At 50.2% G+C, this 69,827-nt stretch overlaps 2 protein-coding genes and 4 long non-coding RNA genes across 9 annotated transcripts; 4 read left to right on the forward strand and 2 right to left on the reverse strand.

The window, feature by feature from the left end:
• Positions 1-5,104: 5,104 nt before the first annotated feature.
• On the reverse strand, positions 5,105-42,394 carry LOC121137256. The gene is made up of 2 exons (XR_005874504.1): positions 41,156-42,394; positions 5,105-6,908 (listed from the first exon to the last, which is right to left on the reverse strand). It is a non-coding gene; the product is annotated as an uncharacterized LOC121137256 (long non-coding RNA).
• Positions 20,048-28,421, forward strand: LOC121137255. Its single transcript, XR_005874503.1, has 2 exons — positions 20,048-20,752; positions 24,944-28,421. It is a non-coding gene; the product is annotated as an uncharacterized LOC121137255 (long non-coding RNA).
• On the forward strand, positions 28,762-33,471 carry LOC121137254. 2 transcript variants are annotated; one of them, XR_005874502.1, is made up of 3 exons: positions 28,762-29,332; positions 32,523-32,596; positions 33,430-33,471. It is a non-coding gene; the product is annotated as an uncharacterized LOC121137254 (long non-coding RNA). The 2 variants fall into 2 exon arrangements; XR_005874501.1 differs by lacking the exon at positions 33,430-33,471 and adding an exon at positions 33,004-33,363 and having other exon boundaries at positions 28,766-29,332.
• Positions 33,526-44,916, forward strand: LOC101844387 (proline and arginine rich end leucine rich repeat protein). Of its 3 annotated transcripts, none has more exons than XM_040739339.1 (3): positions 33,526-33,685; positions 39,790-40,777; positions 42,389-44,916. In XM_040739339.1, exons 2-3 carry the CDS (start codon positions 39,820-39,822, stop codon positions 42,562-42,564), a joined length of 1,134 nt encoding a protein of 377 aa, XP_040595273.1. In that variant the 5' UTR covers positions 33,526-33,685; positions 39,790-39,819; the 3' UTR covers positions 42,565-44,916. The 3 variants fall into 3 exon arrangements, with proteins under 3 accessions (XP_040595273.1, XP_005073425.1, XP_012971343.1); XM_005073368.4 differs by having other exon boundaries at positions 39,804-40,777; XM_013115889.3 differs by having other exon boundaries at positions 33,526-33,675; positions 39,804-40,777.
• A 3,127-nt stretch (positions 44,917-48,043) lies between these two features.
• Optc (opticin) lies at positions 48,044-58,689 on the forward strand. The gene is given in 8 exon segments (XM_021229130.2): positions 48,044-48,153; positions 49,509-49,788; positions 50,921-51,056; positions 52,512-52,578; positions 52,580-52,668; positions 53,376-53,578; positions 57,943-58,038; positions 58,402-58,689. Coding segments are annotated over 8 exon segments (1,155 nt in total). The 3' UTR covers positions 58,576-58,689.
• A 6,820-nt stretch (positions 58,690-65,509) lies between these two features.
• LOC121137270 lies at positions 65,510-69,208 on the reverse strand. Its single transcript, XR_005874525.1, has 3 exons — positions 69,111-69,208; positions 66,142-66,249; positions 65,510-65,786 (listed from the first exon to the last, which is right to left on the reverse strand). It is a non-coding gene; the product is annotated as an uncharacterized LOC121137270 (long non-coding RNA).
• Between the last annotated feature and the right edge of the window lie 619 nt (positions 69,209-69,827).

Raw genomic sequence — 69,827 nt, forward strand, 5'->3', positions numbered from 1 at the left:
GGCAGACATCAGGGCTGTTCCATTGCCTCCCCCTGGGCGGCTGGCACAGTGCTGGGCATTTGTAGGTGCTCAGTGAATGTTTAGACATGTGTGGTTTCCCAGGGGCATTGAGTTAAACATGAAGTTCCCCAGTTTTCCTAGTCCCAGCACAGCCGTCCACCAAGGAGACATGCAGAAATAGAATAGAGACATTTAGAATGGAAAGGACAGGAAACGCCTGGGCTGGCCGCCAGTCCCAGATGCCTCTGGACAAGCAGGGGCCCACGGTCCTCTGTGTTCTGGAATGTGAAAGGCACTTGCCAGGGCATCTTGAAGCAGCTCCTCCCCAAGCCTTTGCTCTTCACCCTGGATAGAGCCACGCTGGCAGCTCCTGCCCGAACCTTCCCTGCAGTGCACGGGTGCCCCTTGGTGGACAAAAAGTCAGCCCTGATCACACTGTTTCTGAGGACGTGTGAGCCCTTAGAGGAGAAGTTTCTGAAGTCTTTGTCCCCACAGCATGCCAGTTTCTCTGTGTCATGACAGTGATCTTGGGCATGGTTTAAGTCTGCACCAGAGCCCTTTCTCCAGCTGTGACTGAAGCCAAGGGCCTGGGTTCTTGGCTGACCGCATAGCATGCTTGCTGTCAGGGTAGGCTGACCTCTACCAGGAAAACACTGTGTCATCCTCTTCCAAACCAAGAGTTGCGTACAATGGAACTTAAGGAGAGGAGCAACGCTTGGATCAGGTGAGGTCTGGGCATGTGTGTAATCCTTCCCCCTCTGCTGGTGATTGGCCGAGATGTCTACCATACCTGAATCTCTCTGGCTGTGGGTGGTCTTGGAAAGTGAAGGACAGAATGAGGACATGGGAACAGAGAAGCTTTTCAGCCTGAAGCATGGGGACAAGGAAGAAGGTTGGGGAGGCAGGGCCCTGGAATGCTGGAGAACTTGGGAGAATCTACTTGTTTTTGCTTTTATTTCCCAGAAGAATATATGCAGAGACCAGAGAGATGTACATTAGCATTCTCTCTCTCTCTCTCTCTCTCTCTCTCTCTCTCTCTCTCTCTCTCTCTCTCTCTCTCTCTCTCTCTCTCTCTCTCTCTCTGTCCCCGTGGCTGATCCTGAGCTCTTAGCTGGCTCCTGGGGAACACTGGCAAGCTCCCTCACCCGCAGGTTGAGCTGGAGGTAGAGATAAATATGCAGAGGGCATAGGCGACCACAGCAGCAGGAACAGAGGCTGGAAAAGCTCAGGAGGCCTCGGGCCAGAGATACTGGGATGGAGTAGGAGGCAGTTGGAGGGACAGCAGCACGAAGAGCTATCTAATCCTGGGATGGGGAGGGTATTGGCATTCCTAGGATGCTGTGAGAGGAGGGCCATGCAGGCTTTTCTACCTTGTTTCCTGAAGCCTTCATTGTATCAGGGACCTCACCTTTGGTTTGGTTTGTTAGAATTTCTTTACAATAATAATAACAACAACCATTATTATTATTTTATTATTATTATTAGTGTGTGTGTGTGTGTGTGTGTGTGTGTGTGTGTGTGTGTGTGTGTGTGTGTGTGTGTAAATGCCCAAGGAAGACAGAGGAGGGGAATGGATCCCCTGGAACTGAGATGCCTGATATGGGTGCTGGCAACCAAACTCAGCAAGGGCCTGTAACCACAGAGCCATCTTTGCAGCCCAACCCTGGCCCCTTCAGTAGCAAACTGGGTCAATGTAAAGTAGTTTAAGCATCCTGACTGAAGTACTGTGGGTAAAGTGGGGGCGGGGATTTGAATACAGGTCTGTCCTTCAGATTCCATACGGTCCCTTAACCCTCAATCAGCCGCTCACCCAAGAATAAAGAGGCTGAAGCAGTGGAGACACCAGGACTTGGGGTCCAGGTTTCCAGAAGCCTTGGATAGAAATGTGCCTACACTGCCTCTGGGGAAAATTAGATTTCAGTTAGAATAATGCCGCGTCTTAATTAGGCAGCCGATTAGTTTTGAGGGGAAGCTAGGGAATCAACAACACCCTTCCCCTTGTCTCTCTTCTTGTAGCATACCCTCCTTCCCTCTGGCATGATTCAGGGAGCAATTACACCCTGTGAGGAATGGTGTGAAGTCTAAAAAATAAACATGTTTAGGAGCCAGCAGCCCCTGTGCTTGGAGCTCACGATTCCTTGAGACGTTCCAGGGAATAGACACCACTTTTCACATTCCTCTTGTCCCATACAGTTTTCCCTTCCTGGCTTTACTTCTACACCCCAGGTCCTGTTAGGCTTGGCTATTCCCCTGCATCTTCCTGAAGCCCCAGCTCCCCTAACTTGGAAACAGAAGGTCAAGATCCTGCCCAATCCTCCCTTCCCAGAGCCACCCTAGGGGCTGTACCAGAGAGGGCAGTGAGCCTTGAACAAAAAGGCCTTGACATGTCTGAGCCTATGGGCTCTACATGTGGACACAGCTAGGCCTGGGGTAGCCCAAATTCTCTAGGTCATAACCGAACTGACTTTGAGTCCTGGAGCAAAGGAACAGTTCCTTGGCTCCCAGTCTTTCTCTCCCATAGCCACTGGCCCAACAAGCTGACCTTGGAGCCAGCCACCACACCCCATCCCTCCCGTGCACCCGCACCAAAGCAATGCTGAGGCTTAGGGCCAGCACCCAAGTCTAGTTCCAATGTGGCTGACTGGCTGCATCTGCTTTCCCAGCAATTTCTCTATGTAGCATATCTGATCATGTCCCCTTCCCTCCCCAATCCCACTCCACTCCAACTGTACACCTCTTCTCCTTCTTCTCCCCCCTTTCTCCCTGATTCTGTAACCCCACATTTTGCCGTAACATCCTCCCTGGAGAGAGGGGAAGGAAAGATATTGACAGGGGAACCTAGACAGGAGAGTGGATGGGCACACTCGGGGCAACGGTGTCCCCTCACTAAGGCTGCCACTCCAGTGAGCCCTTCCCTTGGAACTATTTCAGGGCAGACAGATCATACCTTCCAGATCATTCTGGTTATCTCTTCTTCCAAACACTTTGCTCCAGTGCCAAGCTAAGTGGGCACTATTTGTCAATGACCATAATTTTGAGTTGGGAAATAAGGCTACATATCTCTTCCTCTTAGCACACCTAGTATATTCTGACTGCAATGACTATGTGCCATACAGCCCCCATAGGCAGGAACACACATGATCACACACACACACACACACACACACACACACACACACACACACAAACAAGCAAATGATTCCATTAGTGTCCATTCAGTCCTCTAGACACTATGGGTTTCTGTAGGTCCCAAGCCATATCTGCTCCCATCTTGTCCTAGGCCTCATGAGTAGGTCTGTGTTAGGTAGCTAAGGCAGCATAACAAATCATGGCACTTGCTGTGATAGAAAACGGCAGTTATCATTTATATTGGTTATTTCTATTGTGTGGCTAGGAAGTTCTGCCTCTGGTCTTGAGGTTGTAGTGAAAAATGTCTCTGGGTGTAGGAGGTAGCTCAGTGGTAGAGCATCTGCCTATACTGAGGTGGAGGTAGAGAGAAGGGAAGTCACCAGGACCGCAGTGTCTGAGGGCGTAAGTGGGGCTGGAGATGTAACCTCCAGGGTGGCCTGCTCAAGTGGGAACTGTTTGTGGGTGTGGGAGAAAGCCTCAGGCCCTCTTCAAAGGGTAAGGCCTTTCTTACAATGTGGTGGCTAGGTGCCGAAGCATGCAGACAGAGAAAGTCGGTGACGCTGGTTGTTTTTATGATCTGAAATCTAGATGTCAGCCTGTATCCCTTCTGCTGAGCCCCAGTGAGTAGAGCAACCCCAGCCTCACCAACTAAAAGGGAAGGGCATTAAATCACAGCCCTCCACGGGAGGAGAATCTGTCACAGCTAAGAAGAGCAAATCAAATGGGATAGAAATCAAAGGGAGGCCACAATGTCCCTGACCCCTTTGAGCCTGGAACACACACTCGGTGGTGAACTTGCTGTCACCGTAACAGTCGTCACGGGTCCTGGGCATCAGAAGGAAACAAAGCAAGGTTCCAATTCTTCGTCTCTTTGCCCAGAAGCCCTAGTGCAGCTTTTGCCTTGACTCCTGTTCTGTGATGTCCCTTAGCCAAAGGGACTTTCTCGGCAATGAGCCGGGCAGAGGCTTTCAGAATTCTTGCTGTTTCTTCTTGGGCTTTTGGCACCTCTGCTGTTGCGCTCGCTCCCTCCTTCTGTGGAGGAGGCCATGGTTCCCACAGGCTTCCTGTGTTGAGAGTTATTTATTTCCGTTGTTGAATGTTGAGAGAACGGCAGCTTCTTCGTTCAGTGATGCTTTGGAGGAGGGGGTCTTTGGAGAGAGGTCAGGGTTGGATAGGCTCATTAAGTCAGAGCCCCATGTTTGAGTCCTAGCGTCTTTGCAAGCAGGGGCACACAGATACAGACATGAGCACTCTTCTTTCTTGTTACATCAAACTCAGTGTCACCTCACAACTCTGCTAACAAGATGGCCATTGCCAGATGGAGTCTCTCTACCTTGGACCAGAAATGTGAACTGGAATAAACTTCTCTTTCTTATAAAAATAGCCTGCATTGTGTATTTCATTATAGTAACAAAAAGCAGGCAGGCGCAGGATATGTAGTCAATTAAAGATGGCCACCAGGCTGTGCTCCTCCTTTGGAGGTCTGGGTTGGTCTCCTTAGGTTACTGATCAAAGGAATACAGCAGGTGTGAACTTCTGGAACTTTCAAGGACATTTTAAACTTCCTCTCAGGTCTCTTCACGCACCCAGTGAGAGCACTGGATCTCTGTGTCATGCTAGAGTAAGCATTCCAGGCAGCAATCTCTGTGCCCGACCCTCCAGCCACCCCTGCCAGGTGCTCGCCTTGTGAGGGAAGTCTCCTGCACACCCCTGATCCACCAGCCTGCCACTGCCAAACACTAAAATGACTCAGGCAAAACCATACACAGTAGAGCCATCTAGCCAAGCCCTGCCCTGATTCTTAACCCACAAAATCCAGAAATACAATAAAAGTCACTTCTTTCTCTCTTCCCTCCCCTTTCCTGCCCCCCACCTCCTGCCCGTGCCCTTAGTCTTCCTAGATAGATATTGTTTTATGTATTGGTATAAAATCTAGGAGGTGCAAATGAGATAAAACTGAAACTGGACATTTGTCTTTCTGAAACTTAATTTGCTTAATTATTATCATTATCTCCAGTTGTATCCATTTTCCTGTGAATGGCCCCCACTCGGCTCTGTGTGGTAAGCCACTGAACTCTGAGGTAATGCACAGCTCACTGGCATGACATGACATATCAGTACCCCTCTTGCCTCCCTGCAAGGTAACAAGCAGCCTCTGGTAAATAGTGGAGGACTCTGAAAGCAAGCAGATAGATTATTGCCATCTGGGGCAGACAGCTGGGACAAGGGAGAGCAGGTGAAACCCTGCCTCGTGATGGAGTTAATGAAGTTACTGTGGAGGGACAAAGCTGAGGTCAGAGAGGGTTGCCGGGGACTGATGTGCGTCCCTCTACACGAGTTTATCTGATCCCAACTCCCAAGGTGACTGTATTTGGAGACACAGCATTTAGGAGGTAATGGAGGTTAAATGAGGTTATCTGGGTGGGGCCCTAACACTGTGCGGTTGGTCGGTGGTCTTATTAGGGGAGGAAAAGTGAACTTCTCCAAGTACACCGCTGCCCATGAGCCCTAGCTAGAATATGGCCTTTGGACAAGCCAGGAAGCAAGTTCTCACCAGAACCCAACTAAGCAGACACTTGTCTCCAGCTCTCAGTCTCCAGGTCTCTGGGAAGAAAATGCTGGTCTGTCATTTTGTTACATTGGTGCAGCGTGACTGGGACTGGTGAGGGTCACCGTCCCTCTAAGCAGGCCCGGGGTAGGGAGCAGCCCGTTTTCCTCTGGTCAGCTGCTGTTTTTTGTTTTGTTCATTGGTGGGCATTATTCCTACCCCTGCCGAGCATCTTCTAGGAGATCTGTAACCAAACTGGTGAGTGCCACACATAGGAAGGGACCATGGGGGGCTTCAGCCCCATTCACAGCCCCCCCCCCAATGTGCAGCTGTTTATCCTCAGACGGTCCACACTTCTGCCACCCTGAGTAATTTAGCCCTCCTTGTCCACTTCAGGCCCCTCCAGGGTGTCTAGGAGCAAACCTTTGAACAAGTGCCCGCAGGCTGGAGAGATCGCCCGGCTTCCTCCTGGCCAGCAGCACTGTCGTGAGCCACTCCTTCCACTGGCTTCTGGAGACAGGGTAGTCATGGCAGCTGCTTTGGAGTTGTCATCCAGGCCTCTGCCCCACCCCACTGTTTCCCCGGGAGCTGGTGGGGGCAGCATGGAGTGCGGCAGTTTGGACAGGATGGAAATACGGTTTGGCTGAAGGACTAAGGAGTATAGGTTGGAGTAGGCTGGGACAGAGTGGCTATTGCGCACCCTCCTTTATATGGAGGGAGTTGATATAACCCCGACTTCCCAATCTTTCACACCAACCCTACTTTTCCGCTGTCTTTGTGCAGCCATGGCCTCCAAAACCAGAATTTTCCACATGTAAGAACAGTATCATTTGAACAGTGGAATGGTCAGCCTTTCCCCAGAGATAACATCAACACCTCCACAACAGGTCCCACCTCTCCCCTTCCTGCCATCTGTATGCTGATCTAGCCCTTTTCCCAGCTTTGTAAGAGCCGCCATCTCTCTGCCTTCTCTCTAGAGAGCCGGAGGTGTGTGAGTTCACACTGGAGCTTGGGGGTCAGGCTCTAGCCTGTGTTTTCAGAGCAATGTAACCTGGGTAAGCAGGTATTGGTTCTTGTTTGGAACATGCCCCTCTCTGCCAGGCTGCTGGGGAATTGTATAAGGCAGGCCACATCAAGGGTCTGGCATGCTGGAAGTGCTGGCCGGTGCTATGAAGACTGTCACTGCTTGGTCAGTTCTTGTCATTACAATCAGCTCTTCTGCTTCCTTTACCTAGAAGATGAGAAACCAGAGAGGGAGACTGCATGAATTGCTTCTGTTTTGACCCCCACTCCCAAGATCAAAAGCAGTAAGCCAGTTGGTTCAAAAGAACACTTCCATTTGATAAGAAGCCCAGAGCTACACATGGGCTGTCACCTTCTGTACGCTGTCCATTGGTTGGCTCCAGTGAGGGACTTTCAAGACACTGTTCCCTGCATCCCAGAGTCAGAGAAACTTCTTCAAGGCAAGTTTAAAAATAAAGCCTGTGGAGGCCCTGAGGCATCCTCAGGAGACCCAGGAGAGCAAACATATGCCTGTGTGCAGGCACATGTCCCTGGGTGTGCTTGAGAGTGGAAGGAGCTGGGCAGTGGTGGCGCACAGTACTTGAGAGGCAGAGGCTGGTGGATCTCTGTGAGTTCAAGGCCAGCCTGATCTACTGAATGAGTTCCAGGACAGCCAAGGTTACACAGAGAAATTCTCTCTTGAAAAACCAACAAATAAAAACCAAACCAAAACAACTACAGCAAAAAAGAAAGTGGAAGTCCCTGGAGAAGACCAAGCTGAGAGAAGCATTATTGAAAGCACCACCATGTGCTCCCAGGAGGCCCAGCTCACCCTACACCTGAGCCCGTTTTCCCTGGGGAAGAGAGCGTGTTGTGTGGCGCCCTCTGCCTCGGCCAGAGTAGTTTACACAGCAATGTCTCCAGTGGCAGGAACTCCATGGCTCCACCACACAGCTGTCGACAGGGCAGGGAGAGGTGTCCAGGACTTGCCAGAGCATCCTTCAGGATGAGGTGTCTGTTCCCATCATCAAGGCATCAGGACACTGGATATACAAAGGTCAAGGGAGCCAGTCTCTCTGCTTCTGATCTCTTCCTTCCTGGCTCCCCTTAGCAGCAGCCACCGAAACACACCACCTCCCTGAGCCTTACACCAACAGAGGAATGGACGGAATTGCACAACACTTTCCATCACCAGCCCCGCTCTGGTAATTTCTCTTTCCTTGCTTATTCTTTCAGTTTTTCCACATTTTCCCGAGATGAATGAATGACTAGATTCAGGGGAATTTTTTTAAATATTGGGAAATGACTGCTAGCATTACAGACCCTCTTTTTCCTAGCTTTTTTTTAAGGTGTGGAGTAGGAACAACTTTCTCTTCTTTTCAAAGCCACCTAAAGACTAAGGTTTACAGCATAGTGACCACATGTCTTCTATTCCCCAAATGTCTAGTTATTTTAAAAAACAACAACAAAAAACTTAAACACACACAGAGAGCTTTTATATATATATATATCCTTTTAAAATGTATGTATCTTGGTTGCCAAACATGCCAAGAAATGTAACCCTTTCGTTTTCTTTAAGAAATAAGATTTCTATTTTGATTCTCCAGTTCTTTGGGCTGGCGGCATCTTAGTGAATTCAGGAACCAATCCCACTTCTCCTGGTCCCATCTACTGCAGGGTATGCTAGCCTGGACACCAGGAGGGAGGGACACCTGTTTGCTGAAGCAGACTCTGGGCCCTCCATCTCTGTACTCTGCCTGGGGCACTGGGCTTTCTCAGTTGTTGGGAGCTACCCTGTGGTCCCTTCAGGTTGGTGGTTCCCTCTGTTACCTTCCAGGGAAAATTCTAAGGTTCCACCACACACAGGAATCAACAGGAAGGATATCATGGGACACACACATTCATACACACACTCAAACACACATGAATATATACACACATACACACACATGCACACATACACACATGTACACACACATGCACACACACACACACACACACACACACAGAGTGTGCTACACCCACTGAAGTCCTGGTCCTTTGGAGCGTGTTACCTCTTGCAGCTGTCCTGGTGCAGAAAGCCTTTACGGCCTTGGCCTCTAACATTTTGGTAGTTTTGTTCCTTTTGGAGAATCATCCCAGCCACTGACTGAAGAGCTGGGTGCAGATCCCAGGGCTTTAAACCCTGTCAATATCTGTGTTCTCTGTTTCCCCCTGTTCTCCTTCCCAGTGCACCTGAGTGTTAATTAGACAGGCGGGGGAGGGGTGTCTTTGGTATTTCTCATCTCAATCTTTGCTCTTCTAATCTGTGATCTAGGCAAAGGAATGAAGCCTGGACAGAGAGATTCTTGCTTTGCAGATAAAGCCCTCTCTGAGGTTTGGGAAGGGAACGTAAGAGCAGAAGGAAACACCAGGAAGAAACATAAGTTAGTATTTCAGAAAAATTCCCTGCCCAACATATGGTGACCATATGCCCATTGTTTCCTAGGATAGTCTCCAATTTGAATAATTTTATTCTTAAAAAGGAGACCCCCTGTTAGATCTCTTGCTAAGTATGTTTTGAATTGATTCCCTTAGCTGGTCCTTTCATATAGATACATTTAAAAGTGCAAGGGGACTGAGCTTGCTACCACTAATATAAATATGTGTGGGATGGGTGCATTGTGACAATTTGGGTGTGTTCCTGTGTTACATTAGGCTGACTGGAACAAGGCATTTGTCAGAAAGCCCATCCAAAGGAAGGGGAGTGGCCCTGAGCATTTCCAGTCTTTGCAGGCAGAGGAGAGTGGACACGAGTTTGCTCCCCAGCCTGCCAAGGCAGCCACCCCCTCAACCTACCAGGGCAGCCACCCCCTCAACCAAAAAGCTGTGGACTTCTACTTAGAGGAGTCACAACTGTAGCCTCTGTCCCTCCCCCACCGGGTCCTTGCTCTTGTCCTGGGCCATCCGCCATAGCACCCATGACTGCCCTAGCATGTGAACAGTCAGTGACTAGGCTTTAGCTGCCCTAGCAAAGTGTTCTGGAGACAATAAAGGGAAGTCCGGTGGATCATCTGTCACACTGCAGCCTGACCATTCTCTGCCTTCCTCACCCTAGACTCCCCCAGGGAGCCCCAGTTACCCCCATGGCTTTGCCACTAGCCTGCAGCCCATGCCTGTCAGCCTCCCCAGCCTATATTTTCTCCCTCTGCTCCCAGCCATACTCCCGCCTGCCTGGGAGACAGTTCTTCTTGGGTACTGAATGTGGAACACCTCAAATTCAAACCCAGAGCACCTCCTGCATCCCCCTGAACCAGATCGCATTCTCTGTGTTGCAGACACTGCTGGCTCTCAGCCCACACAAGGCAACGGGTAGACTAGAAGTAAGGGGGAATGCCTGTGACCCTTTTGAGATTGTGGGCAAGACTTTACACACACGCACTTTCTTGCTTCAGAAAAGGGTTTTCGGTGGTGGTGGTGGTTGGTTTTTGGTTGTTGTTGCTTTGTTTTGTTTTTTCGGATCCTGGCTGAAAAACAAAGTGTCCCCTGACCAGAATCATACCTATTGGTTCCTTTATGTCACCTGCTGGCATCTTCCCCCATCTGTCACCCCCTCTTGAATCTATATACCATGGGCACAGACTTGCTCTGACAGTTTCTGGGAAAATCTTCAATTGTTTTAAGATTTTCTGGAGACTGAGTCCAGTCCTTATACATGCTAGGCAAGTGCTCTATCACTGAGCTATGAGTCGCACCTCAGTGTGGTTAGTTTATTGTATGCTGGCCTTCTCCATGAAGGGTAGATCCACTTTGCTTACAGCCTTTGGACGTCACTTCCTCTGTGAAGGCTGATTGACCCAGGCGGGGTCAGTCAGCCACCACCCTAGGCTCCCACGTCCACATGGCATCCACCATAGTGGGAAGCAGTCTCCTGCACCTTGGGTGTGCCCTAAGAATCTCCTGAGCACCTCTAATCGAACACAGATGCTCCAACCCTGCCTCCACCCAGTGGAGAAAATCCAAGCTGTGAGAGAGGAGACCTCAGGGGACTCCCAGGCACACCCTGCATGGCAAACCACAACCCAACCGTAGGGTTTCTCTGTGTCCTTACTTCCTTAACGCATTTGATTAGGAACTCCTTGCATGCCCAGAGCTTCACTCAGTCAACTCTCTAATCCCCACAGAGCCTAGTGCATTCCAAAGGGATAACAACACAAGCAACCACCACACAGTATTCATGATGCATCGGCCATAAGGGCTCTGTGAGTATTTGCTCATTCACTATGGCAACTTCCCAGTGAGGTACACTAGTAATCCTATTTATAGATCAGAACGTTTGATGACTGAATCATAATTTCTGGAAGGCTGACTGTTTTAGGAAATCTAAGTGTTTCATGTCATAGTATGATTTTATGTTCTAATCAATTCAGAATTTACAGCTAGCTAGTTAGCACAAGTTATAGCTACGATTTAAGTTCATTTTATTAAGGGACATCTGTTGTGCAAAAGAACCAGTTTCCTGTGACAGATTTTAATAAATATGTGTACTTTTCTCATAGAAACACCCCATATTATGCTCTCTAAATTTAAAAAAATATTCAATTATTTTGTGTGTATGAGTGTTTTGCTTGTGTGTGTGTGTGCGTGTGTGCGTGCGCACGCGCAGTACATGTGTGGTACTTGTTAAGGGTAAGTGGGTGTCGGGTTCCTTGAACTGGAGTTACAGGCAGTTGTGAACCACCATGTGGGTGCTGGGAACTGAAGCAGGGTCCTCTGCAAAAGCAACAAGTGGTGTTAACCACTCATCTCTCCAGCACGCATTGCTCTCTCTTACCCGCCCCGCCAGTCCCCTCTCCTTCCCTAACAGACCTCCTTCTTCTAAGTCAGGCTTATTTCACCAACCATGATGCTCTCCAGTCCCATCCACTTTCCTGCGAAGGAAATCACTTTGTCCTTCTTTGTGACTGAATGTAAGTCCTGGTTTTCTGACCCACGCATCTAATGATGAGCAGCAAAGCTGCTTCCCTGGCAAGTCACGAAGAGTGACAACGCCACACTCATGGCAAACAGCACCTTCTGTGTGCTAACTTCAGGGTTATACCCAGGACAGGTGCAGCTGGACCACGTGGCAGTTCCAGTTTCAGGGTTTTAAGGAATCTCCATATTTACTTCCACAGTGGCTGTTATAGTGTTGTTTTCTTTCTTTTGTTTTGTTCAATTTGACTTATATTTTGTTTTATTGGGGATTGAAACAAGAGTCTTGTTCTACCATATCCTAAATCCTCCAACTGAAAATATTTTGAGACAGGGCCTTACTTAAATGCCCAGGCTGAAGCCGGGCGTTGGTGGCACACGCCTTTAATCCCAGCACTCGGGAGGCAGAGGCAGGAGTATCTCTGTGAGTTCAAGACCAGCCTGGTCTACAAAGTGAGTTCCAGGACAGCCTCCAAAGCCACAGAGAAACCCTGTCTCTAAAAACCAAAAAAAAAAAAAGCCCAGGCTGGCTTTGAACCAACGTAAACCCAAGGCTGGCCTTGAACTTGTGTTCCTAGCCTGGATTGCAGGTGTGTACCACCACAACTGGTTATTCTGTAGTTGTAGTGTTTGACTCTTTTCTGTCCTTGTTGTTTATCTGCTCTTCTATTGGATTATTCCTTCCTGTGCATTCAAAGCTGTGTTTACCTTCCTCTTTACCATGTAGGTAGGATTCCTCTAAATGTCTTCTAGGTGGTTAGCATACACTTGCCTGACAGTCTTTATTTTTTCCTATGGTTCTGAAAGCTAACTCTGCTGGATATGGTCATCTATGCTGACAATTTTCTTTGGACACTTTCCTGGCCTTTGCAGTTGCTGCTGAAGGGCCACTATGACCCTTTGCCTCTCTTACAGGACTTTCCTATTCTTTTTTCATTCTGCCTCTACACAAGGGAGTTGGTTTTTGATCCACTCTAGATGTCATCCAGGGGTGCCTGGATGTCCACATTGTTCCTAAGATTTGGAAAATGTTCTTCTATTATTTCACTCAAGAAGTTTTCTTTCTTATTAGTTGTTTAAGTTAGCACACAAAATGATGGGTTTTAGGTGGCCTTTTCATGCACACATTCTGTTACGCTTCCTAATAATTCATTGCCCTCCTCTCACCCAATGAGTTTCCTATGATGTTAGTCTGTGCCTCAGATCCATCTTCTCTAACAAAGCATGGAGGTTGGTCTTGTAATGGTGCCTCTGGGTTTTTGCATATTCTCTTTATAGCTTCTTTTCTTTATTACTTTCTAAATGTTATAATGCATGAATCTTATCTTCAAGCAGTAAGGCTTTCTGTTAAGGTAGAGTGTTTTTTGTTTGATTGAGTTTCTTGTTTTGTTTTGAGGGGTTGCAAGGGGATTTGGAGGGAGTTGTTTTGTTCTTTTAGAGACAGGATCTCCCTATGTAGTCCTAACTGATGGTCTGAAACTTGCTAGGTAGACTAGCCTGGTCTTGAACTTGCAGTGAGCCTCTTGTCTCTGTTTCCCAAATGCTAGAATTACAGGCATGTGTCATCATGAATGACTGGATTTGGTTTTGCATTTGGTTTTGATTTCATTTTTTCATTTTGTTAAGACAAGGTTTCTTTGTGTAGCTCTGGCTATCCTGGAACTCACTCTGTGAACCAGGATGGCCTCAAACTCATAGAGATCTACTTGCCTCTGCCTCCCGAGTGCTGGGATTAAAAGTGTGCACCACAGCTACCCAGCTGATTTTTCTTATTGAAGTTCTTTATTTCTAAGATTTCTGTTTGGTTATTTTTCCAAAACCTCTAATTCCTATCTCTTTCTTGAACTTCTTACTTATAGACATCATTGTTTTCTGTAATTTACTTAGTGCTTTTCTGCATTTTCTTGAGACTTGTTGTTGTTTTAAAGCAGTCTTCTGAATTCTTTATGTGACATTTCCTCTACTTCAATGGCTTTGAAGCCAGATGCCTGAGAACTATAGAATGCTGGCACATCCTGTTGCTCTGTTTTCTCCGTATTTTTCGTGTCTCTGTGTGGAGATCGACACGCCTGTTGGATGGACATCTTTTCTGTTTTTACATGAGAATCCTTCTTAGGGAGCAGTATTCTCTTGACAGTATGTCCTGGGATGTCAAACTGTTGTGGAATACCCAATACATTTGCAGTCGTATTGACCAAGTGTGCTGGAGCCTGAAGGCCGTGCTTTCTCTGAAGGCCGTGTGAGAGTGGCATGCTCCTGGCACCTTACAGTGGATCAGGCCAGACAGTTGTGCTGTAGTCAGTGGAGTATGTGAGGTACACCTTCTGTGATTATGTCCCCAGTCTAGCAGAACAGTACAGGAGGGAGCTATCCTGCGGTCTCTTGTGAGTACAGTGTTCACAGTCTTTTGCTGTTTCTCTGTTGAGTGAAGCCTTCCTGCCAGCCTAGTTCCAGAGCCACATCAGTCTCAAATGAACACACAGAGGCTATATTAATTATGAAGCTGTTGGCCATTTGCTTGGTTTCTTACTGGCTATCTCTGACTTAAGTATTTACTCCATAATTGTTAATCTAAGTATTTCTCTTACCGGAAGAAGGGTCCAGATTTCTTACCCCTATGGCAGCTACATCATGACTCCCTGTGTTTCTCCTTCCCAGAGTCCTCCTTAACTCCTAGTCCCACCTATCTTGCTTCTCTATTGGCCAACAGTGCTTTATTCAACAACCAATAAGAGACAGATTTCAGAATAACATCTCCCATCATTTCTCTCTTTTGTTCTTTTGTTGCTATGGAATGGATGTTCAGAGCAGATCATCAGGTGACCCTCACCCCCAGGCCTGCCCACTTAGATGCTGGTTGTATCTGGAGGGCTTGCTTCCCTGTTCTTCAAGTTAAAGTATTTGTGTAAGTATGAATAAAGCAAGATGTATGGACATATATTTTAGCAAAAGAGAACCTCAATAACACTCTCAGGGTGCCATGCTTGATCCTCAGGACCATGTACACGAGTAAGTAATAATGACAAAGGGCAATGAACCAGACACAGACATAATGGAAAAAGCAAGCACCACATATGACAGCCACAACTCTAACAACAATAGGAAGGGTGGGGACAGAAATAATAGAAACCAAAAACATTTGTGGGGATTTTTTATTAATGTGTGGTGTACGTGCACCTGTGTGTGCGCATGCATGTGTGAAGGCCAGGGGTCAACACTGGTGTCTTTGTTGATCACCCTCTACCTTATTTCCTGAGACAGGGTCTCTCACTAACTGCCCACTGATTCTCGGTTAGGCTGACTGACCCCTGAGTTTCCCAGATCTGCCCGCCTCTGCCTCCCAGTTCTGGCTTTAGAGATTCACAGGGCAGTAATCTGCTCTTACATGAGTGCTGGGAATCCAGCCTCAGACCTCACACTCACGTGGAAAGCAATGCACTGACTGAGTCATCTCCCCAGTGTCTAACCAACAAGTTTCAGAGGATGAGAAAAGGAAGAAAACCTTACAAGAGAAGAAAAACCAGAAACAGTCAACAAGTGAAAAGGGAAAGGTGGGAAATGGAAGTTGGGGGGATGGATTTGACTGTTAGAAGGGAAGAGAGAAGAAATAACAAAAAGATACTTTAGAATGTAAAAGATATACATGTATGCATACATATACACAAAGCAATAGGCGAATTAGAAAGTTGAACAGAGGGAAGGAGGGACGGACAGAGGAAAGATAGCTCCCATGTTTCCCCAAGCAGCAAGCTTGGTTCCTCATTATGGTACCACACTTTTTTGCTTTTTGTATTAAAAAACTATTTTTTATCCAGGCAAGGAGGCACACACCTTTAATCCTAGCACTTGGGAAGCAGAGTCAGGAGGATCTCTGTGAGTTCCAGTCTAGCCTGGTTTACATATAACATTCCAGGCTGGCTAAGGCTACCTAGTGAGACCATGTCTTTTTTTTTTTCAGTCTTTGACAGTTTGATACACGTATATGGTGAAGCTTTGTGCTTTTTACCTGCTGTCACCCTGTCTCTCCTCTCCTCTCACTGTAACTCTTGTCCCCTTCTTACCTTCATGTCCTTTTTTGTAGCACTGTACTTTCAGTGGAGAGAAACCGAGTGACTCCTGGATGCCAGCACACCAGGGAATGCCCAAGTTCAGACTGCCCTCCTGTTCTGCGTTTGTTTCTGGGCCACTTTTGTCTATGTCTGTCCTTTCTTTTCTTTCTGTTACTCCTTCTGTCTACTATGCCATCTGGTACCTGTGGACTTAGGGTTATGCACTCTTTCTTGCACTCTGTTCCAGTAACCAACAATTCTAAAAGATTTTTTTTATTCGTGCATGTGTGCATGCGTGCGTGCACACGTGCATGCACACGCTCATTCACACATGCAAGTGACTGTGATGGAATCCATAAGCATCATATGCTCCGGTGATACAGGTGGCTGTGAGCTGCTGGACATGGGTGCTAGGAACTGAAATTGATTGACCACTTATCTGTGTCTTCAGGACCCGTCTGTTCAGTACTGAACTTAAGTGCTATTGATACCCACCTTGCTGAGTAAGCCCCTCTCTGTTTTGAGCCACACAACAAGCTATTCCCTTTCCTTCTCAGAATACAATTACAGTTCTTAGACTCCCTTGCAGCTAGATATGGACCTTGCCCTACATGTGCAATAAATTATAAGCAGTAGAAATATGTACATCTCCCATGGAAAAGGTTCATGCTACACTGCCCTGGGAAGCCTGTACGGTGAGTCCAAAGAAATAAGCAGAGAGTCGTGGCAATTCCTGTGACTGACAGACACCCACTCACCTGACTGCCCTAATATTATTTATCTATTTGCCCTGTGTGCTGGTCCTGGCTTACCCCAGAATTTAGGGGCTTCCCATGGATGCAGGTACCCCACTGGAGCTCAAGAGGCTTAAAATAGCTCAGCTGTGAACCTTGTTGAGGAAAAATCAAATCCCTATTTCCCAGCAAAGCAACTCCCAGCCCTCAGAGAGACTCATGTGCTCTGCCTAAAGGCTTTTAGGGATGTCCCAGCACTGTTTCATATAGAAGTAACATTGTCAGAACTTAAAGAAGTAATGAACTCCATGCCTAGATTTCATGGGTTCAAATCCTGACTCTGCCACTCACTAGGAGTAACTTTACAGTCAATTCCTTAACCTCTGTGCTTCAGCACCCCCATCTGTAAAATGGGGGGTGTTAATAGTCCCATCTCTTTGGGCTGATGTGAGGCATAAATGGGTTGATCTATGTAAAGTGTTCAGGTCATGTCTGCCACACATAGGAACTATGTGATCAAGTGGTTCTCATGATGTCTCCAAATGCCCACAGTGTAGGAAAACACACACACACACACACACACACACACACACACACACACACACACACAGTTCCTTTCACAAGAGAGAAAACCAAACCCAGAGAAGCTGAAGCTGCTTCTCAGGCAACACAGCCAACACTAGCCACGTGGTTACTTGAAGCTGTGACTCCGAGCCCCACAAACGTGGCATACAAGGCCCTGAAAGCTGGCGACTCAGTGTCCCTCCCTTCCCTGGCATTCCTGTGGCTTCCTCACACATTCCCCATGTCTCCCATGAACATCTGTGCTCCTACCCCAAACCTACTGTGGGCATGGTAATGGTCTCCACCTCTCCATATTCTTGCTGCCTAGTGTCAGGCAGGGATCCCCTGGGAAGCACACTGGTTTTTTGGTGGCAATGCTGGTGGTCACTGTGGTAGCAGGACCACACTTTCAAACACCTCTCTAGGACCTGCTGAAAGACCTCCATGCTACAATTGCCAAGGATCAGTACAGGAGCATCTTGTCAGAGGTAGAGGCATAGACCCACGACTGTCCTGGGAGGTGACAGAGAGGGCTTGTGTAGGTGTCCTTGGACACACTGGGGACAGAGGAGCATTGAGCGGACTGCATAGGAACCACATGTTATCTGGGAAGCAGGAAGCCATTGCATGGAGTATCTGGGTGGGCTCCTCGGGCGGGGCACAGAGCTCAGCAGTTGTCCCTAATGAGGTGTTTATGTGAAAGGGTGTGATGTAGCTGCCGACCGCTTCAGGGTGTTCTGGGCTTTGCAGCTCACACGGACCCTTCCCAGATGAGCCTCGTCACCCAGGGTCCTGTCACGTTTAGTCACAGGCAGTACAGGAAACTCACCGCAGACACAAATCAAAGCCAAAGAGACCCGGCGGGTCCAGAGCACGTATGTGAATGATGCTGGCAGGAGCAGGGCCAGCGTGGAGGACAGGCTCTCTAGGCAACCTGATTGCTGCCAACTTGGAACGCAGCCCCAGGACCACAAGATCAGTGGATTTTTCCAGAGAAGCTGAAATCTGGACTTTTAAAATGTGAAGTCTCTTATCCATTAATGTTGACAGCTACTAGACTTTCTATTGCGCTAAACCAAAGTACATTCCTGGGCTGGCCTAGGCTCCAGGATGTCAGCGTGCCAACTGAGGCCCACATGCTGCCTCTAAGATGCCAGCAAGGCTGGAATAAGCCCCTAGCTCCCTTAACCAAACTTAAAAATTTTTGAATACCTCTGGGATGGGTCAGATAAAAGTCAACACAAAGGAATAATTTGTCAAGGGCTTACATGCCAGGTGGAGTTAAGAGGGTATGAACTAACTTGACAAAAACAGGCAAAACCCAACCTCACAGAACACATATTTGAAGTGGAGAATCATATACAGATACGTTTATGGAATTTCCAGTGTGTTAATAGTAATTAACAGGGAGAAAACAAAACCAAATTGGGGGGGTTAAGCATTTCACACGAATATTGCGATTTCAGATTAAGGTGGGCAGAAGGACCCGAGAAGAGGAGGGGGCATCGTGTAGGACAGATGTTATAAGAACAGATGTTGTAAGAGCCAGAGGCGGTGGGTGACTCCAAGGAAACAGGGTCCTCTGACACAACAGGGCTAGTACACATCTAAACTTACAAAGACCGTGACAGCACATACAAGACAAAATGCTCAAAACAAACAAAACCCCAGCGTGGAGAGGGGGAAACACAAAGTCCCACCTTTCACCAAAAAGCTAAGTGCAATTGATTCTTATTGGGTAAGAGAAAACCAGTCTTCTCTGGGTGTACCAACCGTATTCCAGGGCAGGAGTAGTTAGACAATACAAAATGGACTCCATGTATTTTGTGTGGTGTGCGTGTGTGTGTATGTGTGTGTGTGTGCTTTTTGTTTTGATTTGCTATTTTTTGTCTTATTGGGTTTTGTTTTATGTTGTTGTCTTTTTTAATGCATTTCGATTTGCACTTTGTATATTTATTTACATATTTATTTAGAGTACATGGAGATGACTGGCTAGAGAGATGGGAGGATGTGGGAGGGGTTGGGGGCAGCGGAGGAATGTGATAAGATACACTGTATGGAAATTTTTGAAAAGAAATTAATTTTTAAAAAAGAAGACGAAATCAACATTACTGAGGTGAAATATTATGGAAAGTTTTTCCTGCAGGCCAGCAGGCCAAGCTGTCGTCTAGAGGTGGGGACCGAGGCTACATCTCAAACCAGCAGCCAAACTCGGTAATGTGTAAGAGTCTCCCACATGTTACTGATTTTGATGGCATGAGAGCTGCAGGATTTGAAGAAGTCACGTAAAGCAGGTGAGGCTTGGCATTGTGAGAGGCCAGGAGAGGCCACTGGCAAAGGCAGCCTCAGTTGAAGTGGGGACCCCAGGACTGAGTGTGTCATGGAGAGAGGCTGAGGTTGAGTGCCATGTGGCAGGCTGGAGTCCCTGGAGAGAGGCCAGGACAGGCTGTTGGTGAAGGTACAGCCTAGCTGCAGCGGAGGCCCCAGCATGTAGGAGAAGCCAAGACCATGGTACGACCACTAAGGACAGCAGCAGCTATGGAGTGGAGCCAGCCTGAGCCAGGACATAACTATGTGTGCTGCAGAGGACAGCGCCTGAGAACTTGAGCCGTCCAGGTCTTTCAGAGACCACACAATCATAAGTGGGTCCCTGATATCACTGAATTTTTACACAACCGAATTTTAGTTTTGCTTTATTAATTGTGCCTTTGTTCTTCCCTTTTGAAGTATGAAAGTGACTTTCAGCAGGACACAGTGATGCCTGCCGTAAGTCCAGCACTAGGAAAGAAGAGGCAGATGGATCTCTGTGAGTTTTAAGCCAGCCTAGTCTACAAAGAAAGATCCAGGACAGCCAGGGCTGTTACATAGAGAAACCCTGTCAAACCAAAATAAAGGAAGGAAGGAAGAAGGAAGGGAGGGAGGGAGGGAGGGAGGGAGGGAGGAAGGAAGGAAGGAAGGAAGGAAGGAAGGAAGGAAGGAAGGAAGGAAGGAAGGGAGGGAGGGAGGGAGGGAGGGAGGGAGGGAGGGAGGTTAAAACAGCAACCCATAATTTTAAGGTCATGGGTATTATTTTAAAGAGACTTGGGATATTTTAAGGAGATTGGGCTTTTAAATTCTATGTATTTATGTATGTGCTTATTTATTTTATGTGTATTAGTATTTTGCCTGCATATATATGTGTCCTACATGCATGAGTTACATACAGTTGTGAACCACTATGTGGCTGTTGCCAATTGAACCTGGGTCCTCTGAAGAGCAGTCTGCTCATAGCCACCAACTAAGCCCTATGACTGAACTTTTAAGGTCAGAAGTTGGGATATTTTATATATTGTAACATGGTATTAATATGGGATCTTGGGGATATACAAGAAACAAAAAGTTATTATTTAATAGTGTTGTACTGTCAACTTGACAAGAAGGCAACTGTCCTACTTAGATTTTGTTTGTTTTTGTTTTTCATTGTTTTGTTTTGTTTTGTTTTGTTTTGCCAACTTGACACGAGACAGGGTCATCTGGAAGGAGGGGCCTCAACTGAGAAAAATGCTTCCATCAAACTGGCCTGTAGGCAAGTCTGTAGAGCTTTTCTTGATTATTGACTGGCGTGGAGGGACCCAGCCCACTGTGGATGGTGCCACACCTGGGCTGTATAAGAAAGCAGGCTGAATAAGCCACGGGGATTAAGTCAGTAAGCAGCGCCCCTCCGTGGTCTCTCCTTCAGTTCCTGCCGTGAGTGCCTGGCTGGACTTCCCTTCATGTTGGACTACAGCTGTAAGGTAAAGCAAAACCTTTCTGAATCTCCAGATTGCCTTTGGTCATGGTGTTTACCATAGCAATAGAAATCTAACAAAGACACATGACACAGAAGTGTTTGTAGAGACAGAACTATTTTACATCTAATCTTTATATGCGAAACTTTCAACATCATTAGTTGCCCAGGAAATGTAAAACTACAGTGAGCTTTCTCTTACTTCTGTTGGAAAGGTCAAGAACAGAAAGCTGACAGGCAAGAGTGTAGACAGAAGAGGAGAGAAGGAAAGCTTGTCCACTGCTAGTGCACTCCAAGAATTAGTACAGGTGGGAGAGTCTCCTAAATGCTTGGGACCAGAGTGTGCTAGATTTGCTATTATTATTATTATTATTATTATTATTATTATTATTATTAATTTGGAGCTTTTTTATATGTTTGTTCATACAAAATCAGATTTTTTGGAGAAGCAACCCTGTCTGAACACAAAATTCACTTACAGCTCAAGCACGCTTACTTTCTGTGCTCAGCCCAGGGTAATCTGTGCCATGGTTTTAAGGTTTTGGTTGTGAGCCTAGCCTTTAATGGCTGAGCCATCTCTCCAGCCCATGTACCATAGTTTTGTTAATGTTGTGCCTGAAACAGTTTCCAGACACAGAACTCAACACTTGTGGTATCACAGCAGTGCTAAAATGTTTCAAATTTCGGAGCATTTCAAATTTGGGGCTTTGAACTGAGGGTGTTGCTCTCAGTGTGGTAGTGTTATAAGTTATAAACAGTCTGAGGTGGAGGTTCCTAAGAAAGTTAAAAATGAAACCAGCATAGGATACACCAATCCCACAACTGGAAATAAAGTCAGTGTCTATGCAGACCCTATTCCCAACTGCCACAGTGTGGATGAAAACACAGTCAAGGGAAGTACTGAGTAGACTAAATGTTTATCACAAGACATAAGAAATGTGAGGTGGGGCTGGAGAGATGGCCCAATGGTTAAGAGCACTGGCAGCTCTTCTGAGAGGACCCGGGTTCAATTCCCAGCACCCACATGGCAGCTCACAATTGCCTGTGACTCCAGTTCCAGGGGATCTGACATCTTCTCATTTATGCACACAAAATAAAGTTGAATAAATTGTTAAAAAAAGAAATGTGAAGCATTCTGCACATACTAGCTCAGTTCATCAAGTACACAATATACATCATTTTGCAATCCACTATTGGGTATAATCTCGTCTCAAATTTAAAAAGAAAGTGAGCACATCTGATTGGGGTGCTGGTTACGGGTGCACAGACTTGTCAGAGTTCATCCATGTGTACCCGCTCTTTTATGCAAACAACTATAGTTACAGAAATGGTATCTCTTGCCAGTGATGAAGAATGGGTGATAGAGGAGCAGGGAGCACCCTCAATGGTGTCGGGACAGCAGGGTTCAGTGGGTTCCCATCCCAGCCTCTGTGGTGGAGGAGAGCCATTTATGAATGCAGTGTTAAGAAACTCAGTGATTGCTGGACAGGCCAGGAGGCAGGATGCTGGGTGGGGCCGTCAGACTAAATCCAAGCTCAGTGGAAATGAGTGGAAAGAAAAGGATCTAGAAATAGTAGATAAGCCCAGGGATTCCTCTCTCTATAAGAAGGTGGTTGTGGGCAGACCTGTGGAAGCAAGGGTGAAGAGCAGAGTTCCTGAGGGCCAGCCTCCTAGCATGGAGACAGAGTGGGTACAGACAGCATGGGTGAGGGAAGCTGGGTGAGATCCCCCAAGGGACAGAAAGACATCACCCTTGTGACGAACCTCAGGACACCCATTTGTCACCAGCAAGGTTTCCCTGCTCTGTTTGTGGTGTCTTGGGAGTCATGGGGCACACTCCTTAAGGCCATGAAGAAGTATAGGACACAGGTCTTCCCTGGGTGATAGCCATATGACTCTTGATACGTGATTTGGTAGACTCTCTCGGTGCCCTTTTATTTAAAGCAGGAATAAGATTTTTAAATAAGGCAATATGTTAAAATTCTTGGTACATATAGTAATGCATGGGCATTTATTTTTACTGAGATGACAAGATGAATATAAGGAGAGCAAAGTAATGAATAGTTAAGACAGGACATAAGTTATTTTTGGATGGTACAGACTGGACAAGCCTTCAGGCTTGGAAGCAGAGTAGAAAAGGAAATAGGAACAGGGGAAAGGGGTGGCATTCACTCATCCTTCATGCATTCCAAGAATGAAGCATGCGGTGAGGTTGGACTAATGACGACCCTTTCCCCTTTCATAGTGCTGCCCCTGTGTGTAATTTACTTAGATTTGTGTGTGTGCTGATTTTAAAAAGTGATTTAGCGTGCACGTGTGTGTGTGTGTGTGTGTTGTGCATATGAGTGCAGCATCCACAGGGACCAGAAGAGGGTGTGAGATGCCCTAGAACTGGAATTGCAGGTAGTTATAAGTTGTACATGGCTGCTGGGAACAGAACTTGGATCCTCTGGAAGAGAAGCAATCGCTCTAACCACTGAGCCATCTCTCCAGCCCTATGTGTACAGATTTCTGTATCTTCTTCAAGACTGATGGGCAGGTTGGGAGGGAAGGCAGGCACCATGTCTGCTCGCTTGACTGCCATGCCTGCAGAGTCCAGCATGGCGCCCGGCAGGGAGAAGACACCCAATCAAAATTAGTGTTGCCGAGGGCGTGAGGCGATCTCAAAGCCCTCAATTTTCAGACTAAGGGAGAAGCTGGAGTCTAAATAGCAGGTTGTTTTCTGAGGTCCATTTCAAGACTTTGTGAGAAAAGAAACCAGGGAAGTTGCCATGGTGAGCTTAGAGAAGTGAAGCAAGCTTGGGTAAAGGGAGTAAGCAAGAGAGGCTGATGTAGGAGTTTGGGGCCTAATGCAGGGACCAGAGGCTGTGAGAATGGGGATGCACCCAGATCCAGGAAATGGGGCTCTGTGGGACTGGAGACCAGGATCTGGGGAACTTCTGGGTCCTAGAGGCCCGGAGCTCAGAAGGGCATCACCATTGCTTAACGGATGGCTTTACCCACTGCAGGGATGCCACAGCCTGCTCAGGGAGGAAGCAGGAAACAGTAAGATGGGCAGGGAAGGGAAATGAGGACAGGCTGAGGAATGAGGGGAAGAGGATAGAAGGAATGCTGGAAGAATGGGGGAAAAGGGGGGCAGGGTAGAGGAGGGGTCTTCATCCACAGTAAACACGGCATGAGGGCCTCATGCACCCGAGCCCCTTTTCCCACCCTGGCTCTAGAAGAGCTCTCCATGGAGGTCCATGGTTGTCTCCATTCCCGGTCCTTTCCTGCTACCATATGCTCACTGCTCTCTGTCTCTCCACACCCCTTCATTCTTCCTTGGAGGGGTGCTTGCTTGCCCAGAACGCTACAGCTTTCATGGAGTCACACTGGTGATATGAGTCACACATGAGTCACACTGATGATATAATGGCCCTAATGACAATAGCCTGACATTTACCCAGGACCTGTGTCCCAGTCCAACACTCGCTTCAAAGCCAAATTCGTCTAGGACTGGGGAAGGTGTCTGCAACAGACCATGACAGTCTGGGTCTCCAGGAAGAGGGCAAGGTAGGCAAACATAAGACCTTCCGGACAGGCCCTTTCATCCGGAAGAACTAGGCTGACACCAATACGAGAAACAATTAGAAGCCAGAGAACTTTCCATTCTGGGGTCTCAGTGGAAGCAGAGCCACCATACTGAGCCATCTACCCACAGGCCACACATTGCTTTGTAGCTGTACAGCCATTTGTCAAACCCTGGCCCATGAGGCAGACAGCCGCAGCTGCCAGCCACCTTCCAAAACATGTTGTGCCTTTTTGCCTTCCTTCTGTGGCTTGGCTCACCAAGCCTGAAAATTCCACACACCTGGGGTGGGCCAAGTTGGGACACTCAATCAGTAGCGTCACTGTTTCCAGCCCAAACACCCTGCACAGCGTCGTGGATGGGTCAGGCAGGCCCAAGGAACACTTCCAGGTTGCACACGGCAGGAGAACACCAGGAGGAAAAAAAGAAGCCCAGAATAACCTCCTATGTCCTGATGAGAGTACTTGCTGTAGAGAAGTGACTGTCTTTTGCCCAGCTCATAGCCCAGGGCCAGATCGCTCTTGGGCGGACTCCCTCTTGCCAGAGCCACGGCCAGTATAAACAGTGTGAGAGAACCATGGTGTCTCCTGGCAGAGATGCTACCTAACAATGCTCTGGATTCCTTCACAGCCCTCAGCAGTGCGGCTGGAAAAGGCATTGACCTTTCACTCATACCCCCAGCCAGACAGCTGCTGTCTCGGTGCCCTGAGATCATCCTGTCCATCTGTCCAGCCCATGTAGATGGTGGATCGATGATGGAGGCGAGCTCACTTCACAGGACCCTTGAGCACTCCCTGGACACTGACTGGAGTGAAGGAATGACGCTAGCTTTGCTTTTCCTCTCACCACCACTGCCCTTGAGAAGTGCCTAGCCCTACTGGAGGACAAGCAACGTCACAAGAGCCTCCAGGAAACGCCATTCTAAAGATGACAGGGTCTGAGGGCCAGGAGCAGCCCCTCGCAAGGGAGTGGGTGTGGGAACAAAGGGTTTGCTCAGGAGGGTCACACTCCTAGAGGAGGCACAATGTGACATGGTAAACAGGATAATGGCTCTGCTCTCTAGAGGCCAAGCCTGGGCGTGGGGCAGCTGTGACAGCTACAAAATGACTATGACCTCTCTCCCTCTGTCCCAGCTCATCCAGTGTCAGCTGTCCCAGGTTCTACGGCGGCCACTGTGAGTCTGGAGGTTGGAGCAGGAGTAGGGGCCTCACCTACAGGCAGCCTGAATTCTCTGTAGCCTGCACTCACTTGAGTTTGTTTGTTTGTTTGTGTTTCCTCTTTGCTCTGCCTGGAGCCTACCCTTTAGGTAGAGCAGCCATGGGGAAACTCACAGGCAAACATGGTGACAAACGGTCACTGTTCTGTGGCCTAGGGGGGACAAAGGCAAGATTAAGCTGATGCCTACTGAAAGAATTTTATACACATTAACATTTGAGTTGGGCTTTGCAGGGTGAATAGGAGTTCCCCAGATGGAGACTAGAAGGAAGAGGGACATGGAAACTTAGATTGGGCAAGGACCCAAAGACATAAAAATCCAGGGACCATGATTCCCAAGAATCTGGTTTTCAAAGGATGATAGGAATGGAATGTTGGTTCAGGCTGCAGGAGCCAACGATTTTGATTTCATTCTGTAAACAGGTGAGAGATATTACAGAATTTTAAGCAAGGGACCCACATAGTCAGGTTTACATTTGGGAAGACAACATACTTGCTGGGTCATAAAAGATGAGAGAGCAAGAAACTACAGCAAAAATAAAGGATGTTTTATAACAACTCCTGAAAACAAAACAGAGAGGAAAGCCAACCCTGGCCTCCAGAGGCTCATTGCCCATGCATAGCTATTCCCAGACTCTGCCCAAGCACCACTAGACAGAGACCAAGACTGCTGCCTATCAGACCTGAGCTGGCTCTGGGGCCCCAAAAGGTGAATCAGGCTTAGCACCAACTGTGGAGATAGGTAGACCAGATAGATAGGACAGCAGTGATCGGTAGTAGTATGGATTTTGGGCAGCACTCACTAGAGTGCTGCTGGAACACATGAGGGCTCTGGGGAGTTGTTGATACCCTGGTGGAGACGGATGTCCTGGAAGGGGTACCACTTGGGATGAAGGACCTTCTAGACAGAAGGAACACTGAGCAAAGGCATTGCAGGGGAAGTGTTCTGGAATGCTCTGTGACACAGCCAACGTTTGTAGTCTAGAGGGGGGCCACAGGAGGAGTTCAGGCTGCATTCCGTGGTCTAAGACTCACAGCCAAGGAGGCAGATCACAACTATGCATTCTGAAGGCCTCTGAAGCGGAGGTCTAGGGTGAGTGGAGCCAGCCTTCCTAGCACATCCAGATTCCACCCCCAGCACCTCACAAGCAAACCTCACAGATGTGCCTGAGTGGGCGCGTGCAGGGTGGGCTTCTGGAACCTTGCACCCATCCTTGGAGCTCCAAACTATTGCCACAGGGACAAAGAGCCACAAGAAGATGGCCTGGCCAGGCTCACCACTTGGAACTGAACAGACGGCGGAGGACACGTGGGGACTCATCAGGACACCACAGCAAGGACAATGTCTGGAGGAATTGGTGCCCTCCAGAGAGAAAAAAGCAGCCTTAAAAAGTCACAGAAGACAGACCCTGATAGAATTTGGGGTCTAAGAATGCTGGGACAGGAATGATGATGGGCAGAGAGGCACTCCTGTCAATAGGAGAATCTAAAACCAGGTAGTGGCTCCTCGCAGCCTTAAGGGCAAGGATTTCTTTTCAATATTGACAAAAAGTATGTGGGGTTAAGAAGATAGTTCAGTGAGTAAGAGCTTTGCTCTGCAAACATGAGGGTCTGAGTTCAGATCTCCAGTACTTGTGAAAGAGATCGGGCTTGGCTATGTGTGCCTGTGATTCCAGCATTGTCAGGTGGAGACTGATGGATCCCGAGAGCTTGCTGGCCAGCCAGCCTAGCCCAGTAGGTAAGTTTCCGGTTCAGTGAGAGACCTTGCTTCAAGGCAATAATGTGGAGAGCAATAGAGAAAGACACGAGACACCTGCTCTGACCTCTGAACACAGCTGAGCGCGTCCAGACACTCACATGCATGTACTCCCACACACACATGCATGCACATGTCCTGATAGTTGATAGTAAGACAGACTTACAAGAACAGAAAATTCCCAGTGACCCAAGCCCTGGGGCTTCTGAAGAGGGTTTAGACCCCTCCCTGTATGTACCACAGCGGCACAGGTACATACAAGATGCAGAGCAGATGGGCAGGTCCTGACGATGGATCTGGTCTCACTGGTATGTGACCTTGGACTTACGGACTAAATGAGTAGTGTTGACCAATGGGGTCTGACGCAGCTTTTGCCCCTGGAGACACGTGTATGCAGAGGACTGGAAGATACCTGCCATGTAAGAACTCCTGGGAGGCCTCTCTAGGATTGCTGCTCCTGGCAGGTGTGAGGACCCCCGGGTCATGGGTGGTGGTCTTTGGCAGGGACACCTTGTTGTTGACCTCCTAGATTGTAACATGGGACATAGCTGACAAAAACATGTCCACAGACTGATCATTGTCCCATCACTAACCTGCATTGTGCCCTTGTGAGGCAGTGATTCTTTGACCCCAAGGCATAGAGCTAAGTACCTGTCCCTACTGTGACTTTTACTACATTAAAGTTAGACCGGAGTTTCAGTATGATGCAACTGAACTATCTGGGAACCTGGGAGGCCCTTACCTTGGCATGCAGATGTTGGGAGACCCCACTGCTCAGAGGTTGCAGTCTACCCTAGCTTAGCAGCTCTCCCCGGGCTTGGCACAATATAAAAGAACTCCCACCCCCAAGTGGGGACTTCCTGCTCTCTACCTATCCTTATCTGGAAGATATCTCTACCCAGGATGTCTGACTTATCTCAAGGATGACTCTTGACACAGTTCCTTGCTAATGCTCTTCCCTCGCTGCCTACATGGTAATTAAATAGCATGCTCTAGCTATTTTCATAGGGCCATGCTGTCACTAGTCCAGCTATGATAGGAGTTTGCCACATAATGCAAATTAGGGTTTGCCCCAGCTAACACCTGAATCCTATATATCCCCTATACTTTGAAATAAAGTTGGGCTGTCTCATTGAATCTGTTTCCCAGAATGTTATTTCCACTGTGTTTGCAGGCCATCTAAGTCTCTCTGTCCTCGCCTCTGCCCCTTTGTTTGTCCTTGCTGGCCAATGGGCTTCAAGGAAAAAGGAGACCCCACATGCAGAATGCTGTCATCACCCGCCTGAGCCTGGCTTCTTGAGGGCCTGGGACTCAGGGCATGGCTCACTGAGGCTGCTGTCCAGCCATGGTGGCTGGCCGCTTTGCACACGTGGCTGGAGCGGTCAGATTGCCGTGCACGAGTGCCCCCTCACCACTCCCACCCCGCCTCCTCTGCAGGACTGCTGGGACAGTGGGCAAGCTGATGAGCCCTACGCAGGATTCCTGACAAGCAAGGGAAAGGGACTTAGGGATCCTCAGCCTGGCTGTGTCCCTGATGGCATGGTTACCTCTTCCTTCCTGGCCTTTGCCCTGCCTCCTTCTGTTGAAACGAGCAAGGGAGGAGAGAGTGGAAATAGTCTACAAAGTGCCTTTGCACCACTTTGCACAAGCTGAAGCCCTTGGGGGATTCTGGGTATAGACTGGTGCCAGGGCCAGAAGTAAAGGAGTTAAGGAAACTCCTTGGCTGGGGACTGGGCAAGGGAGAAGAAGGGAGATCAGTAGGATCAAGAAGGCCGCTGGTCTCTCTGATACAATGCCGGGCAGCTAGTGCATCCCTCAAAAGGAGACGGTCACCCTACAAAGGGCTTCTGTGCCTCACAGACAGCTGTCCAGGAAGGGATCAAAGAGCTGCTGGGGTAGACCAAGGCTGGATGTGCCCTGCAGCATGGTTAATAGGGAGCAGGAGGCATGTCCCCACACAGCCCTGCTAAGTCTGTCTTCGTGAAGCTGCAGATGAGCCCAGAGTGGGGATGCCAAGAAGGAAATGGAGTGTTTGCCACTGTGCTGAGGTAAGCTCTCTGTCCCAGTGCTGTAGGGCAAAGGTAAGTAATGGGGCAGGGTTCTTTGCCCTTGCTGAGTTCAGACTATAATTAATACCTGTACACGAGGACACAGAAACTTGGGAGGGACCTGAGTAGCCCAAGAGCTCCTGGTCAGTATGGAGAGAAAGCAGGATCAGGGCTGGTACCACACATGTGAGCCTCTAAGCCTAGTTCTGTTGACCTCAAAATGAGGGACCCAAGGCAGGCATGGTGGTACACAACTATGACCCCAGCATTTGGAAGGTTAGGCAGGAAGACCAGGGGTGCAAAGCCATCCTTGGCTCTATCATGACATGAAGCCAGCCCGGACTATGTATTAGCTGGGGTTCTCTGGAGGAAGAGATCCTATGGGTTGAATATATATATATATGTACATATATATATTAAAGAATTTATTAAATCAGCTTACATTAAAATAGCAACAACAACTGAATCACACCTGAGAGGCTGGGAGCCTGGTGGCTGCTTGGGCCTTGAGACTGCATGCCTCAGCTGTTGGAGTAACCCCATGGTAGATTTCTCTCACTGTGGCAACTTGGAAGATGCTCAGTCCACGAGGCTGGGTGCCTCCTGCAGTCCCATGCTGACTCGGAAGCCTGAAAGCTTCCGCAGTCCATGACAACAGACTGGGGATGCTGCTTCTATCTTCAGTGGAGGAATCAGCCTCAAGGGCAACAAGGTAAAGGGACTCAGCATGTGGGAAGGCCTGTGAGCAGCAGGAGACCACCTTCCCTCTGCAGGCCTTTTAAACTGGACTGCTACCAGGAGGTGCCACCCACATACGGGCAATGGGGCAATGGGGACAGTTCTTTAGGAGAGGCTCCCCTTTCCAGGTGTCCCTAATTTTTGACAAGTCGACATCCAAATCAACCATAATAGGCTTTCTGAGACCCTATCTCAATGCAAAAACAATAAAATGATAAAAAAAATCAAGAGCCCAAATGTTCAACAGAAGGCACTGTCAAATGCACTTGAAGTAGGAGAAACACACAGAGAAAGAACTGTGTGCCAACATGGGGTAGCTGGCAAGGAGTCCTTGGAGGGGAAACTTGAAGAGCAAAAGCAGGTACTGGTGTGGACTAGCCAGCAGCCCTCAGGAAGCTGAAGCAGGAGGATTGCAACCTGCCCGGACTACAAAGTGGAACTCTGTCTTTAAAAAGAGAGGGGATGGGGTGGAGAGGAAGGGAAGGAGGGGGGAGAGGGGGAAGAGAAGAGGGAGGGAGAGCAATTGAAAGAGAAGGAGGGGAAGAAGGGGAGGGGAGAGAAGAGAAGGAAGAAGAGAGGAAGAGGATAAAGAGGAAGATGGAGAAGCAGATGGGTCTGGGGAGGAACACTCTGGGGCCGCAGGGGAGTCTGGTGACACAGGCTTGTAGTTCCAACAACTCAGGGGGACAAGGCGGGAAGGAATACAAGCCCAAGGGCAGTCTAGGCCACTTAGTGAGACCCTGTCTTGAGAAACATCTTTTTAATTAAAAAGAAAGCTGGAGAAGCAGTTCGGTGACAGAGTGCTTGTCTAGCGTGGGCCAGGGCCTAGGTTGGATCCTGAGTATCAGAGAATGGCAGGGGGGCAAAGAAACTTCACACTGGAGCCTCCTGGGTGGAGACGGGCATGGACCCACAATCAAATGATTATGACGCATTAAAAAATAACATTTTTATAAGACGTGAGTGACAGAGACTGTCCTTGTTCAATACACTTAAACCCAACCAAACAGACCCTGTGCTGAGCACCCAGACATGCCAAGCCTTTGGTGGGTGCTGTGGCTTCCCAACAAGGGACAGGCTGCTGGTCTTCTCCCAGCAGGAGCCCAGGCCCCCCAGCCAGACTGAAGGATGGATGCCCCCAGGATTCCCATAACCTCTCCCCTGCTGTGCACCCTAGCCTGAGAGCCTCTAGGAGGGGTGAGGAGTGGCTAGCCTCTGTGGGTCCTGGTGACCATCCTAAGGTCTGAGCCAAAACCCCTAAAGTCTACCCTGCCCGGCTGGGCCCCTGCTCGCTGGGCTTGGAGGAATAGGATGTCATCTTGCACAATCTGCCCTTTCTTCTCCGGCTATAGTGTGCCCTGTAGCATCCAAGGCAGCCATTACCATGAGGGGGAGAGAACAGTGAGCCCCCGAGTGATGCCGGGCTTGGTGGGCAGGCAAAGTCTCCAGGAAAGCAGCTGAAACCCACCGCTTGGGGGCTCCCTCTGGCCTAGGTCTGGCCTCTGCATTCCCTCTCAGCCATGCTGCTAGCCTTTCCCTGCTGGTGGCAGCCTGGATACACTTCTTTCCTAGCATTCCAGAAATGTCCATGAGTGCCACATGAGGAAGAAATGAGTATGTCACCCATTGTGTGTTTCCGACGTCCTGCGAGCAGGGCTGCTCAGTCTGGAGAAGTCCTGGCGGAGTGAACGATGCTCCCTGCTCTGGCAAGCCTTCCCGGATCCTGGGTTACTCTAATACATACATACACCTGAGGGAGCAGAACCATGACAGGAGCAGAACCAGCGTTTTAACCCAGGTGTCCTAATGCCGCCTTCGAGGCTCTTCACAATGTTGGAATGCAAGGGAGTTCAAAGTCCAGTTAGTATAACCTGGAGTTTTACAAATGATGAAGAGGAGGGAAAGTGACACAGCGTGCAGAGCCAAAGCCGGATGGCAACAGCTTAGGCCTCTGTCCCGTTGGTGCCCCCTAGCACCAAAGGGGGTGCAGTGGGGAGAAAGACAGCCTGGAATGCAAATGTGTATGTTTTCAAATTTCTATAAAGACCACTTTTGGAATGGTACATCATGTCATGGTCACAAGGGCACCAACTTGCAAAGTGTGCCCTTGACCTTCCTGGATGGCCCTGGTGGTCCTTGGCCTTCTTTCCCCCTGTATCTGTGTGGCTGGAGCCAAGGAGATAAGAAGGGGACAAGGAGATAATAGCTTGAGAAGGGACTGGAAGCTGGTGGCCATCGCTCCCAAGAGGGCAGGCTTTGGGGGTGTGGATGGATCCCCACTAGTGGGCACCCCACCTGCACACTCTGCCAGCACGATGGGAAGGCGGGGAGCCAGGCCGTGAGTGAGGGTTGCGTCCCTCCTCTTCTCGGGCTATTCTTCGCCACAGTCCCCGCCGAAGCCCCACTGTCTTGCCAGTCTCTAACTTGCCTGACACAGTTATTTATCTTCCAGTACTCCCTGAGACACAGGTGAGAAACAGGCATCTCAGGATCAAGCGACTTGCCCAAGACCACACTTCATTTCCTGTGAGTGGAAGGAAGAGCTGAGGGCGGGGTGGGGTGGCGTAGCGCGGTGGGGTGAGGTGGGGGGGCTGCAGGTCTCTGTTGACTTAATGATGACTGAGTGAGTGTCTCCCTGAGGTCCTGGGCAGGAAGCTGTGCTGGATGCTCCTCTGAGCCACGTGTCCCTGGTTTTCATCTGGGGAGTATTGTTCAGTTAACAGAGATCCTGGAATTGGTTTCCAAGAAGTAGATATGCATTAGGGAGGCTGGGATCTCCTTGTTACTGTCTCATGACCACACAGTCCCCAAATCTCACCTGAGTGTGACACAAAGCTGAAAGGAGACCCCCAACATTGTCCTCAAGAGCTAGGAACGATGACCTGATGACTTACATTTGGAAATCTATTTTAACTTTGCTGTGTGATCCTCAGGCCAGACTTTGCCTGATCTTCAGACCAGCCTTCTGGCCACCAAACCAGTCACCTCTTATGTCAGCTCACTGAACAGCGAGGCTCCACTCCCTTAGCAAGCTCCTGGAGAAGACGCTCTGAAAAGCATCCTATGAGGAGTTGAAGAATGAACACCACGGCCCTAAGCAAGGCTCGTGTTGGGAATTGAACATGCTGGACCCAGCAACCCCACCCGCCTGCTCAGAAGCAGCGGCTCATTTCCAAGAGCTTCCCTCCCTTGATTTGGCCTGTTTTCCAAACACGGGTCAAACGGTCCCTCTCCAGAGTGGCAGGAGCAGGAAAACGTTATTAAAAGTGAGCCGTTAGTGGGCATCGGGTGTGGATGAGGTCTATGCAGTTTTGGCTGCCAAATAAAGACTGTATTGTTGTCATTCCTCCTTTCCCAAGCGCCCTCCCTCTCTTCTGTTCCCTCCTCCTCCCCTCTGCCCCCCCCACTCCCATCTGCCCCTCCCTCCCCCTAACCTACCCTCCCCACCCCAATAGGATCTGGTGGAAGAAAGTCAGGCAGACACACGCAGACACCAGGCACGCACTACTGGGATACCAGAACTCCTAGCTGGCTCTCTGCTGCCACGGCTCCACCAAAAGGTGGGGAGGAAGAGAGGAGTGCCCCAGAGTCCAGAGGAGAGGCAGGTGTGTGCAGGTAAGCCGGACAGAGGGGGAAGACTAGAGACGAGAGGGCTCCTTCCTCCAAGGGCTCCCTCTAGCTCTGTCCAGTCTTTTTTCCTCCCCCACTTCCCTTCTTCCTCCCTTTTTTCCTCTCCACAGAGCTCAGGCTGTCTTCCTCATCTCTTGCTGACACCCTCACGTCTCTTCAGCATCCTATGCCCTTGTGTTTGCTTGCTGCTGAAGTTAAACTTTCTTCAAGAGCAGATGTTTGTTGAACACACAGAGCTGTGTCGCACACAGAATTTCAACAGAGCAGATGTTGCCATAGAAACTGGACACTAGAACCCAGTTCTCTGCACCTTTCATGTACTGTCACACATCACAGAAGACAGACAGACAGACAGACAGACAGACACACACACACACACACACACACACACACACACACTGTCTCTTGCCCTCTCACTGCCTCTCAGCTGCAAGACCAGAGAGAAAGTATCCATCCTCCCGCTGAGAACACAGACCCAGAAGACAATCATGTCTTGGCTGAGCAGGGAGGACATGAGCAATTGAGTGATTTTCTCTTTTCTTTGGAGCTTAATTAGGTAGGAGGGAGAGAGAGAGAAGTGGCTCTCGGGCCTACACAGTATCTTCTCAGCAGCCTGAATTCCTGCCTGCCTGGTCCAAACCACTTGGCTTTTGCAAAGAGAAGTCAACAGAGCCTGCAAGTCTTGGAGGCCCTATGTCCAAGTTAACAGTTTTCTTCTCTCTGCAGGTAGTCACAAACACATTTCTCTCTGAAGTTACTCTGAGATTATCCTGACCATTCAGTTGGTAAGGGAGCTTCTAGTAGAGAAGGGGGGAGGGGAACCTGAGAACCTTATTTGCATAACTCCCTCCCTTCCAGCTATAGAGGGGCACAGCAGGGGAAGCTTTGCTATAAACATAGCCAGACCCATCAAACAGGGCCCAAGGAGCCCCGAGCTGTTTTATTGCACCCTGAGACTCCCCTAGTGTTCAAGGCACAGAGGGCTGTGTGACTTCCTGAAGAAGGAGCCCCACTGTCCTAACAGTGGAGGTGACTGCATATGATTGCCCCCACCCCGCCTCCGCACCATCAGCAGCAGCCCGGGCAACCATATTCCCAGAGAACATTCTAGCAAGAAAGGAAGTTACCTCAAGACAGCTTCTATTACCTGCTAGGCTACCTATCCCAGGCACCCAAGAACTGGTATTGGGCACTGTCTCCATCCCTTTTAGACCCCCTCTCCCTAGGCTCCACAGCCCTGTTCTGCTTGACTCTCTCAGAGGACAGACCAGATGATAATAAGTCCCATACCCACCCATACTCCCCAGGAGAGCATGTGAGTAGAGCCTCTCCAGGCAAAAGAAACAAAAATGACAGGCTGGGAGAAGCCACAACCAGCAGAAAAGAGTGACGTCCCTTTGCTGGCTAGGGTCCCCATCTGCTGCAGAAAGCAGAGAGCCAGGCTAGACAGTCAGGATGATGATAAGATGAGCTTTGCCCAGGTGTCTGGGAGAGTTCCAGCCAGCTGATTCTGAATGCCAAATGTGGTCTTCTTCACCTCAACGGACATGAAGTTCCTGTGAGTGGAAAATCTAGTATCTATACTGCAAGTAAGACCCCTGCCTTCCAGCAGCAGAGGGAACCAGGCTGATAGGAAAACAAAACAAACAACAAACAAAAAAACCTATTCATTCAAAGTGGTACCGGGGACCCCTTGACATACACTGAGCACACACTTTGCACATCAATGTCCTGGATGGGAAAGCAGCCCAGTGGTAGAGTGCTTGTATAATACCCACAGAGCGCTTGTTTTGGTCTTTAGCAACTCAGAGTTGCCCAGCATGCCCACTTTACAGATGAGAAAACTGAGCTTGTGAAGTGGTACCCAGCTAAAATAAGTTGCAGGGTGGAATCTGTACCTATACCACATTCCATCTTCTTGCTTTAGTCAAGGATCAAAGATGTTGGGGAGAGAAGCAGGAAGGCAGATATACGGGGCAGTGGGCTGTTAGGGATTGCCTGTCTATCTGATTTCTTCCCCATCCCACCCCCACCCCTCACCCCCTCAATGGAGAGCTTGCCCTTTCAGATTAGTTCCTAAAACCATAAAACCTCCACTCTGTTTATATTCGCCCGTTGAACCAGGAACATGATGGTTCCTCTGCAAATAGCGTCACACTTGTTTTTAGCACATTTTGATCTGCATTTCATTTTAAAATTGCTTGTGCTGTTTACATCTGATAGCTGGGTAGGCTTCATCCAACCCTAGTTTACACTGTGCATTTAGAAGGACTACTCTCCCTGGGCTGTCCTGGCCCACAGTACCTCAGACCCATGCTGCAGGAGTCCAAATGTGGACAACCCCTGGGCTCTTAGCACAGATAAACAGGGCAGGTAGGAAAGAGGACTGTCTCCCTTTAAACTCAGGGAGCCTCTCCCAGAGCCTGCGTCTATGCATGAGCTCATCCCATCCTCACACAGATGTCAAGCCTGCGGCCCAACAGAAGAGTCAGAGCCAGGTCCACGCTGTCAGAGCTGAAATTTGAGTTGTAAGACCTCTTAGTAAAGGCGTCTACAGGTAGATTGTGAACTGGGATTGGGTGAAGCCACTGCTCCCTCTGGGAAGCCCCAGCCCTCTGAGCCAGCCCTGGAGAGCCAGGCTACATGAGTTTGATGAGGGGCGGTCAACAAGTGCTCATTGATTGAGGGTGAGCAGGGCCAATAGGGTGTGGGACTGGATGGGACTTGGGGAGGTATGCGTTCAGAAGCATAAGTGATTTTAAGTACAGACACCCCGCCCTAAGGGAGCTAATGACTTAGAGGATGGGATCATAGGACCCTGGCTCTGGGCTTTGTTGGTGAGACTACAAACCCCTCTGGAGAGAGGCTACCTCCAGTCTGTCTCAGCTCTCCTCTACAGAATGATAGAGCAGCAGAAGAACACGGCTAGAGAGAACTGCTCTGCAGTGAGACCTTCCCAGAAGCCCAGCACAGCCCTGCTCAGCAGGAAGGGGTGTGCCTGAGAGGAAGGCCTTGGAAATGAATACAGCTTCCTTGTGCACTCTGCACACAGATCTCTGGTTCAGCCAGAGGCCTGAAAGAGGGGAGGACTGGTCCTCTTCCCCCACGGAACTCCTCACTTCAGATCCAGCTTGTTTTGGGGGAGCCTCCTGGGGAAGAAAGGGTTCGAAAAGACTCTGACCTGGAGATGAGGATGAGTAATGCCTGGTGACCCCATGCCTGAGCCAGGCAGGTAGAAGTGAGTGGGATTCCCATTGGGATAGCCTTGACAGTGGAGCCAGGACTGCCCAGCACACTGACATGAGACCCGTTGCCATCCCCAGCAACAGAAGCCAGCTGTCCCTGATACCGTGCCTCCTAAGGCAGGCTCTGCTGGGTCTCCTGGAAAGTTTGTTTGGCTAACTTGGGGTCCATTACTTCACCTTGGAAGTGCCTTTGGCCACAAGGGCAATAAAGAGAACTAGGGAACTTCAGTCAGACCAAATTTTGGCCTTGGGGCAAGGTTTCTCACAGCACAGGGGTAATTTTTCCTACAGACTTCTGGGTAATTCATAAACAAAGAGATTCAAAAAGAACAGAAAAACAAATCAGGGTTGCAAAGACCAGCACTTTAAACATGTTTTTGGAATAGTAATGCCTCACTTTCCTCATTTCTATGTAATATGACTGTTCTATTTTCAAGAAAATTACACGCCTTATAAAAATGTGAGTTCCTACACACCAGTTAGAAAGTGATTGGAATCTAGCAACAAGACTCAAGCTCAAGTGCTGCAAGGGACACGTCATCTATTTAGTCCTTTCAGAGGAGCCTCGGTGCCCACCAACCACCATCTAACCGCAGGCTCCTTGTCACAGAAGGCCCAGGGAAAATGACCTTCTAAACGTACCTGAGAGGTCTGTCTGAGAAACCCACCCCAGGCAGGAGAGAGAAGCACCAGGCAGGATGGCCTCTGCCCTCCCAGTCCTACCCTCCTTCTCACACAGACCAACATACAAAGCTCAAACGTGCATACAGGGCCCTGAGAATGTGTGTTTGCCCATGTGTACGTGAGAGGGCTCAGTGTATGTACAGAGTGATACAGGCTGGGTGGGGCAAAGAGGTGTGTGTGTGTGAGTGTGCATGTGTGTGAGTGTGTGTGTGTTGTGTGTGTATGCGTGTGTGTGTGTTGTGTATGTGTGTTGTGTGTGTGTGTGTGTCGTGTGTCTGTGTGTGCGTATGTGTGTGCATGCCTGTGTGTGTATGTATGCGAGTGTGTTGTGTGCATGCCTGTGTGTGTATGTATGCGTGTGTGTTGTGTGTCTGTGTGTGTATTTGTGTGTGTTGTGTGTATGTGTGTTGTGTATGTATGCGTGTGTGTTGTGTGTCTGTGTGTGTATTTGTGTGTGTTGTGTGTATGTGTGTTGTGTATGTATGCGTGTGTGTTGTGTGTCTGTGTGTTGTGTTGTGTGTATTCGTGTGTATGTGTATGTATGATGTTTATATATGGCTGGGGACAGGCATAGTCAGCTTCTGCCCACTAGGGGCTGAGCTCTGCCTTCTTTTCTGCTATTTGTCACACTCAGCTCTGCCTGAGCTTCTGACACACAACTTGGGGGCCCCCACCCCATGCTCCTTTCCTTTGATTAAAGCATGCAGAAGGTAGCCCCTAGAAAAAGCAAAGGAAGATCTGATATGGACTTAGGGTTAGGGGGGATAGAGACCTAGACCAGAGGCTGTGAGCACAGGGTTCAATTACAAGCTAGGGACACAGTTAGCCCATTCTGCCTCTGAGAACTCCAAGAAGCCTGCATTCCAGATCGACAATGGTGAGGAAGATTTGAGGTGAGCCAGTGACGAGCTATGGAAAGTATCAGGGGTGAGGAGGATACAAAGTACAGGCCTTCTCCCTGTGCCCTTCCCACCCCTGGCTGGAGAGGGGAACCCATGGGAGTGGCCACTCTAGCTAGTATGGATCATTTGCTATTCCCCTCTTTCAACTGAGCTTCAACCACAGAAGGCAGCAGAGCCACCCAAAAGCCCCTTCAGCTCTTGACCCCTGTGTTCCTGAGGCTACCAAGAAGTTCTTCCTAATAATCCATTTTAACACAACCGATTCCAAAGTAACCCGAGTGACAACACCAGCTCTAAAGAAAGGAAAGTGTTTTCCCCTTTCTTTCTGTTCCTTTCCTGTTTATTTTCCCAAGGGCCTCTACATCTGGGGAGGAATTCTTGGCATGGCTCATGTTGGCAAAGGCCAGCTCTCTCCGAGCCAAGTGCAGGGGAGGGGACAGAGCATGGGTGAGTGGGTGAGTGTCTGAGCATTTCCCTTTCAGGAGACCTCCTGCATTTTTTCCCCTGTGCACACCGTCAAGCAGCCTCCTGACCCCCACAAGCCACTTCTTTCCTCCAGTCTCAACTGTATAAATAGTGGGGACTGGCCATGGTGGATTGCAGACCCTTGTTAGCAATGACTTTTTTTTCTTCAAATGCTTTGACTAACCACCCTCGGTGTGTGTGTGTGTGTGTGTGTGTGTGTGTGTTCTTATCTTTCTTAGTATTTCTATCTGTCTATAACAGATTCAAACAGGAAGCCTGTTCATGATAGCAGAGGAGTCACCTTGGGGGCCTCCTCAAGGGATGCATAGGAACAGAGCTTCACAGTTTGAAAACCACTGTCATAAGGGATTTGTAAGGAATCTTCCAGACCCACTGGACCATATCCTAGCTTCTCCCCTAAAAGGGTCGGGAACTTTTCTTGGGGGAGGGGTGATATAAAAAGTGTCCAGTGGATTTTGACATCACTCCATGGCAGAGCACTACTCCTTAGAGGAGTGGATTGATCGTTTTATGTTACAGCCGGGGAGAGCCTCGCACCCCTAGTGAAGGGTCTCCAACATGCCCTGGGGTCCCAGAACCTTGTGCTTTCTATCAACAGATTCCTTCCCACCAGGGGGGCAGGACTCCTTGAAGAGTTCCAAAGCCCCAGGAGGTCCCCACCTGCTCTTCAAGTCCCTGGCCCTGCCTCTCTCCCCAGGATTTAGTTCAGGAGGAGCCCTGCTACACAGACTTGCCTTCTATTCCTGAGGCCCAGCAGGCTAATTATCCCCAGTTTCCTCCCTGCAGGTACATCACCTGAATTATGAGGGCATCCTTCTTCTGGCTCCTCCCACTTCTCCTCATCTTGGCCTCAGTGGCCCAAGGCCAACCAAGACCAAAACCTGGGATCAGGCGGAAACCCAAGCCAAGGCCCACACCCAGCTTTCCTCAGCCCCATGAGCCGGCAGAGCCTACAGACCTACCTCCACCCCTACCTCCCGGCCCTCCATCTGTCTTCCCTGACTGTCCTAGAGAATGCTACTGCCCTGCTGACTTCCCATCAGCCCTCTACTGTGACAGCCGAAACCTTCGCAAGGTCCCTGTCATCCCGCCGCGCATCCATTACCTTTACCTGCAGAACAACTTCATCACCGAGCTCCCTCTGGAGTCTTTCAAGAATGCCACAGGCCTGAGGTGGATCAACCTGGACAACAACCGCATCCGCAAGGTGGACCAGAGGGTGCTGGAGAAGCTCCCCAGCCTGGCGTTCCTCTACATGGAGAAGAACCAGCTGGAGGAGGTGCCGGCAGCTCTGCCCAAGAACCTGGAACAGCTGAGGCTGAGCCAGAACCACATCTCCAGGATTCCACCGGGCGTGTTCAGCAAGCTCGAGAACCTGCTGCTCCTGGATCTGCAGCACAATCGGCTGAGTGACGGCGTCTTCAGGGCCGACACCTTCCAGGGCCTCAAGAGCCTCATGCAGCTCAACCTGGCCCACAACATCCTGAGAAAGATGCCACCCAAGGTCCCCCCGGCCATCCACCAGCTCTACCTGGACAGCAACAAGATCGAGACCATCCCTAATGGCTACTTCAAGGGCTTCCCCAACCTCGCCTTCATCCGCATGAACTACAACAAGCTGTCAGACCGAGGGCTCCCCAAGAACTCCTTCAACATCTCCAACCTGCTGGTGCTCCACCTGTCGCACAACAAGATCAGCAATGTGCCGGCCATCAGCAACAAGCTGGAGCACCTGTACCTCAACAACAACAGCATTGAGAGTGAGTGGGATGGGGCCGGGGCCAGCCACAGGGAGAGCAGACACTCGGGAGCACGGGTAGGGGTGACAAGAAGTAACTACTGGGACAGGGGTGTAGCCTTCTAGAGTTCATTCTCTGTGTAGCCCTGGCTGTCTTGGAACTTGCTCTGTAGATCAGGATGGCCTCAAACTCAGAGATCCGCCCGCCTCTGTCTCCAGAGTGCACCACCACTGCCTGGCTTAGAGTTCTTTTTAACATGCATAAGACCTTACCTTCCATACTTAGCACTGAAGAAAGGGGAGGGAGGGGGGAAACTACTTGTTTTGACTGTGGTCTCACTATCTGCTGCATCTGTGTGACCTGGAAGAGATATTCTACCCCTATGGAACATTCCCTTACCTGTAAAATGAGGATGGCAGTAGTATCTTCCGACACAAAGTCAATAGGACGAACTGATTGTGTGTGTGTCAAGTGTCCTGAACACCATGCTTGACAGGCATGAGGTTTCCTTCCTGCATCCTTCTCATCTGCATCAGCTTTTCAGGCCACTGGACTTATAAACAGGATGGACACAGAAATTCTGATGGGTGTTTTCCTGAGAGTAGAATAGAGATGATACAAAGTGCCCGATTCTGGGCCTGCCACTGCACATGATGTCAGCAGCAGCCTTGGCAGGGGACTTCCCAAATCTAAGCGGTGGTTATAAGAAGTCACTGAGGAGGACTCAGAGGAAGCTATGTAGTCAGGAGGTAGAGCTCGTGAAGATGGGACAGGGGATGTCTATCAGATTCCTGATTCTAGACCGGAAGGTTGCGTGTGTTCAGCCGGCACAGTTTTCCTAAGGAACACTTACAGGGTCCTGAGCTTGCTGTGTCAACTGTAGCCCAGGACTTGAGGCTGGAGCTCAGTTTTGCTTCAGTCAAAAATATCAGGCCAGACATAAGGGTATGTGTGTGTAGCCCCAGAACGTGGGGGAGGAGGCAAGAGAATTGGGAGTTCAAAGCAGTCTTGGACTCCATGAGACCCTGTTTCAAAAACTAAACATAAATAAATAAATAAACAAATAAATAAATAAAATAACAAAGCTCTGTCAACTGGATATGGTGGCGCACACCTGTAATTCTGGGTTTTGGGAGACTGAGGCACAAGGATGGAGAGTTCAAGGTCAGCCTGGGGGTACAACGGCTCTGAGTAGAGCACCAACAAAAGGCTCAGAAAGAGATGAGTGTTAGCCAGGCGTTGGTGGCGCACGCCTTTAATTCCAGCCCTCGGGAGGCAGAGGCAGGTGGATCTCTGTGAGTTCGAGGCCAGCCTGGTCTACTGAGCGAGTTCCAGGACAGTCTCCAAAGCCACAGAGAAACCCTTTCTCAAAAACAACAACAACAACAAAAAAGAGATGAGTGTTTTTCAGCCTTGAACAAACCATTCGTGCAAGAAACACACAGCCCATCGTCCCCAACTGAAGCCATTTGACTGACTGTAGAGGCTAGGTGATCTACAGCCACACCATCCCAAAGCCACCCTGCCCAGAGAGGAGAACTGTAGAGTCCACACTCTTGGTTGTCATCCCCCCTTTCCTCATCCATGCTGCAGGTTCCTCTGTGGCTGATTTCTCCCCTTCTTTCTCCGTAGAAATCAACGGGACCCAGATTTGCCCCAACAACCTAGTGGCTTTCCATGACTTCTCCTCGGATCTGGAAAACGTGCCGCACCTGCGCTACCTGCGGCTGGATGGGAATTTCCTGAAGCCACCCATACCGCTGGACCTTATGATGTGTTTCCGCCTCCTCCAGTCTGTGGTCATCTAGGCTGTGCCCAGAGCTGGACTCCCTCTGACAGCACTTGAAGGCCGGTGGCCCGTGCTCTGGTGTCCACCATTTTTCTCTGTCTCCCTCTTGCTCCCAGCCCTGACTCTCTTCCCACCCCTTTCTGAGGACGGGAAATGCCATGTGCCCCGCTCCAGCTCTAAGCCAGATTCCCCGCCGAGTCCAAAGACAGCCTGACAGCCGAAACCTCTGGTCTTCTTTGGTCTCCCTTTGCTTCAGAAACATAGGCGTATGCCAACAGACGCATCCCCTCCCTCCCTGGGTAAGGCCATGGACTGATACCTTTTCTTAGTCTTAGTCAAGCAAGAATCGGAAGCCATCCCAGAGGTGCACACTGGAAAGTTCTGCTGAGAGCTCCTCCACCTTGGCCATCTCTGCCCAGGTCTCCTGGGCCAAGATCCCTTCTTCTAAAGCTATCGCTCTGCCTCCCTGTTTCCTGACACCAGACATCACCCGTCTCTCGGCTGCCTCGCAGTGTCCAGGAAGGAAGTGTGTGGGAGTGACTGAGGCGGTCATGGCTCCTCACACACTTCTCCCCATCAGCCCTTCCTCCTCTCCTCTCCTTTCTCCTTCGGGTCAAGCACAGCACACACCCTCTTGGCTTTGCCTCAGAGAGGAACAGCCAGGGAGAAGAGTGGTTCAAGGAACTAGAATTTAGCTAATGGGTGGTGGCTAGGAGTCAGAGTCCCAGAATGGGCCTGTGTGGATGTAGATGAGTCCTACAGTTTCCCTGACCCAAACTTGACAAGAGACCCAAAGCCCTGGAGGACAGTGCTCACAAGGGAAGGCCAAGAGGCAGCATCCCAGACTCTCTCTATTATGTGTGTGACCCAGCCCCTGCCCCAAAGGCAGTTCCTAAGAAACAGGGAAAAGGAGGGTGGAGCACCTGGAAATCTCCCAGAAGCCTCTTTCACACTGGGGATTAGCCTCCGCCTCTAAAGCAGACTCATCGGTGACATCTGGTGGCTGGTGAAGGCCACAGCCGACTCCACTCTCCTTGCAAACGGCTTCCTTGGGGGAAGAGGCCAGCCGTGCATGACTGACTGTGTGTCTGTCTCCTTACCGGTGTAAAGGCAAGGGCAGAGGTGGGGGATCATTCCCATCATGAGTGAGTGTGAATGGGGAAGCTTTGGGAGTCGAAGGGAAGCTAGTTTGACCTCAGCCTTGTCAGGTCTCTAGCTCTCAGCCTCAGGCGGTAGGTGGGATGTTCCCCCAAGTTCCCTCAGAGCTGTGTTGCATGCCTGTGCATGTTCTTCCAGAGCACACCTAACGCAGGACAAGTGGTGTCACCTGCCCCCCTGCAGTAATTTATTCCCTGGGCAAGTGCCCCTCCCCCAAAGGCTTCCCTGCCCTCCCTTCCCAGCCCAGCCCAGCAACTTGGCAGGTTTCCAAGAGCCTGGGCTTCTGGCCTTTTCATTCTCTTCACCTCCCTCTTAGGAGGCTGCCCCTACCCCACCACAGTTTCCCAAGTATATGATGGAAAGGACTGTGGGGAGATGAATGTTCTAGAAGTGAGTGAAGCACAGAGCCCCACCCCCTCATTAGGATGGGGAAGGCTCTGGAGGCTTTTGCATCGCCCCAGGAATAGTGTCACACAACTGTTTTTAAGACATTGGATTATGCTGGGCCTGATAGTCCAGAAATCCCATTTATATTCTTGATCACATTTCTCATCTGCTCATGATTGAAAATAGAGCTCACTTCACACAACTTCTTTTCCCCTTGCCATGAAATTTCCTTTCTTCCTAATTGCAGCTGGTTTCTCCAAGGCTCCTGCTTAAGTCAATACAGTATTACAGCTGAAGCAACCTGGTGCTATGGCCTGGACAAGCCCCTTCTGCATCTATGCACAACCTGCAGCCCCTTTGTTGGGGACCTTCAGGAGCTCCTGGCTGCTAGGTGGGCACTGATCCTGCATACCTGAACTAGCAGTCACACCATCAGCATCTCATTATCCCACCTAGAACATGCCAGCTTGCCCTACTGGTCTCTGCAGCTGTCGGCTAGAAGGGCTAGAGTTAAACTGACTTTACAGGCGACAGACAGATGCACACATACATATACTGTGTGTGTGTGCACACGCGCATGCGCGCTCACACGAGTGCGTGCACGCACATACATGCTAGTTACCTTTGGGTTTAGAAAGCCCCTTCTCACACAAGCTCATTTGCTCGGGACCATTGGAATCTATACATGCAGATGCATGCGTAGGTGTGTGTATGTGTATGTGCTCTGTACATATTATCTATTTTCTTAAAGACCATGCTAACTCTGATACAGCTTTCACATTTCAACAAGCTTCATAACAGAGGAAATAAAGTCATATGGAAAATACCCAGCATGCACCTGACCGTGTGGATGGGTCAAATGCTGTATGCCACCCGTCTCCCTACATCTTGCTGAGAAGACAGGTGAAGAAAATATCTTTCTTAAAAAGTGCTTTTTAGGTTTATGCTTAGCCAGCACGCATGTACGTGTGTGTGTGTGCGCTTGGTGCTTGCAGAGGTTAGAAGATGACACTGGATCCCCTGGCACTGGAATTATGAATGGCTGAGAGCCTCCATGTGGGTGCTGAGAACTGAACCCGAGTCCTCTAAATGAGCAGTAAATGCTCTTAATTTCTGAGTCACGTATTCAGCCCCAAAAATGTCTTAAGAAACTCCTAAGAGCCAGGAGTGGTGGTGCACACCTTTAATCCCAGCACTGAGATAACAGAGGCAGACAGATCTCTAGGAGTTTGAGAACAGCCAAAGTTACATAGTAAGACCTTGTCAAAATAAATGAACAATTTATAGGAGAGATATCCCAGAGCCTATTCTTAGAGAATTTCCCCCAATTCATAACCTTCATGAAAAATTATTCCTCAAGTCAGACTAGAAATCAAATAGCTCCATTTGTAACCGAGTCAGCCAGGCTCTTTCAACCCACAGATATCAAACTATGAAGTTTCTCGACGCTCAGAACCAAGGCAGACACTGGAAGACTCATGGTCACCTTTTCTACCCAGGAAAGATTGTAGACTAATTGGGGACATGCAGTATGAGCTGGAAATGCCCAGGGCAGACAGCCAAGAACCAAATGATCCAGAAAGGTCTACAAGTCACGCAGAAGTTCGAAAAGACAACAGTTACCAGGGCTATCTTTAGAGGAAATTTGACTACAGCAGAGGATTTGTGACCCTCCCAACCTAGGCTATCTTGTGTAGGATGAAAACAGACAGATGCCCTAGTCCCGCCCTCCCTGCCGGATAAGTGCCTGCTTCAGATCAACTGTACGCCAAGCAGGTCTGGGTTAAGAATTCAAGGGTGGACAATACATGCTCCATGCCTTTGGGGAATTAATAACTTGATAAAAGGGGTGGGGTGCATCCACGAATTCATTTTTTTCTTAATTGTGATGACATTAACTATAAGCAACTCAGAGGGGACCTACTCTCTGCCTAGGAAGTCTCATAGGAGCGGGCTCTAGTTTTGCCAGATAAGAGATAGAGAAAGCATATGACTTGGAGGAAAACAGCGGGAGCAAAAAGGTAGCCAGCTAGGCTGGGATCCAGTCCATGTCAGGGGTGGGGGTGGGGTGGTAGGGATTCTCAGTCCTCAGCGGTGAATACCAAAAGGCAGGCGGGTCCTTGAACCTTCTAACCATGTCTCCCTGCCCACAATAGAGCAGCAGCAGGGTCAGCTGGCCAGACTTCTGTCCACATGGCCTCTGTTCCATCCGCATGCCTCGTGTCTCTCCTAAAGGGCAGCGCTTGCCGGGCTCGCGGATCAGGGACAGATCCGGCCCACCTGCCGCTTCCACGCAGGTCCACGTTCCCGTCCACCAACGCCCCCGAAATCCATGGGAACAATCCCAAACTTGCGAAGGCAGGAATAGAAGCTAGGAGAAAGTGTAGGAAGAGAGCCTACACCGCAAAGAATTTGCCGGGGGGGGGGGAGTGCGGGGGGAATAGGGGAGGAAAGAGCGTGGGAGCCGACGCGTGCGCAGTGCAGAGCTGGCTGCGCCTGCCCGCCTCAAAGTGCGGGGGCGGATGCTCAGGGAAGGCGGTGGGACGATGGGGGGGTGGTGATGGACGAGCCGGCGGGAATGTGGAGGGTGGGGGAGAAGGGTGGGAGCAGGTGGCAGGGGGAATGAATGAACAGTCTCATCTGCATTCCTTGCAGGGACAAATGGCGTGGAGGTGGGAGGGGAGCATGCCCTCTGCTGTCTGAAGGGTCCGAGGGTCTCTGGAAGAAAAGAATGGAGGAGCAGAGCCAGCCAAATGTGCCATCTGCTTCGAGGGCATCCTCTTGGCTTAGGACTCTTATCTCCCTCTACCAAGCTGAGCTTCTGAAGGCTGTCACTCCCCAAAAGGGGGATCTCCCAAACAAAACAGCCTTGTTCTGGCAGGTGGCTTCTTGGGTTGCCATAAGCCCCTTCCCACACCAGCTGAGACCGCCTCGAGGTCTGGCTATTAGGTATGCCCACTCACCTGACATCACAAGCTGGGCATGGGTTTTGCCGTGGCCATCTGTTCTGGGGGCACAGAGTCACCATGTTCTTAGGATTCCTGGGATGAGGTTGAAAGAAGGTAATCCTTGTGAACCCAGAAGACACTCAAAAGGTGGTGTTGCCTTAGCTGTGGGTGACCTTGGACCAATCACCTCCTCTCTTTGGCCCTCCTCTACAGTAAGGAGTAGATAGATGATCTTCAGGGGCCTCCCAACAGAGATTCAGGTATGTCCAGAGAAGAGGCGGGAGTGGAGAGCGTCAGTGAAGAACGTGGGCAGCAGAATCAGGATGACATTCTCCAGCCCCTGCCCTCCTCTGGGGATACAGGGGGCATATCCCAAGGAAAGATGGGACCCTTGGAAGTAGGGTGGGAAGGTTCTAGGCCAGAGGTCATGCACAATGGCATGTTGTAAACCAAAGCTCCGAGGCTGTCCTTGTCCTTCCTTCCTTCAGGAGTTAGGGAACTTCCTGTCTTGGACTTGGTGACCACCATCTGTGAACTTGACGTTGGTCTTCAAATTCTATTCCACTCCCTGTTTCCCTTTGCGTCGCCAAAGCCCTAAAACCTTCCTTGGTGATCTTGCTTAATATGATCCCCAGTGCTCTAGGGGTAGGACTGGTTGGGGTGCCCCAGCCAGATTCTTTTCCCTTTGGGTTCCAACTATGAAGTCAAGTGTCGTCATTACTGGGGGAGCAGGCTCCATCCTTCCAGAATACCCCAGTTCAGCCTTCTGGAAAACTAATCTGACCGACCAACCCCCAAAGACCAGAGAAGGCCATAGTGTGTGTGTGTGTGTGTGTGTGTGTGTGTGTGTGTGTACAAGGAATTCCTATTCATTAAGTGAAGAAATCGGATTGGGGACCCCCTGAGGAAAAAGGAAGGGAAACAGCAGGACATCTCAAAGAATGGAAAATCTAATTAGACACATGGCTCCCTGGGCCAACTACCTGATTTCCTCCTAGCCAATAGATGAGGGTCTGTCTAGCTGTCCCCTAGTCAGGCAGGCAGCCATCCTCTCCATCAGAGCCTTTATCTCCTTGGAAGCTGCAGGGGCAGACAGATCCAAAAGCACCTAAAAGGTAAGGTCCAGGGTTGGAGGCCTCACACATATTGGCATGCCAACAAAGGGACAGAGTCTGGGCTGGGGCAGTGACTAGGCAGAAAGAACGGGGAGTCCAAGACACTAATCAGAGAAGCTGGAAGAGGCTTCTGAGTGGTCAGTAAACTTGGAAATTGTTTTAAAGAGAAGACATTTTGGTTTGGAGTGGGGGCAGGGAAGAAAGAGATACCATTTTTTACTACTACCGGGAACTTACCCCTCAGTCCAGCTGAACTTAAGAAGAAACCTGAGCGGCTGGCTTTAGAACTGTGTGGTCAGGCACATACTGTCTACAAAGGTACAAGCGCTTCAGCGCTCATAGCACACACAGCCCTCCACCCGTGTGCACAGATGTCTGTGCTCATATGCACATCATGTAGACGAAGTTATCCATGTGCACACACATATGTACATAGATATGCACATGGATAGCTCCCGAGCTTTCCTGATGGGAAAACACTCCCACAAGCACACACAGGCTCTCTGGTTTCTACAATGTTTCTAAAATGTTCCATTGTCTAAGTCTATTTTATGAGCCAACATCCTTCTTTTATACTGTATGTCAAGTTATAAGGCTTGCCTCCAAGTTAACTGGTTGCTCCTAAAATGGGCTGGGCCTTATTCATTTCTGCACTTCCAGAGGCAAGTCCAGAGACTACAACTCAGTAGACACCCTGTGAATGTTAAAGCGACTGTCTGAATGAGTGATTTTAGACTAATCACAAATAGGGTTAGGGAGAGGGCTCACTTGGTATCGAGCTTGCCTAACATGCCCGAAGCTCTGAACTTGGTACCCAGCATCTCATACACCAGTCATGATGGTGCACACCTGTAATCCCAGCACTTGGAACAGGAGGATCAGAAGTTTAAGGAAATTTGAGGCCAATTTAGGGTACATCAGGCCCTATCATGTACCAAGCCAAAGAAAACAAAAGACTCTCTAGTGCAGTTTCTCTGAAGCTAGTTTTTTTTTTCAGGAAGACTTGTTCTGGATATGTGGTCATTAGCTAGAGAATATTTGTACAAATGCATGAGTGTGTCCAGTGCACAGGGGAGTGGACAGGGGACTTTTGTAAGCACGTCTGTGGTGAGATGAGTAAGCCGGCCTGTGGAAGCTGTCATGGGAGCCTGAGTGACTGATGACCACATTGTGAGCTGCAGTGAGTGATAGCTCAGGATGCCTCCAGACACAGCCCGGCCTTTAAGGGGCTGTAGTGTAAGATAAGATGCTGAGTGAGCAAGTGTGGAGAGGTCAGAGGTTGGGTGCCTTTGTGGGCCATTCCTGCAAAACACTAGAGAGCTCAGATACCGGCCCTTTCTACCACCTGCGCCCAGGATGGACATTAGTGGGATTCGGTCATTTCCACTCCTATTCCTCCACCAGAACCCCATGAGGCTCCTGGCTTTCCTGAGTCTGCTGGCCCTAGTGCTGCATGAGGCAGGGACAGCTTCACTCCCAGAGGAGAGGAAAAGAGAAGAGCAGAGCCCCGAGGAGGGAGACACTTACGCATTTCTACATATGGGAGACTATGCCTTGAACCTAGAGGACTACAGCGAAGTCATTGACCTGAGCAGCTATGAGGAACCTGCCGACAATGGGGACCAGATCTCTGAGGTGAAAGGACACAGTTGACTTGGAGTCCTTGATTAAAGCCAACTCCCTTTCCACCTGCCCTGTAATACAAGTCTCTCAAGCCCTCAACTCTTTCTCTGTATGATGCAACTCGTGTGTGTGTGTGTGTGTGTGTGTGTGTGTGTGTGTGTGTTCATTAATACGTATGCAGGTATACATGCATGTGTGCATGTGTGCACATGTGTGGGGAACCCAAAGGACAGACTTAGATGTTGTTCCTCTGGAGCTGCCCATCTTGTTTTGTATAAGACAGGATATCTCACTGGCCCAGAGCTTGTCAAGTAAGCTAGGCTGACTGGCCAGCAAGCCTCCCCAGCATTGAGATTTTGAGCATTAATTGCTGATCCTGGCAAAACAAACAAACAACAAACAAACAAACCACGGTTCAGGGCATCAAGCTCATGCCCTCATCTTGCAAGGGAAACTCTATCCAACAGTGCTATCTTCCAATGCATGAGGTACAAATTCTAATCCCTCCTTAGGAACTTGTCACTTACTACAGAAGAGGACACTAACCTCCGTTGTCTTAGTCCATGTGCCACACATGGTAGGACCCCTCACAGAAGGGGACCTCATACATACCTCCCCATGTGGTCAAATACAATGAGCCATGTCATGGGGTGAGAGTTAGCTGTGTCTTCATGATCTCCCTAAAAAGTGGGGGGGATGCTAACTTGTTAATTCCAGTCTGAAGTTCTTCCCTGTCCTCTGCAAGGATTGGCCTGTACAGTGTGGCACATGAGCCCGGAAGCCTCTGCCCATTGTGATGTGACCAGGGTTGGGGTAGAGAAAGGGTTAGTGCTGGTTTGAACAATGCAGAGAAGAAGGGAGTGAGTACCAGCCTGGATGACCCAGAGATTGACTTCAGCTCTGTGCTGGGACCTTCTGGGTACCTGACCCTCACCCTCTCCTCCTCTGAACTCAGTTTCCTCATTTGCGTGTGGAAGACGCTGGATGCCACGTTCTCCAAAGTCCCTTTCTTGCCCTCTCTTTCTGCTCTCTCGCCCTCCTCTTATTCCATGTTTGAACTTGGTCACTGCGGTTTCCAGAGGCCACAGTTAAGTCCTTCTCAGGCATATACCGACCTATGGTATGCTGTATGCTGTGTCTCCAGGCTAAAGTGGACAGCCTGACTCTCCCAACAAGAACTAGCCCCTCCCAGAGCACCGTGGTTCCAAAGACATCATCATCAAACCTCACAGTGACAGGGCCTACCAGCAGTGACCTACTGACCTCCCAGAGCAGTCGCGGTAAGTGAATGCAATCAGGTCACGGTATACATAAACCACAGACCAAGCAACCTCAAGCTAGCACCAGGCAGTTCTAAAGTGGGGTGTGGTGAGGGCTAAGGCCAGAGAGTCCTGGGTCTGGGTTAGCTTCTGCCAGAAGAAAAGGAAGGGCAGGTTGCCATGGGGGTGGGGGAACCAAGCACCGCCACCATCAAGGGGAGTGGCTGGCTGCCTCTGATACCTTTGCATGAATATTATGCACACATTGAGTGGGAGGCAAGGCGAGCAAGAACTCCTACACCCTATCAAGGCCACCCTACCTTAATTAGCAGCATCACTTGGGGAGCAGTTTGAGTGGTAATTAGATTAGAGATGATTAAGAGCCTGGGAAGCTGAATAAGTAAGTGTGGCTGTCACTTGGCATGGCAGTAAATGAAGCAGTGACACTGACTTCAGTTTCACATTCACCTTTGTTAGCAGCCCTCCCCCAGGGCCTTCCTGTGGGGGGCACAGCATCAGTAACTCTGACGGGATCAGAGACTGAAACACAGGAGGAACGCAGCTTACTCTGGACTCGCTGGCACTTGGTATCCTGTTTTCTCAGATGTTTGCCAGCGGGGACCTGGGGTACTGAGATCAGCTGAGATGTCCCATGGGGAGTTCATGAACTCTCACAGCTGCAATCTTGACTTGAAAAGGCCATGAAGGGTCTCAGCTGCCCCTGCCTTTCTCAGCCTTGGGAAAAGGGCATAGGGTCTCTGCCCCCTGACCCTGCTGTCGATTCTGCTGCTTCATCTCCGGGCTGTGAACTTTCTTCCAGTGCCTTTTGGATACGAGCCTCCCTCTCACTAATCTCTGTGACTTGTGATAGCAAGTGGCATGAACATTGCTCAGCTGTCTGAATTTCTTGACCACTCTGTGCAGAGAGAGCAATGGGCAGAGAATGGAGGAGGGATGTTTCCCGCTGCAAAATCAGGGTGCTGACAACCTCCCAAGAGGACATGGATGTGGGCAGGCCCTGTCCTTTCCACCCTGACTCTTCTGTGCTTCCTGGGGCCAATTCCTCCTCCTAAGACAGAAGCAGCAACCGTTGGCTATTTCATATAATCCCGGCTCCCTGCCCCCATCCACACTGTACCTTTTGGCACTAAGGAAGGATCCTCTGGGAAAGAGACAGACAGGGTTCCTAGAAGCAGCCACAATAACTCAGGAGAGCCTACAAAGCATCAGTGGGACTTGCACTGAGTGGTAGTGAGGTGAGTCCTCTTTTAGGCCAGGGCTGAGTGACAGGCTGAGAGCAACTATGAGTATGGTCTGGGTGCATTGTGCTGGGTGGTTCTGGGCAAAAAACCCACTGGCAGTGTAAAAGCCACCGATGCCCAGGCTTAGGCATCCACTGAAGAGAAGACCACTGGCCACAGAGGCTGGAGGGAGGCTGACAGAGGTGTCCCCCTGTTCTGTCTTCTACCTGGCCAGGCCTGCCTACCTGCCTGGCGTGTGTGTGCCTTGGCTCTTCCGTGTACTGTGATGATGCAGACCTGGAGCATCCCTCCCCTTCCCCAGATGACCACCTACCTGTATGCTCGCTTCAAACACGTCAGCCACATCCAGGCCGGAGACTTCAAAGGGCTGAGTGAGTTATGCTTTGAGGAAAGGTCGTGGCAAGGCAGAAAGGACTGCCACACACAGCCATGAGCTCACAGGCTGTCAAAGGGACAGACGCCCCAGTCCTTCTATATCCTTACGAGTGTAAAGGAGTGGACGCAGCCAGTTCTTCTCATGAAGGGTCTGGGGTATGGGAAAGGAAGGTATGATCAAGGCAACATTCCCAGGGTGTTCCAGAAGCTGCACCTGTTAGGCTGTGGGCTAGACCCCCCTAAGCCTCCTCTCTGTGGCCCTGATCTACTCAAAGAGCTGCTTGCTGTTTCTTTGTTTTGCTACTTCATGCCGTATTCCCTGCTTGAGGCAGGATGGCTAGGCATGCCTCCAGCTTGTGTTGCTGGTGACCTTTCCCGTCCTTGCTGTCTGCCATGTAAAGTTAAGTTGTGCAGAGGGTGGGGGGAGGTGAATTCAGCCATTCTGGAACATTGTTAGTTCTTGTTCTGAGCTCTTCTAAGGTGGGTAACATAACCAAGGCTCTGGAGGAAGCTGTTGAGGAATGCCAGTTTTTGAAGGAGAGCTGGTTTAGCCTCGTTTCTGTGCTTTGGACCTGGTGCAGGTAGTGAGCTAGTTAGAGCCCCTGGAGAAGGGCGGACAAGGCATGGAGGCAAGCATGTGCCACACAGGGCCAGCAGATGCATGGTCCAGTTTCACCCTTTGCTCTCTCCCAACACCCTTCAGCAAACCTGAAGAGGATTGACCTCTCCAGCAACTCCATCTCCTCCATCCACAACGATGCCTTCCGCCTGCTGCCTGCGCTGCAGGATCTGATCCTCCCAGAGAACCAGCTGGCAGCTCTGCCTGTGCTGCCCAGTGGCATTGAGTTCCTGGACATCCGCCTGAATCGGCTGCAGAGCTCGGGGATACCGCCTGAGGCCTTTGTGGTGAGTCAGGATCTCGGCCCACCACACAATACCCACCCTACCTATATACCACACAACCCAACACCCACCCACCACACAACACCCACCTACCCACGTGCCACACAACACAACACTCATTACACAATCCCTACCCTACCCATTTACCCTAACCTCACAGCATTTCGTGCTCAGTCCTGGTCTGGAGCCTAAAAACCAATTCCCATTTTCTCTTCTTTTCCTATTTATGACTTGTTAAACATTCTTCTTGAGAAAATGGTATTTTTACATCATACTATCATGGTAGCCTCTATAGTCTGTGGGAATAGAAAACACGCAGCTATCGGGCCTCAGGATCCTGTTAGTCAGGACAGAACACAGGAAACCAATACTGGCAACTCTCCCATGCCTCTGGGAGGACACCACTGTAGTACTGGCCTTTTTCTACGTATCTGCTCCACTCACTCTCTTTGTTCCAGACCTGCTCACCCCAGCCCTGCTCACCCCAGCCCTGCTCACCCCAGCCCTGCTCACCCCAGACCTGACCACCCCAGACCTGCTCACCTCAGACCTGACCACACCAGACCTGCTCACCCCAGACCTGCTCACCCCAGACCTGACCACCCCACACCTGCTCACCCCAGACCTGCTCACCCCAGACCTGCTCACCACAGACCTGCTCACCCCAGACCTGCTCACCCCAGACCTGCTCACCACAGACCTGACCACCCCAGACCTGCTCACCCCAGACCTGCTCACCACAGCCCTGACCACCCCAGACCTGCTCACCCCAGACCTGACCACCCCAGACCTGCTCACCACAGACCTGACCACCACCAGACCTGCTCACCCCAGACCTGACCACCCCAGACCTGCTCACACCAGACCTGACCACACCAGACCTGCTTACCCCAGACCTGACCACCCCACACCTGCTCACACCAGACCTGCTCACCCCAGACCTGCTCACCCCACCCCAGACCTGCTCACCCCAGACCTGCTCACCCCAGACCTGACCACCCCAGACCTGCTCACCCCAGACCTGTTCACACCAGACCTGCTCACCCCAGACCTGACCACCCCAGACCTGCTCACCCCAGACCTGACCACCCAGACCTGCTCACCACAGACCTGCTCACACCAGACCTGACCACTCCAGACCTGCTCACACCAGACCTGCTCACCCCAGACCTGACCACCCAGACCTGCTCATCCCAGACCTGACCACCCCAGACCTACTCACCACAGACCTGCTCACACCAGACCTGCTCACACCAGACCTGCTCACACCAGACCTGACCACCCAGACCTGCTCACCCCAGACCTGACCACCCCAGACCTGCTCACCCCAGACCTGCTCACCCCAGACCTGTTCACACCAGACCTGCTCACCACAGACCTGCTCACCCCAGACCTGCTCACCCCAGACCTGCTCACCACAGACCTGCTCACCACAGACCTGCTCACCACAGACCTGACCACCCCAGACCTGCTCACCCCAGACCTGCTCACCACAGCCCTGCTCACCACAGACCTGCTCACCACAGACCTGACCACCCCAGACCTGCTCACCACAGACCTGCTCACACCAGACCTGACCACCCCAGACCTGCTCACACCAGACCTGACCACCCACACCTGCTCACCCCAGACCTGCTCACACCAGACCTGACCACCCCAGACCTGCTCACACCAGACCTGACCACCCACACCTGCTCACCCCAGACCTGCTCACACCAGACCTGACCACCCCAGACCTGCTCACCACAGATCTGCTCACCACAGACCTGCTCACCCCAGACTTGCTCACCCAGACCTGACCACCCAGACCTGCTCACCACAGACCTGCTCACACCAGGTCTGCTCACCCCAGACCTGCTCACTCCAGACCTGCTCATCCCAGACCTGCTCACCCCAGACCTGCTCACACCAGGTCTGCTCACCCCAGACCTGACCACCCAGACCTGCTCACCCCAGACCTGACCACCCAGACCTGCTCACCCCAGACCTGCTCACTCCAGACCTGCTCATCCCAGACCTGCTCACCCCAGACCTGCTCACCACAGACCTGCTCATCCCAGACCTGCTCACCACAGACCTGCTCAACTGTTCTGCCCTTGAGAACTCCAATTTGTCTATGGTGCTAACCCTGACTCCAACTCCTACAAATTATCATAATGGTTTAATGGTTTTGAAATCTACCACCAAGTAACTGGTTGCTGTCTCTCTATTGTCTGATTCTCAAGACACAATTTGATGGGTTACTGGCCAGATTCGATAGAAAGAGTTAAATCATTTGATACAAATATGATCCTGTGGGGCTGCCCAAGGAGCAGACTGGCAAGAGCCCAGGATACATTCCATTGAAGACAAGGAGAGAGTGACAAGGCTGACACCTCCCAGCATGCTGGCCGCCATACTAGAAAGGGCCTTCAAGGCTGGTGGCTCTTGTGCAGTCTCTGTCTCTCTCAAATACAGTTCAAACCATATGGCAACATTTCTATCAGTACTGAACTATAGGCTTGGTGCTGGCCCCCTAAGATTGAGTCACCTAGTAACTTCATAGCCCTCTTGGTTTGTGTAAGCAATTTCACAATGACACATTTCTCAGAATGCATCCCTGTCCTTAAGCAATGCTCAATTGTAGCAGACTCCTTTTTGCAAAGTCATATGTAGAAGCATCAAATAAAGTAAAAATGGCAATATATATAGCCACATACATATATCTTATTGTATATTATTGTAGATGGAGTTTTTCATTGGGACTGCCATTCATCTCCCAAATAACTACACAGAGACTATCATTAATTATAAATGCTTGACCAATAGCTTAGGCTAATTATTTACTAACTAGCTCTTACAACTTAAATTAATCCGTATTCGTTATCTAAGTTCTACCACGTGCCTCATAGATTGTTACCTCATTGTGTACACATCCTGCTTCCTCTTTGTCTGGCTGGAGATTTCTTAGACCCCACCCTTCTTCTTCCCAGCATCCTCCCAGTTTGGCCTTCCCACCTAACCTCTTTTTGCCTAGCTGCTGGCCAGTCAGCACTCTATTAATCCCATCAGAAGGCACCTTGGCAAGACACATCTTTACAGTGTACAAAAAGATTATTCCATAGCATTATGCTATATATAAACATATAATCATAGACAACGGTCTTGTTATGTAGTCCAGGATGCCCTCAAACTCATCCTCCTCCCTCGGCTTCCTGAGTCTTGAGATAACAACGGTGCATCACCGTGGTCACCAAGAGCTGGGTGTTTGCACTGTTGCTACTCTTCTTCACAAACATCTCCCACCCTCCCAGTCTGCTGTTTGCTGTGGGTCTACAGAGGGTACAGAGGACAGTATCCACGCCGCTGGTTGATGGAATGCAAACCCTGCGCATGCTGGTTTTCTCAGCTGTGCAGGAAGCACTGGGATTGTCTACACCAGGAGGTCCCTGGCTGTTCCAGCCCTCAGCAACATCCTGACTGTTTCCATATTAGGAGGTGCTTCTCTGCCTTCACAGGGCTGTTTGCTTGGTCCAGAAAAGGCAGGGGCCTTGGAGCCAAAGGACCTGAGCTCATTGAATGAGTCACCTCTGCTCTTGTTTCCTCGTTTAGAGAACAAGGGTGACAATGCTCCCTTGACACAGCTGCTGCAGGATTGAACACAAGGTTTGCCCGGATCACGGGCTGACCAAATGTAGGTAGTGGACGCTCCATTAAGTGGGAGCTTACTCCTCACTGTTCTCTGGGCAGCCTGCAGGCTGGTTCCTAGCCCATAGCCCTCCCTGGTTCTGATGGTGCTGTTACACTCACATGCTCCGTGCGCCTGCGTGCCTTGGGTTCTGTTCTGCCACTCCGGCATCCTTGAGCATGCTCTCCATAGCCCCACTGAGTGGAGCGTTTGGGAGACTTCACTGGTGGCAGGGCAGTTGAGACTGAGCTGAAATGCCCCCTGGTACTTCCGTCTACCTGTTCCTGCCTTCGTCTGCTCCTCCCAGCCAGTACCAACAGCTCCTTTGTGCCCCCCAGCTGCTAGCACACAATGCAGCAGCTTTCTTCGGGCATCAAATGGAGTTAGTATCTGCAAGCTCCTTAAAGAACTGGCATCCTTACCTGAGCTTGTTAGTGCATGTAGGACTCAGAAGGATGAAGTAGGACTAAAGATTGAGGCCAACCTAGGCCATATAGAGAATTCTAGGTAGAGGGTAAGATTCTGGAGAGGGAGGGAAGATAGATAGACACAGAGAGACAGAGAGACAGACAGACAGACAGACAGACAGACAGACAGACAGAGACAGGCCCACCCCATGAGTGGGACCAACCTGACACTGTCCTCCTGGGACCCGAGCCTGACAGGACCCCCCCAGTCTCCCTCGCTTGTGTCCCCACAGGCGCTGGAGAAGCTTCAGTTTCTCTACCTGGCAGACAACCTGCTGGACTCGATCCCTGGGCCTCTGCCCCTGAGCCTGCGTTCCCTGCACCTGCAGGTGAGGAGCCTTGATCAGACCAAGGGCAAAAGATAGTGAGTGGGGTAGAAGGCAGATGACGGGGAACTCCGGGCAGTGAGGACCAGCGTGGTCTGTATAAACGATGTTCTCCACTCCTCTTTAAAGCATTTCCTTCCCTTGCGCGTCAATATTTCACCTGCTTTTGTGTCCTCACTTTACCTGCCTCCTGCCTCCTCTCATCCCCTCAGGGTCTCCCCGCTTCTCCTCCCAGCTTTTCTAATTTCTTCTCCCCTCTCTTCATTCTCCACAAGTGTCCTCTTCTTATCCCCCGAGTGGCCTCGGCTCTCCCTGCTTCCATTTCTCCAGCCATGCAGGAGGCTGTGAGCCTTCAGTGTATGCTGTTCCTTCATGATCCACACCATGGAAAGAGACACTTTCTGTGACACCAGGGAACACAGACACGAGCACCGGCGGCAGCTCGAAGACATCCGCCTGGATGGGAACCCCATCGACCTGAGCCTTTTCCCAGAGGCCTATTTCTGCCTGCCGAGGCTTCCTGTGGGCCGCTTCACCTAGATGCCCACAGCCCTCTCTTCCCAGGTACCATGCTCAGAGGTTCACTGAGCTAGTGCTCCCTCATGTAATAGTGGTCTGTAGTCTGAGTGCCAGGCAGCTGAGAGCCACAGCTGCAAAAATTTCACACCAGACACACATATGGGGTGGAGGGGGAGACAGAGAGGGAGGGAGGGAAGGAGGGAGGGAGAGAGAGGGAGGGAGGGGAGGGAGGGAGGGAGGGAGAGAGAGGGAGGGAGGGAGGGAGGGAGGGAGACAGGGAGGGAGGGAGGGAGGGAGGGAGGAGAGGCAGAGAGAGAGAGGGGGGGAGGGAGGGAGGGAGAGAGAGAGCTCCTTCAGCCACCAAATTTGCATTTCCCTCTCCTCTCCTCATACCTTATGGCTCCTGACTCAGAGAACAGCCACAGCAGAGATCTTTTCCACACTCTCCATCCCTGTCTTCCCACACAGAATTCCAGGAGAACCATGGAAGAAAGAGGGGGCAGAGGAGGCAGAGGAGGGACAGAAGCAGGGCTGGAAGGAGGGCGGGAGACGAGAGTCTTTGGTGTGCTGGAGCCTCTTCTTCACTGATTGATTGGCTGGCGAGGTTGATAATTGCGTTTTCCAGAATTTCGCCGTTCAGTTGTTAAACACAGCCATTATGAAAAATTAAATTATATAACCTCACGGTTAAAATATATTCTACTGGAAACAACTGGAATGAACACTCAAAATTCATCACTTCCCCATGATTCTACCCTGTCTTGAAGTTGTTTGTGTCCATGGTAGCTTCGTGGTATATATTCTGGATAATGGAGAACCACAGGACGATCCTCCCAACTCATTTGGTGACATTGTGTTGGTAGTTTGAAATGGGCCATAGTGGGAGATTTACAATCTATGGATGTTGCAAATGGTGTGTGTGTGTGTGTGTGTGTGTGTGTGTGTGAGAGAGAGAGAGAGAGAGAGAGAGAGAGAGAATGTATCTCTGCATGAGTGTGTCTGTGTATTTCTGTGTGTCTAAATTTGTCTGTCTGTGTGTGTTGAGATCTAGCTGTTAAAGACCTACCAGCACATCACTGAGGACATCGAGCTATATTTAAAACTACCCCCCCACTACCCAATGAGTGGTGAGTACAGTCCCTATGGTACATCCCTTCCTTTCTTGCTTCTCCTAGGTTCTCCTGTTCCATTTGGAGAGGATCATCCCCGAGGAGGGAAACCTGGCCTGGCTTCTCACCTGCAAGCCCTCTGGCTGGGGCTCACCTCTTCCCTGGCTCTGCGTCAGCCTCCTGGTTTCTGACCACCGATTTCCATCCTTTCTAGTCGCTCCTGCATGTGCAGCCAGCAGAGGGCAGCCTTGTGCAAAGATAAATAAATAAATAGAGCAATTACCTACAGGCTTTATTTAGATCATGGTCAGGGCCTGGAGTTTGGAGAGAAGGGAAAGAGCTGCTGTCACTGGGTTAACTTCTTTGTTGACTACAGAGGGGAGAAAGAACCAAGCTTCCCCTGTTGCCATTTTTTGTTTTTGTTTTTGTTTTTTATGTTTTTTGTTTTTTGTTACCCTCCTTAATCAGCCTCCTCACTGCTGGGATAACAAGCATATATCACCATGCCCTGCTACCATGGTTTTTATAAGGGGGGTGGTAATGGATGGCCCTGGGCATTGCCTCTCCCAGGCGTTGCCTGAGACATGGAAAGGGCCTGAGACAGACAAGGCCTTGGCTTGCTTGGTAGGATTTTCATGACAATCCTGTCTGCCACGTGCCTGAGACACTGTTCCTGGTGATAAGACGGGTCGGTGTGCAACAGAAACGTCTCTTTCCTGGTGGAACTTAAGATCTAGTACAGAAAGTAAATCATCACTCAGTCAACTGTGCTGTTCAGCTCAGACATGCTGCAAAGGGAATTACAGGATGTGACAGGAGCTGGTAAGAAGGGATGCGTCTCAGAGTCTGGGAGACCTCTTTGCAGGACTAGCATTTAAGCTGACACTGATGATGGAGTGGGGGGGGGTCAACCAAGCTGTGTATTGTTAAGGTAACCACTCAAGGTCCCAGGTGGTCTCTGACCCCAAGGGATAGCTGCTTATAGGGGCCCATGGGGATGGGGAACCATTTATCTGCCTTCCTCCACCCCTGGGTAGCACCTCATCAAGCGCTTGGGATGCTCAGCACGGTCCTAGGAGCAGACATTCCCATTCTTCGGATGAAGAAACTGAGTCTTGAAGAAGATAAATCAATTGCCCATCTCTTATGTTTACTGAAATTTGGACCAAGACTTTTCCTACTGACTCTAGGATGGCAAGGAGGAGTCTTAGAGATGTTGGGAGGCACCCTCATAGCCTGGCTAAGGCTTCTGTCTTCTCTTTCAGAGACTTAGGTCCTAGCACACCTCATCCCAGGGAAGGTCTGGAGGGCAGAAGTCTAAGAGCTCCTAGAGATGCTAAAGCCGCCTCTGTGTGTGTGTGTGTGTGTGTGTGTGTGTGTGTGTGCGCACACATGTGTGTTTCTGTCTCTTGCCTGTGTTCATGTTTGTGCACATGTGTGGATGGGTATGTATATACACATGTATTGATGGTACTCATGAAGTCTAGAAAATGATGTCTAATAGCTTCCTTAGTTGTTCTCCACCTTATGTTTTGAGGCAGTGTCTCTCACTGAACTTGGAACTCGCCAGTTCAATTAGACTGGCTGGCCAGCAAGTCCCAGGGATGCTTCACACACACACACACACACACACACACACACACACACACACACACACACACGTCTCCAGCACTAGGAATACAGGTACATGTCCCCCTGCTATACCCAGTTTTTAAAAACTGATTTATGTATATGGGTGTTTTGTCTGCATATATGTCTGTGCACTATGTGTGAGTTTGGTGCCCATGGAGGCTAGAAAAGGTTGTTGGAATCCCTAAGACTGGAGTTATAGACAGTTATGAGTTGCCATGTGGGTTCTGGAAATTAAACCCAAGTCCTCTTGAAGAACACCCAGTACTCTTAACCACTGAGCCATCTCTTCAGCCTGGGCTGCGTCCACACTGCTCATGAGTGTTGTAGATACGAACTCAGGTCTTCAGGCTTGTACATCAAGCGTTTTCCTGACTGATCCCTCTTCCCAGCCTCTGACCCCTGAGCTTCCTTTGTGTGCCCCCAACCTCCCTGTCTTTGCCACTCCGACACCAATTCACATGCCGTATCCACCTCCCTTTACTGGATTTTGAAAAGGCTTAGGTGTCCAAGCTGAAGTTTCAAAATTGTAAGAAACACTGTATTGAAGGAACCCACTGATAATTAATATTTATATGTATAATAGAGCATATATATATATACATATACAGAGAGAGAGAGCATATATATAGTTTCCCAGAACTAGGGCTCCCATGTGCTGAAGCCAGGTCACACCTAGATGCTTACACACCTGTGATGAGTTTGTACTGCCAGAAAATCCTCTAACCACCGTTTTTCTATAAGAGGAGGGGGCTGGCAATTACTGGGCTCTGGAGTTCGCTCTTGGCACCATAGGCGCTTCAAATAAGCACCTCACTTAATTAATCCCAAAGGCAGTGCTAGGTAAGAGGGAAGTGCATCCCCTCTTGGCCGCAGATGTGGAAACCAGCCTCTAAAAGGAAGTAGCCACACCCACACTGCAAAGAAGTAGTTCAATCGAATCTCAACCCAGGTCCATCCACTCAGGGTCCCAAGCCCAGCTCTTAGGTCACACTGTCACACTCTTGAGCAGACAGTGTGGTCTGCAAACTGTTTTCCCTGAGGCCATCCTGTGCACTGGATAGGATTTCCCCAAGGCCACACCTCTGCAGCTGTCTCCTAACTAATCCCTCATTTTGGCTAGGCAAGCTCAGAAAACAAAAAGAATGCCTTTATTGACTCACTGAGGCATTTTAAACAGAGCATCTGTCCCTCCCTCTGTAGCAGAGAAGGTTACAGGGATCAACTTGCTCCCAGCAGCTGTGCATGTCTTACGTGAAATAGCCAGGCTGGCATTTCTCAGGACCAAAAGGAGTTGGGTTGGACCATGGCAGGGCAAACAGAGCATCCCACCCCTCCTGTCAAACAGACGATCAGTGCCAGCCAGCCATGAGGGAACAAAGGAAGGGTCCTTAATGTCCCCACAGGCATGGCAAACAGCCTGCATGCCTAGTAGACTACACCAGAGTGATCTAGCTGTCTCTTTCAGGAGGCGCGGTGCCTACCTGACTCCCTGGGTAAACTGAACTCCAGGCTGCCCTGGGCAAAGGCATTCAGTGAAGCACCTCCCTCCTTTGCCCACAGCCTTCAGGAGGGTCTAACTTCAGGAAATCCACCTCTGTCAGCTCTTCCAATACGGAGGAAAGAGGCAGAGGGAAAGGGGCAGCGCCTCTCCTTCCTCAGTGAGGGTGAAGCTTGTGGTACCCTCCTCTTCCTCCTGAACCACCCTGTCCTCAACTCCACAGTCCTGTTTTTTCCCCCAAATCTCACCCAGCAGGACCCAGGGGCAGAGGAGGAAGGGAGGAGGACAGAGACTGCAAGGGGCTGGGGCCAACTTGAGCTGAGGAGGCTGGGAGGGTTCAGCCCTGACCCCGCCTGTGTTTCCTTCCTGTTTCCCTTTCCTTTAGCCTTCTCCCTTGTGAGTCATTCATGCTGCAAATGTCAACTTTGCAAAGTTCTTTTACATATGGGCTCTAACGCCATAGTCTGGCTCTGTGAGGGACAGATTGCTGTTCCTACTCTTCGAGGCCATGTGCTGTACTGACAAAAACATGACAAACAACGCTGGGTTTATGAAAACAAGATAGGAAGTCAGGCTTAATGGTCCATGCCTGTCATCCTAGGACTCAGGAGGGAGATTAAGAGTTCATGCCTTTTAATGACAGCTCTGTGTGGGGTTCGGGGAGGAGGCAGGTAGGTCTCTGTGAGTGCAAAGCCAGCCTGGTCTACTAGCAAGTTCCAGGCCAACCAAAGCTGTGTAGTGAGACCCAGCTACAGAGAGGGAGGGTCAAGACATGGAGACAGAGACAGAGAAAGAAGAGTTCAAGGTCACAGAGTGAGTTTGAGGCCAGCCTGGGCTGCATGAAACACTGTCCCAAAAAACAAACAACAAAAAGATAGGTGGGCTTCAGGGTAAACAATCACGTCTCGGAAGCTCCTCTACCCGAGCCTCGTGTGGTTCAAATCCACTCCCTGCCCCCATCTCACAAAGCCCTTTGCTGCTATTGGTGTTTACACACTGGGGATCAAATCCAGGACAAGCGTACTACCAAGTGAGCCATATCCCCAATGCCTTTAAAGAGCAAAGACTGAGGACTGCATCCCTCAGACTGGACAAGGGGTGCACAGTGAGGGGCTACATCCCCAGGGAGCACAATGAGGGATCTCACCTCAGGAGAACCCGGTGGCTCAAGGACACCCTGACCCAACCGCCCACTATCACATGCCTGTGTCTGTGTCAGTCTCTCTCTTGGCCAGGAGGAAGGCAGACAGATGCAAATGGCCTGGCTCTACCCTGCCCCCTCCCATCTGCATCCTCTCCGCTGCTCCTCCTTCCTGCCCCCTCCTCTCCAGCACACCGGCTCTCTCAAGGTCATCTCCAGCCTGGCCAGCAGCCTCCAAGTCTCCACCAGCTCCCAGGCCCACCTCGATGATGCAGCTTGAAGCATTTCCCTAGGGAGTGACGGTGCCTGTGTGTCCCCCACGTGTCCTTCTTTCCTCCATCAAAGCTGAGGGCTGCCTGGCTACCACAGCAATGCCCACACTTAGACCTCCTCTTCTGCCTTCATCCTTGTCCAGGGCCAGCCTTTCCAGCCTCCATCTGGCTTTACAGCAGACCTTATTACCCATCTCTAGCCTGTGCTGAAGAGGAAACAATCCAAACTCCACTGCTGTTCCTGACAACCCCGGAAACAGTGCCTGCACACCCCAGGGTTAAAACAGAGCCTGGGAAGAGGGACCCTACAGCCCAGCCCAGGCTCCCAAGCCCACGCACATACAGAAGCAGCTATGTCTCTCTGGAGAGCCAGAGAAATCCCTGGGGACTGGAAATGGGGAAAACGAGCACCTGGTTTTAGGAGAGTTCAGGATTGGAGGGGGCCACGGGAATTGGGTGGGTAGAGAAGAGAGGGCACCGGAGGTGAGAGGAGCCCTTGGCTATGGATAATCCTGAAAAAGACAAGCTGAGAATGTTCTGCAAAAATAGGAAAGTGTTACGTGGCTGTCCAGATGTTTCAAGCCAAAGCTCCCCAGAGAGGAAAATTCTGGACTACTTAAGTCTTCCGGATCAGCTCTGTACTTAGGATGAAATCACATTGCCAATTTCAATGCTAAGTGTTTGAAACAGTGAGTCTAAAAACAGGGTCCTTGTCATTGTCACCAGACCAGGACATCATCCTGCAGATTCAAGAAGAGAGAAAGAAGCAGAATTCAGTATTCCAAAGAACCCAACAGCTCGAGTCCTTTGTCCCATGTCCAGACCAGCCTTTACCTACTGCAGGGCGGGATCTCCACTTGGGTGTTAGGCAGGGCCACAGGGCCAGGCTGCAGAGAGGAACCTGTGCTTGTCCTTTGCATTTCTCCAGAGGAGTTCGGTGTGGTGGGCCTCACCTGCATTTTATAGAAAACTCCATTCCTCGCCCAAGGTCATAGAGCAAGTAAGAGTCAGAATGTCACCAAAGCCTTCTAGGCCTCCTGGATTGGAACTAGGTGTCTGGCACACATGCTGGACTGTGTCTCACCACCCTTCCCATAGGAACCTTGCTCCAGGCACATGTAATAAACACTGCCAGGCAGACTCCACAGCAGGCACAGAAGGACAGAGACACGTGACAAAAACCTGACTGTTATGACCTTTCCCTTCCCCCACCTTCCAGAGGTCTCCAACTGGGTTTCCCCTCTAAGCCTCTCTGGTCTCAATCATTCTCCCCCCACTCCCCTCCCCATCTGTTGTCCCTGGTCCCAGTGTCTGGGCTCCTCCTCACCCATTCACCAGTCCCTTTCCACTTCCCTGTCTACGACCGGCTCCTTCCTGGTAAACAGAACCGCAAGGCGGCCCAGTGGGGCTGTTCCAAGCCAGGCTTCATCTCCCTCTGGAGTCTTGCTCACTGCAGTCTCCAGTGGGGAGTAGCAGCCTGTCCCACTATGCCTCTCTGCTGCACTTCGGAAGGCAAGTGAGCACAGCTTCAGATGGCTGCCTCTTTCTTTTCTCTTGAGTCCAGGAAGAGCACATTCCTTCTGTCAAAAGAAATGTAAGAAAGGGAAAGATGATTTTTGCCACAACCAGGCATGTGCCCATCACCCTGAGGTCTGAAGCGCAGTCTCTAAGTGAAGCCCGTGGAGACACAATCCTGCCCTAGCTGAGACACCAATACCTGCCAATGTACCAAGCTTCAAGTGAGTGCACACGGCCCCGCCCCAAGCAGAGCAGCCACCCTGAGCTCCCTTGTCTCACACCAAAGGGAAGCTGCTCATTCTTGACCAAGAAGATGACTCACTTCACGAGGATCTTGAGTCTCTGTTTTCTGAGCTGCAGAGGAGCTGGAGTGTGCAAGAGCCCAGCCCAAGAGATTCCCGCAGATCCAGACCCTACCTCAGCCTCAAGTGTCTCTCCTTTCCTTCCTTGATTCTCTGAAGTGTTCTTCATTAAGTTCGCAGCACCAGGGACTTCATCATAACAAAGACAGGCAAGGCCTTATCACTGTGGGGGAGAAAATAAACACTAACAAAAGATAAAGCACATAGTTCACAAAGGGAATATTCCAGTTACAAGGGGACGAGGGGGACAGACAATCTGTGAGCCCACGGGTGTTTCTGTCTCTTACATATTAACGCCACAAGGGAATGTGGGCGAGAACAGAAGGTAGACACTAGTGCCATTAGATGAGAGAGTCTTCTCAGGTGGCGACGGTTGAGCAGAGACACCCCAAGAAGGCACAGTCTCAAGAGTGGGCAGGAACTACTCTCCAGCCAGAGGGATCGGTAGGGCCAAAGCCCTGAGCAGAAGAAAGCATGGCAAATTTCAGGAAGGGAGAGGTTATCTGTGTGGGTAGCCATAGCTGGCTGGAGGTAACAGGACCCTGAATGGGAAGAGCTCATAGAATGCTATGGTGTGTGAGATCCTTCTCTGAGAAACACAAATGCCCTCAACCCCTTCTATTCCCTCTAGCCACGCTAAAAACGTAAGGCAGGGGAGAAGGAGTGTTACTCACAAGCCAGAGGGTGACAGTCACCAGAGCTGTTATTCACAAACCAGAGGGTGACAGTGACCAGAGCAAACATGACCTTTTAAGAAAGGAAGAGTGTGCTGCTTGCCTACCAGGCCTGGGTATGCGAACTGGAAGAACTGACAAGGAGGAGAGGACCCCCCCCAGGCTGCTCTTTGAGGGTGGTAGCAGAAGAGGAGCAATGCCAGCAGCTTCCAAAGGGTGTAGGACCTTGAGAAGGGGTAGCAAGAATATTTTGAGGGTATTTTACAGGTTTAATACAGTATAACCTTCCCTAGGTCACTGTCCCAAGAAGACACTGTTTGGAAATAGGCATCAAGGAGGTTTGCCTCCCTGGGCCACAGCAGTAGGAGAGGCCCTGACACTGTCCCTGCTTCTCCTCACTGAACTGCTATGTGGCTTTACACGGGACTTTTGTCCTCTTTCCCTACTCCAACCAGGAGCACATTGGAGTCCATGAACAGAGGGACCAGACAGTCTGGGCCTCTGTGACCATGTAGATCTATGCTTTCTTTCTATGTTTAAAGATTTATTCATTCATTTTAATTGGTGTGTGTGTGTTGCACAATTTTATGTATATCACATGTATGCAGGTGCCTGCAGAAGCCAGAAGACATTGGAACCCCTGGAGGTGGAATTACAGGCACTGGTAAGCCACCTAATATGGGTTCTGGGAATCGAATTTGTATCTTATGAAAGATCAGCAAATGCTCTTAACCCCTGAGTCATCTCTCCAACCTGTTTCTGCTTTCTTAAGGAGGTGGAGGGGGCTCTGCGGGGACTCAAAGATAATGGGCCAAGAGACCAACTACTGATCCCCAGAGCAAGCTGCAGAAATTTCCCCAAAGACAAGTGTGTTGGGCTTGCCATCCTGGGACAAAATATTGGACCTGAACAACCTAAAGGAAGGAAGATTCATCAGAAGTTTTAATCAAAGGTCAGCTGTCCCCATCGCCTGAGGTGAGGCACAATGGCAGTGGCAATGCATGGAGGGAGCTGCCAGCAGAGAGAGAGAGAGAGAGAGAGAGAGAGAGAGAGAGAGAGAGAGAGAGAGAGAGAGAGAGAGAGAGAGAGGAACAGGAAAAGTCAGGGCGGAGACAAGCTCTTCAACAATGCATCTCCTGTGACACACTTCCTTCAGCCAGACCTCACCTTCACAGAGTCACCATCTCCTAACTGTCAACACTAAGGATGGTAATCTGATTAGAAGGTCAAACCAGGCAACACGTCAGAACCATCCTGGTCTAACTGTCTCTGGGAACACCCTCACAGACACACCCGAATCTTGCAATCCAGCAATCCAGTTAAGGTGCAAGCAAGAGTTCAGAGTAATCGTCCAACTCAGTGGTCAAGCATGAGCCCAGCGGGCAATGGCCCTGGGTTCTGTCTCCAGCACTGCAGGAAACAGGGTGAGATGAGAGATTAGCCTGACTTCCCAAGGGTGGAAGCTGCGTGACTCAGGTCCAGTTACCTCGAAGGCACATTCACTGGGGCTGGGGCCTCTCAGTTACCTCCGAAAGCTACTGTATGAGTGCCAGTAGAGGGCACAGGAAAGCAAACCAAAGGACAAGTGCCCACACAAAACCTCCCCAGGGGAAGCAGTCGTGGGCTCCATGGGTGCAATCACCTTGAAATACAGAAAAGCCCCCTTCCACCCCGGTGACTGTGGCGCCCGGGAGATCCAACAGTTCTAGTCCCTCTGACCCTTCCCACCCGGCAGCTGCAGAGCAGAGCAGTCCCCTGCCCTGTGGGGCCCCAGACTCCCTCTCCTCCCCTCCAGCTTAGCTGCAGACTGGAGGTAGCTTTTTAACAGGCAGCTTGCTTTCTCTTGCGCAATAAATGCCTCCCAGCAGAACCTGCTGTGCCGCCTTCCCACATCAGTAATCGGCGCACAGAACAAGCCGGCGATTTCTCTCGCGCTCCTCCCCCCACCCCACCCCTCCCCCGCCTCCTCTCTCTCTCTCTCTCTCTCTCTCTCTCTCTCTCTCTCTCTCTCTCTCTCTCTCTCTCTCTCTCTCTCTCTCTCTCTCTCTGTCTCTCTGTCTCTGTCTCTGTCTCTGTCTCTGTCTCTGTCTCTCTCTCTCTCTCTCTCTCTCTCTCTCTCTCTCTCTCCCTCTTCCCTTACTCTTCCCTCCTTCTCCCCTCCAATCAAAGTCACTATCACCTCTTGGGGAAGCTGGGATGGTTTATCAGCAGACCAAGGTTGTCATAAGGAAAACAGTTTTATATTCCTCACTTTGAGAAGGTGCTGTGGGGAGCAGCAAGGAGGGTGTTTATGCCTTGCCCCCTGTGGCTGAATCTGCCACTATCTGCTAGCTTATCTGCTCTGACTCACCTGCCTAGTCCTTATCTATGGATGTCGGTTCACTCAACCTGTCCACTCCAAGTCCTTCCTTCATTCTCGTTCAGTAATTTGGAGTCATTCTGTTTGTGTGCCAGGAATCCCAGGGGCTGGGGATATGAGACACATGGGGAGGGATGTGCCGCGGAGGCATGAATAAACCATTAAGACACAACGTGGTAACTGAGGCGACAGAGGTGCTCACACAGCCTCCTGGTGGCGGCACCCGGGGGAGCAGCCAGTCCTTGTGGGCGTAGCGATGATGGCGTGCTGGAGCACAGGACCCAGGGTGCAATGCTCTCAAACTCCTGACCCTGTGAAATCGTGGCATCAGCACCAAGGAGCACAGCAGCAGGGGCAGGGTACAGCCAGAGCCAGTCTGGGGGTGTGGGGATATTCCTAGGGGGAGGCAGAAGAAGGGACAGAGACTGGTGAGCTTCATGAGGTTGGCATTAGGTCCTGTGGGTATTTGGGGAAATTCTGGAGAAGTGGATTTAAGGAGAAGAGCTGTAGTAACTGGCTAGGAGGCACAGCCCTTGGGGAAGACCAAGGCAGCGACATTGGTTGCCACTGGCTGCACAAACGGTAGCAGCCACCCTTTGTAGTAGCACCCCAAGAACCTCTATGGTTTCACAGATGTGGGATTCTTCAGCAGCAGGGTCGGTTGACTTCAGGGAAGGATGAGGTCAGAGGCAGAAACACTCTGTGGGA

The sequence above is a fragment of the Mesocricetus auratus genome, unplaced genomic scaffold, assembly GCF_017639785.1.
Source record: "Mesocricetus auratus isolate SY011 unplaced genomic scaffold, BCM_Maur_2.0 Super-Scaffold_100676, whole genome shotgun sequence".
Lineage (NCBI taxonomy): Eukaryota > Metazoa > Chordata > Mammalia > Rodentia > Cricetidae > Mesocricetus > Mesocricetus auratus.

What these genes read in the sequence shown, in the direction of transcription:
- LOC101844387 (XM_040739339.1), top strand. Translation starts at nt 39,820, where the DNA reads ATGAGGGCATCCTTCTTCTGGCTCCTCCCACTTCTCCTCATCTTGGCC. An exon ending in CAACAACAACAGCATTGAGA is followed by an intron (nt 40,778 to 42,388) that starts GTGAGTGGGATG and finishes CTTTCTCCGTAG; the next exon opens with AAATCAACGGGACCCAGATT.